This window comes from Copadichromis virginalis, linkage group LG12 (genome assembly GCF_057382275.1).
Source record: "Copadichromis virginalis isolate Kocher_CV1m ecotype Utaka linkage group LG12, C_Virginalis_male_GT1.1, whole genome shotgun sequence".
NCBI lineage: Eukaryota > Metazoa > Chordata > Actinopteri > Cichliformes > Cichlidae > Copadichromis > Copadichromis virginalis.
Window position 1 is genome coordinate 12595985 of NC_140629.1, and position 72089 is coordinate 12668073.

General features: G+C 44.0%; 1 protein-coding gene and 2 long non-coding RNA genes across 3 annotated transcripts; 1 reads left to right on the top strand and 2 right to left on the bottom strand.

Annotated features, from left to right (window-relative positions):
* Positions 1 to 15542: 15542 nt before the first annotated feature.
* Positions 15543 to 17060, bottom strand: LOC146696578 (uncharacterized). The gene is made up of 3 exons (XR_014923106.1): positions 16779 to 17060; positions 15802 to 16325; positions 15543 to 15723 (listed from the first exon to the last, which is right to left on the bottom strand). It is a non-coding gene; the product is annotated as an uncharacterized LOC146696578 (long non-coding RNA).
* A 5181-nt stretch (positions 17061 to 22241) lies between these two features.
* Positions 22242 to 35532, top strand: LOC146696579 (plexin-C1-like). Its single transcript, XM_085474735.1, has 16 exons — positions 22242 to 23323; positions 25060 to 25182; positions 27375 to 27509; positions 27584 to 27684; positions 27761 to 27866; positions 27945 to 28110; positions 28374 to 28476; positions 28649 to 28724; positions 29179 to 29220; positions 29341 to 29474; positions 32900 to 33079; positions 33978 to 34086; positions 34254 to 34424; positions 34501 to 34668; positions 35019 to 35118; positions 35291 to 35532. Exons 1-16 carry the CDS (start codon positions 22319 to 22321, stop codon positions 35347 to 35349), a joined length of 2778 nt encoding a protein of 925 aa, XP_085330861.1. The 5' UTR covers positions 22242 to 22318; the 3' UTR covers positions 35350 to 35532.
* An 18332-nt stretch (positions 35533 to 53864) lies between these two features.
* On the bottom strand, positions 53865 to 54243 carry LOC146696580 (uncharacterized). The gene is made up of 2 exons (XR_014923107.1): positions 54182 to 54243; positions 53865 to 54098 (listed from the first exon to the last, which is right to left on the bottom strand). It is a non-coding gene; the product is annotated as an uncharacterized LOC146696580 (long non-coding RNA).
* Positions 54244 to 72089: the final 17846 nt, after the last annotated feature.

Here is a 72089-nt window from a genome sequence, read left to right on the forward strand (position 1 = left end):
ACAGTGAGAAACGCACTGTCTTGGCGAAAGAAAGCATTTTTGTACAACTTCATATAAATAGCTGTAACTTTTGATAGAAGACTCAGACAAACATGTTTATGGTTTTATCTTATAGAACTCAAGGTTCCCGTGCTGGGAAAACAGGTTTTGCAGCTGTTTGAGCTAAGATTTCCAAGTTATTCACATAATGAAAACCTATACTTTGTTTCGGTCGAGTTCCCCATTCAAATGCATGTAACAGTGAGAAACGCACTGTCTTGGCGAAAGAAAGCGTTTTTGTATAACTTCATATAAATAGCTGTAACTTTTGATAGAAGACTCAGACAAACATGTTTATGGCTTTATCTTATAGAACTCAAGGTCTCCGTGCTGGGAAAACAGGTTTTGCAGCTGTTTGAGCTAAGATTTCCAAGTTATTCACATAATGAAAACCTATACTTTGTTTCGGTCGAGTTCCCCATTCAAATGCATGTAACAGTGAGAAACGCACTGTCTTGGCGAAAGAAAGCTATTCTGTACAACTTCATATAAATAGCTGTAACTTTTGATAGAAGACTCGGATACACATGTTTATGGCTTTATCTTATAGAACTCAAGGTCTCCGTGCTGGGCAAACAGGTTTTGCAGCTGTTTGAGCTAAGATTTCCAAGTTATTCACATAATGAAAACCTATACTTTGTTTCGGTCGAGTTCCCCATTTAAAATGCATGTAACAGTGAGAAACGCACTGTCTTGGCGAAAGATAACGTTTTTGTACAACTTCATAGAAATAGCTGTAACTTTTGATAGAAGACTCAGACAAACATGTTTATGGCCTTATATTATAGAACTCAAGGTCTCCGTGCTGGGAAAACAGGTTTTGCAGCTGTTTGAGCTAAGATTTCCAAGTTATTCACATAATGAAAACTTATACTTTGTTTCGGTGGAGTTCCCCATTCAAATGCATGTAACAGTGAGAAACGCACTGTCTTGGCGAAAGAAAGCATTTTTGTACAACTTCATATAAATAGCTGTAACTTTTGATAGAAGACTCAGACAAACATGTTTATGGCTTTATCTTATAGAACTCAAGGTTCCCGTGCTGGGAAAACAGGTTTTGCAGCTGTTTGAGCTAAGATTTCCAAGTTATTCACATAATGAAAACCTATACTTTGTTTCGGTCGAGTTCCCCATTCAAATGCATGTAACAGTGAGAAACGCACTGTCTTGGCGAAAGAAAGCGTTTTTGTATAACTTCATATAAATAGCTGTAACTTTTGATAGAAGACTCAGACAAACATGTTTATGGCTTTATCTTATAGAACTTAAGGTCTCCGTGCTGGGAAAACAGGTTTTGCAGCTGTTTGAGCTAAGATTTCCAAGTTATTCACATAATGAAAACCTATACTTTGTTTCGGTCGAGTTCCCCATTCAAATGCATGTAACAGTGAGAAACGCACTGTCTTGGCGAAAGAAAGCGTTTTTGTATAACTTCATATAAATAGCTGTAACTTTTGATAGAAGACTCAGACAAACATGTTTATGGCTTTATCTTATAGAACTCAAGGTCTCCGTGCTGGGAAAACAGGTTTTGCAGCTGTTTGAGCTAAGATGTTCAAGTTATTCACATAATGAAAACCTATACTTTGTGTCGGGAAGAGAACTCCATTCAAATGCATGTAATAGCGAGAAAGGCACTAACGTGGTGAAATAAAGCCTTTTTCATGGTCTTCATAAAGACAGCTGTAACTTTTGATAGAAGACTCAGAAATACATATTTATGGCTTTCTCTTTTAGAATTCAATATCCCCGTGCTGGGCAAACAAGTTTTGCAGCTGTTTGAGCTAAGATTTTCAAGTTATTCACAAAATGAAAACTACTTTGTGTCGGGCGAGAACTCCATTCAAATGCATGTAATAGCGAGAAACGCACTAACGTGGTGAAATAAAGCGTTTTTCATGGTTTTCATAAAGACAGCTGAAACTTTTGATAGACGACTCAGACACACATGTTTATGGCTTCATCTTATAGAATTCAATTTCCCCGTGCTGGGCAAACAGGTTTTGCAGCTGTTTGAGCTAAGATGTTAAAGTTATTCACATAATGAAAACCTATACTTTGTTTCAGGCGAGTTCCCCATTCAAATGCATGTAATCGTCAGAAATGCACTGTCTTGGCGAAATAAAGCGTTTTTGTACAACTTCATATATATAGCTGTAACTTTTGATAGAAGATTCAGACTCACATGTTTATGGCTTCATCTTATAGAATTCAATATCCCCGTGCTGGGCAAACAGGTTTTGCAGCTGTTTGAGCTAAGATTTTCAAGTTATTCACAAAATGAAAACTACTTTGTGTCGGGCGAGAACTCCATTCAAATGCATGTAATAGCGAGAAAGGCACTAACGTGGTGAAATAAAGCCTTTTTCATGGTCTTCATAAAGACAGCTGTAACTTTTGATAGACGACTCAGAAATACATATTTATGGCTTTCTCTTTTAGAATTCAATATCCCCGTGCTGGGCAAACAAGTTTTGGAGCTGTTTGAGCTAAGATGTTAAAGTTATTCACATAATGAAAACCTATACTTTGTTTCAGGCGAGTTCCCCATTCAAATGCATGTAATCGTCAGAAACGCACTGTCTTGGCGAAATAAAGCGTTTTTGTACAACTTCATGAAGACAGCTGTAGTTTTTGATAGAAGACTCAGAAATACATGCTGGGCAAACAGGTTTTGCAGCTGTTTGAACTAAGATTTTCAAGTTATTCACAAAATGAAAACTACTTTGTGTCGGGCGAGAACTCCATTCAAATGCATGTAATCGTCAGAAACGCACTGTCTTGGCGAAATAAAGCGTTTTTGTACAACTTCATGAAGACAGCTGTAGTTTTTGATAGAAGACTCAGAAATACATATTTATGGCTTTATCTTATAGAATTTAATATCCCCGTGCTGGGCAAACAGGTTTTGCAGCTGTTTGAGCTAAGATTTTCAAGTTATTCACAAAATGAAAACTACTTTGTGTCGGGCGAGAACTCCATTCAAATGCATGTAATCGTCAGAAATGCACTGTCTTGGCGAAATAAAGCGTTTTTGTACAACTTCATATATATAGCTGTAACTTTTGATAGAAGATTCAGACTCACATGTTTATGGCTTTATCTTATAGAATTCAATATCCCCGTGCTGGGCAAACAGGTTTTGCAGCTGTTTGAACTAAGATGTTAAAGTTATTCACATAATGAAAACCTATACTTTGTGTCGGGAAGAGAACTCCATTCAAATGCATGTAATAGCGAGAAAGGCACTAACGTGGTGAAATAAAGCCTTTTTCATGGTCTTCATAAAGACAGCTGTAACTTTTGATAGAAGACTCAGAAATACATATTTATGGCTTTCTCTTTTAGAATTCAATTTCCCCGTGCTGGGCAAACAAGTTTTGGAGCTGTTTGAGCTAAGATGTTAAAGTTATTCACATAATGAAAACCTATACTTTGTTTCAGGCGAGTTCCCCATTCAAATGCATGTAATCGTCAGAAACGCACTGTCTTGGCGAAATAAAGCGTTTTTGTACAACTTCATGAAGACAGCTGTAGTTTTTGATAGAAGACTCAGAAATACATATTTATGGCTTTATCTTATAGAATTCAATAATCCCGTGCTGGGCAAACAGGTTTTGCAGCTGTTTGAGCTAAGATTTTCAAGTTATTCACAAAATGAAAACTACTTTGTGTCGGGCGAGAACTCCATTCAAATGCATGTAATCGTCAGAAACGCACTGTCTTGGCGAAATAAAGCGTTTTTGTACAACTTCATGAAGACAGCTGTAGTTTTTGATAGAAGACTCAGAAATACATGCTGGGCAAACAGGTTTTGCAGCTGTTTGAACTAAGATTTTCAAGTTATTCACAAAATGAAAACTACTTTGTGTCGGGCGAGAACTCCATTCAAATGCATGTAATCGTCAGAAACGCACTGTCTTGGCGAAATAAAGCGTTTTTGTACAACTTCATGAAGACAGCTGTAGTTTTTGATAGAAGACTCAGAAATACATATTTATGGCTTTATCTTATAGAATTTAATATCCCCGTGCTGGGCAAACAGGTTTTGCAGCTGTTTGAGCTAAGATTTTCAAGTTATTCACAAAATGAAAACTACTTTGTGTCGGGCGAGAACTCCATTCAAATGCATGTAATAGCGAGAAACGCACTAACGTGGTGAAATAAAGCGTTTATCATGGTCTTCATAAAGACAGCTGTAACTTTTGATAGAAGACTCAGAAATACATATTTATGGCTTTATCTTATAGAATTCAATAATCCCGTGCTGGGCAAAGAGGTTTTGCAGCTGTTTGAACTAAGATTTTCAAGTTATTCGCATAATGAAAACCTATACTTTGTTTCAGGCGAGTTCCCCATTCAAATGCATGTAATCGTCAGAAACGCACTGTCTTGGCGAAATAAAGCGTTTTTGTACAACTTCATGAAGACAGCTGTAGTTTTTGATAGAAGACTCAGAAATACATCCTGGGCAAACAGGTTTTGCAGCTGTTTGAACTAAGATTTTCAAGTTATTCACAAAATGAAAACTACTTTGTGTCGGGCGAGAACTCCATTCAAATGCATGTAATCGTCAGAAATGCACTGTCTTGGCGAAATAAAGCGTTTTTGTACAACTTCATATATATAGCTGTAACTTTTGATAGAAGATTCAGACTCACATGTTTATGGCTTCATCTTATAGAATTCAATTTCCCCGTGCTGGGCAAACAGGTTTTGCAGCTGTTTGAGCTAAGATGTTAAAGTTATTCACATAATGAAAACCTATACTTTGTTTTGGCGAGTTCCCCATTCAAATGCATGTAATCGTCAGAAAAGTATTGTCTCGGCGAAAGAAAGCATTTTTGCACAACTTCATATAAATCGGTGTAACTTTTGATAGAAGATTCAGCAATACATATTTATGGCTTTATCTTATAGAATGCAATATCCCCGTGCTGGGCAAACAGGTTTTGCAGCTGTTTGAGCTAAGATGTTAAAGTTATTCACATAATGAAAACCTATACTTTGTTTCGGGCGAGAACTCCATTCAAATGCATGTAATAGCGAGAAACGCACTAACGTGGCGAAATAAAGCGTTTTAGCACAACTTCATATATATAGCTGTAACTTTTGATAGAAGATTCAGACTCACATATTTATGGCTTTATCTTATAGAATTTAATATCCCCGTGCTGGGCAAACAGGTTTTGCAGCTGTTTGAGCTAAGATGTTAAAGTTATTCACATAATGAAAACCTATACTTTGTTTCAGGCGAGTTCCCCATTCAAATGCATGTAATCGTCAGAAACGCACTGTCTTGGCGAAATAAAGCGTTTTTGTACAACTTCATGAAGACAGCTTTAGTTTTTGATAGAAGGCTCAGAAATACATATTTATGGCTTTATCTTATAGAATTCAATATCCCCGAGCTGGGCAAACAGGTTTTGCAGCTGTTTGAGCTAAGATGTTAAAGTTATTCACATAATGAAAACTACTTTGTGTCGGGCGAGAACTCCATTCAAATGCATGTAATAGCGAGAAACGCACTAACGTGGCGAAATAAAGCGTTTTTGCACAACTTCATATAAATCGGTGTAACTTTTGATAGACGACTCAGACACACATGTTTATGGCTTCATCTTATAGAATTCAATATCCCTGTGCTGGGCAAACAGGTTTTGCAGCTGTTTGAGCTAAGATGTTAAAGTTATTCACATAATGAAAACCTATACTTTGTTTCAGGCGAGTTCCCCATTCAAATGCATGTAATCGTCAGAAACGCACTGTCTTGGCGAAATAAAGCGTTTTTGCACAACTTCATATAAATCGGTGTAACTTTTGATAGACGACTCAGACACACATGTTTATGGCTTCATCTTATAGAATTCAATTTCCCCGTGCTGGGCAAACAGGTTTTGCAGCTGTTTGAGCTAAGATGTTAAAGTTATTCACATAATGAAAAATTATACTCTTTTTTTCGTGCGAGAAAAGCACTGGCCCTGGTGTAATGTGGATGGCATCAGCAAGCAGCACAGGCCTTTTTGTATTGTGGATGGGATTAGCCAGCAACAAAGGCCCTGGTGAAATGTTGTTGGCCTCAGCCATGAACACAGGCCCTGGTGAAATGTAGTTGGCCTTAGCCAGTAGCACAGGCCCTGGTGTAATGTGGATTTCCTCATCTAACAACACTGGCCCTGGTGAAATATAGATGGTATTGGTCAGCACCACACACTCTGGTGTAATGTGGATGGAATCAGCCAGTAGCACAGGCCCTCGTGTAGTGAAGATGGCCTCACAAGGACCGCTGGCCCTGGTGAAATGTAGTTGTTCTCAACCATGAACACAGGACCTTTTGAAATCTAGTTGGCCCAATCCAGAATCACAGGCGCTGGTTTAATTTGGATGGCATCAGCCAACACCACTGGCCCTGATGTAATGTGGATGGCATCAGCCAGTAGCACAGGCACTTGTGTATTGTGGATGACCTCAGCCAGCACCACAGGTCCTGGTGAAATGTAGATGCTATCAGCCAGCAACGCAGGCCCTGGTGTGGCGAAGATGGCCCCACAGGTAGAACTGTCCCTGGTTTGGTGAAGATTGCCTCACAGGGAGAACTGGCCCTGGTGTGATGTGGATAGCATCAGCCAAGTAGCACAGGCCTTTGTGTATTGTGGATGGCATCAGCCACCAAGACAGGACCTGGTGAAATGTAGTTGGCCTCAGCCACTAGCACAGGCCCTGTTATAATGTGGATGGCCTCATCTAACAACACTGGCCCTGGTGAAATGTGCATGATATCGGCACATGTAACAGTGAGAAACGTACTGTCTTGACGAAATAAAGCGTTTTTGTACAACTTCATATAAATAGCTGTAACTTTTGATAGAAGACTCAGACACACATATTTATGGCTTTATCTTATAGAATTCAACATCCCTGTGCTGGGCAAACAGGTTTTGCAGCTGTTTGAGCTAAGATTTTCAAGTTATTCACAAGATGAAAACTAATTTTTTTTTTCGTGCAAGAAAAGCACTCGCCACGGTGTAATGTTGATGGAATCAGCCAGCAACGCAGGCCCTGGTGAAATGTTGTTGGCCTCAGCCATGAACACAGGCCCTGGTGAAATGTAGATGACCTCAGCTGGCAACATACCCCCTGGTGAAATCTAGTTGGCCTCAGCCAGTAGCACAGGCCCTGGTGCAATGAGGATTGCATCAGCCAGGAACGCAGGCCCTGGTGAAATGTAGATGGTATCAGCAAGCAGCCCAGGCCCTGGTGTGGTGAAGATGGCCTCACAGGGACTACTGGCCCTGGTGTAATGTGGATGCATCAGCCAGTAGCACAGGCCTTTGTGTATTGTGGATGGCATCAGCCTCCTCAGTTCCCTCATAACCTGGGTGGTTGAGACAGACAGGCTGGAGCCTTGTGTTGAATGTGTATTGGATGCTGTTGTTGGGGGTGGGGAGGAGTGAGCAGGGTGAATAGAGGAGGTGTGAAGTGTCTGAGGTGTCAGAGGTGGAACAGCAGCAGTGGGGGTGGGTGAGTCTGCAGCCGATGTTGGAGACTGCCTCATGGCTGAATCAAATCTGTTGAAGAAATGATTCAGTTCATTTGCCCACCCAGGCAGAGAGTTCTGATGTTTGTGGCCTGAGATGGTTCTGAGGCCTCTCCAGACTTCACCAACGTTGTTTTACTGAAGGTGGTTCTCCATCTTCTGTCTGTAGCTGTCCTTCCCATTCCTTATCAGTCCCCTCAGCTCTCTCTGCACCCTTTTCAACTCCTCTTTGTCTCTGGATTTGAAGGACCTTTGCTGTCAGTTTGCTGCCAGTAGCACAGGCCCTTGTGTATATTGTACCACTGGCCCTGGTGTTGTGAAGATCGCCTGACAGGGAGTACTCGCCCTGCTGCAATGTTGATTGCATCAGCCAGTAACACAGGCCCTTGTGTATTGTGGATGGCATCAGCCAGCAACACAGGCCCTGGTGAAATGTCGATGGTAACAGCCAAAACCACAGGCCCTGTGCATGGGATCAACGAGTAGCACAGGCGCTGATGAAATGTAGTTGGTCTAAACCAGAAACACGTGGCCTGGTGAAATGTGGATGGCCTCAGCCAGAAGCAAAGGCCCTGGTGTGGTGAAGATAGCCTCACAGGAAGCACTGGCCCTGGTGAAATGTGGACGGTATTGGCCATCACCACAGGCCCTGGTATATTATGAATGTCCTCAGTTGTAATGTGGATGGCATCAACGAGTAGCACAGGCCCTGCTGAAATGTAGTTGGCCTCAGCCAGCAGCACAGGCCCTGGTGTAATCTGGATGGCTTCAGAGGGCAGCACAGCCCCTGGTGAAATGTAGTTTGCCTCGGCCAGAAGCACAGGCCCTGGTGTGGTGATGATGGCCACACAGGAAGCACTGGCCCTGGTGAAATGTGGACGGTATTGGCCATCACCACAGGCCCTGGTGTAATATGAATGTCCTCAGCCAACACCACTGGCCGTGGTGTAATGTGGATGGCATCAGCCAGTAGCACAGGCCCTTGTGTATTGTGGATGGCATCAGAAAGCAACACAAGCCCTGGTGAAATGTGGATGGTTTCGGACAGCACCACAGGCCCTGTTGTAATGTGGATGGCATCAACGAGTAGCACAGGCCCTGCTGAAATGTAGTTGGCCTCAGCCAGTAGCACACACCCTGGTGCAATGTGGATGGCCTCATCTAACAACACGGGCCCTGGTGAAATATGGATGGTATTGGTCAGCACCACGTACCCTGGTGTAATGTGGATGGCATCAATAAGCAGCACAAGCCCTGTGTGTGGTAAGATGGCCTCCCAGGAACCAATGGCCCCGGTCTAATGTGGATGGTATAAGCCAGCATCACAGGCCCTGGAGTTATCTGGATGGCCTCAGCCAGCACTACAGGCCCTGGTGTGGTGATGATGGCCTCACAGGAAGCACTGGCCATGGTGTAATGTGGATGGAATCAGCCAGTAGCACAGGCCCTTGTGTATTGTGGATGGCATCAGCAAGCACCACACGCCCTCGTCAAATGTAGTTGGCCTCAGCCAGTAGCACAGGCCCTGGTGCAATGTGGATGGCATCAGCCAGCAACGCAGGCCCTGGTGAAATGTAGATGGTATCAGCTAGGCAGAACAGGCCCTGGGGTAGTCAAGATGGCCTCACAAGGAGCGCTGGCCCTGGTGTATTGTGGATGTCATCAGCCAGCAGCACAGGCCCTGGTGTGATGTAGATGGCCTCTACCAGCATCAGCACCGGACATGGTGCAATGTAGATGGCCTCCGTCGGAAGCACAGGACCTAGTGTGCTGGTGATTGTTTAAGCCAGCAGCACATGCCCTGGTGTGCTGTTGATGGCCTCCACCATCAGAAGATCAGGCCCTGGTGAGATGTAGATTGCCTAAGACAGTAGCACAGGGCAAGGTGTATTGTTGGTGGTATCAATGATCGACACAGGCCCTGGTGCCATTAAAATGGCCTCAAGCAGCAGCACAGGCCCTAGTCTAGTGTAATGTAGATGGCCTAAGCCAGAACCACAGGACCTGGTGTCATTTAGAAGGCTTCAGCCAACAGCACACACCCTGGTGTGCTGTAGATGGCTTCAGCAAGCAGCACCAGCCCTGGTGTTCCTTAGATGGACTCTACCAACTGCAGCTAAGGCCCTGATGTAATGTAGCGGGTGATGTTAATGGCCTAAGACAGCAGCACAGGCCCTGGTGTAATATAGATGGTCTAAGACAGCAGCACAGGCCCTAGTGTAATGTGAATGGCCTTAGTTAGCAGCACCGGCCCTGGTGTGATGTAGATGGCATCAGCCAGCAGCACATGCGCTGGTGTGCTGTAGATGGCCTCTACCAACAGCAGCACCGGCCCTGGTGTCCTGTAGATGGCCTCTACCAACAGCAGCTCAGTCCATTGTGTACTGTAGATGGCCTCAGCCAGCAGCACATGTGCTGGTGTGCTGTAAATGGCCTCTACCAACAGCAGCACCGGCCCTGATGTAATGTAGCGGGTGATGTTAATGGCCTAAGACAGCAGCACAGGCCCTGGTGTAATATAGATGGCCTCACCCTGCAGCACAGGCCCTAGTGTAATGTGAATGGCCTTAGTTAGCAGCACCGGCCCTGGTGTGATGTAGATGGCCTCAGCCAGCAGCACATGCGCTGGTGTGCTGTAGATGGCCTCTACCAACAGCAGCTCAGTCCATTGTGTACTGTAGATGGCCTCAGCCAGCAGCACATGTGCTGGTGTGCTGTAAATGGCCTCTACCAACAGAAGTTCAGGCCCTGGCGTGATGTAGATGGCCTTAGCTATCAGCACCGGCCCTGGTGTGATGTAGATGGCATCAGCCAGCAGCACATGTGCTGGTGTGCTGTAGATGGCCTCTACCAACAGAAGCTCAGTCCCTTGTGTACTGTAGATGGTCTTAGCTAGCAGCACAGGCCGGGCTGTGATGTTGATGGCCTAAGACAGCAGCACATGCCCTTCTGTGCTGTAGATGGCCTCAGCCAGCAGCACAGGCCCTGGTGTACTGTAGATGGCCTCTACCAACAGCAGCTAAGTCCGTTGTGTACTGTAGATGGCCTCAGCCAGCAGAACAGGCCATGGTGTGCTTTAGATGTCATCAGCCAGCAGCACAGGCCCTGGTGTGATGTAAATGGCCTAAGAAAGCATCACTGGCTCTGCTGTAATGTACCTGGCCTCAGCCATCAACACAGGCCCTGGTGCAATTAAGTTGGCCTCAACCAGCAGCACAGGACCTGGTGTAATTTAGAAGGCTTCAGCCAGCATCAGAGGCTATCAACAACAGCTCAGTCCGTTGTGTACTGTAGATGGCCTCAGCCTGCAGCACAGGCCATGGTGTGCTTTGGATGTCATCAGCCAGTAGCACAGGCCCTGGTGTAATGTAGCTTTCCTCAGCCATCAACACATACTGTAGATGGCCTCTACCAACAGCAGCACAGGACCTGGGGTACTGTAGATGGCCTCAGCCTGCAGCACTGGCCCTGGTGAGCTGTTGATGGCCTCAGCCAACAGCACAGGCCATGGTGTACTTTGGATGTCGTCAGCCAGCAGCACAGGCCCTTGTGTAATGTTGATGGCCTAAGACAGCAGCCCAGGCCCTGTTGCAATGTTGACTGCTCATTGCTGCTCTTAGGAAAGTCCATCTTGAACTGCTGTTTCCATAGCTTGTCCAGTGTGACAGCAGAAACTCCGTTGGCAGTAACTGTTGCCAAACATCCTGGCCTTCCACAGCATTCTCGATTAAGTGGCCCATTCACTGTCTAGCCAAGCACAGTCCTAATGGCAAAAGGTCCATCACCTACACTCCGGATGACCTCCAAAGGTTTTAGAGCTCTGGGCATATTCATGCCAATCACAGGCTCCACACTGGCCTTATAGGGTTATAGGCTAAAAATAAAAAAAAAAATAAAAAATGGGCGAGGATAAAATCGACTCACTTTTTCTGTGTTCCAGTCTCAGTAACTTTGACACAATAACATCTGCTTCAATATTAACACCTCAGCTGAAATTTCACAAATGTTAGCTTTATTTTGAAGCCAAGATTGTAAGGACAGAGTTTGTAATTGCAGAGAAATAATCAATTAAATTTGGGCATTACAGTTTCGAGCAGGAAGCTCAGAAACCCCCTTGGGGCTTAAGAGGACATCGGCAGGTATATTTAATTCAGAGAGATCAGTAATCTCTTCCATTGCATTGCAGCATCCACGTAGGAACAAACAATATGCCTGAAGAGCTTTTCCATCTTCCAATCTAATCAGTGGCCATGAGTGAATGTTGTTCAAATAAGCAGATTCAATCACATGTCCATTCCCGAAGTCTTTGCCTTTACATATCCAGCACTCTCAGACATATGTTGGCAGCTTTTAACAAGTTCATTGGGCTGCCCCTTGGTGTACTGTGCAAGATAATGCAGGCAGGCGCCAGCATCGCCAGTCTTTGCTTCTATGACCTGTTCAAACAAGCGCATAAAAGCCTCAAAATGTAAAGGATCGCCATCAAAGGTCTGAATCTCCCTTTTGGGCAGTGAAGAAATGGACCAACATACAAGTTAATTCATTTTGTTTTTCCATAATGGACAACAGATTTTCATTGGGTACTGGATGAGCAGCTTGTGGCTTAGGCAAAGGTGGAATTGGTCTAAAAGCATCAGAAGGCCCCATAAGAGTGGGTGCAGGCCTTTCCCCTTTCATATTCTGTTGCACTGTTTTTACTTGAAGCTCTGCATTCCCAGTGATTGCATTTCCTTTTGTAAGCATCTGTGGAACAAAAGTCTCTACATCCGCATTAAGAATTTCCAGGCTGTTTCCTTTTGTTTTAAAATATGATTCCATTCCATTAGATCCACTGGATCCACTATGCGAAACAACACTTCACATACTGGATCCAGTTCTCAGCACATTCATCTTTGCAACAGTTGCAGCTATATCTGCTTCAAGCTGAAGGTGTTTCTCCTCAATTGCTAACCACCACCGTGCTGCCGCAAATTTAACCTTTTAGTTATAATTTTTCTGGATGTTTTTGAATTTACCATGGGTGTGTTATTCATGGGCATGTGTTGCTCACAAAGATTACTGTGAGAAAGAGTGTATACATCTATCATTTACATTTCTTTTCTACAGCAGGTGGTTAATCATGTGATTTGATCATGTGATTTATAGCAGGATACAACTTAATGTTTTTCTACCACAGGATTGCTGAGATTTTGTGTGAAGAAAACTGTGGTTACAGGCTATATGTTGATGATGAAATGTTGTTGAGAAAATGTTGGAGAAAATGTTGAAAATTACAGGGGGGAAGTGAATAAAGTGTGATACTGTGTTTGAAACCAGTGTTGCTTCTTTTTACAGCAGAGTGTTAACTTTATGACCTTTTACAGCACCTCTGGAATATGGGTGGCCGACGCCTGACCACCAGGATGATCCGCGTGTTTGGCTAATGTTTGTTTTTCTTTAAGAGTGCTTGTAAAGGATTCAGCACAGACAGACAAGTGACAATTGAACAGATGCGCAGTGGTTACTGAATAGTTACATGGGGCTCATTATCTGACCACTATTGGGCTCATGGTGAGTGACAAACTTAAGGAATGATTACAATGTGGAATGATGTTGAGATGTTCAATGATTTGGAGCAAACTATGGAAAAAAGTAGGAGTTAAATGAGTTTAGAATAGACCTGCAATGATACCTGTCTCTGGGATGCTGAATACTTTATTACACTTATGAGCTGCAGTTGGTTGCAAATGTGAAGTTGTTTTAACTTGAAGACTTTGTCTTCTAGGATACAGGCTCTGGGTGGAGCTGAGAGTTAAACAAGCTAAACATTTAATTGCTGACTAATGTTTTACACAGGGTTACAGGTTTGGAGTATGGCTGCTCCAAGTGGGAAACCCTGGAGATTGTTTTAGAGAGAATGTGGCAACATTCTTGTGCATGTCTCATTGGGGAGTTGACACATGGCGAGAGCCGTGCAGCAAGAGGAGTGTCATTTTTTAATTTGCAGATGTTGTGAGGTGCCATGACGAGAAGGAGTGACTGAGGGGATCGTCCACAAGATGGAAGCTGAGGCCAGGAGAGTGGCTTCAGGAGGATCAGAGATCATCTTCAGCACAGCAGACATCGGGCTTCCAGAAGATCATCGTGAGGAGATTTCGCAAAGCAAAATCTTAAATAAAATGAAAGAGTTTCGATGTTGATGTTGAGGAAGACAACTAAGGTGTACATGCTCTGCCTTAAATCTTCAGCAGCATTGGAACGTGTGAACCTGGAGGATGAAGGGAGCGTGCCAAGCTCCAAAAGAGACAGCGCAGAAGACGTTCAGCGGTGGGATTGTGATTCTGTGTGAAGCACAGATTCTAGAAGACTGGGAAATAGCTGACACCACTCTTCCCAAGGATGAAGATCACCTAAAGTGTGTCATTTTGCCATGCAGATTTGATGCACTGCAGAGAAGCCTTCTGCAAGGCTGGTTGAAGTTTTGAGCCAAGGGATTGATATGACTCAAAAAGGGGGGAGAAGATCATAAACAACTTGATCTAATTTCCTATTAGAAATCTTTTTCTGCTGTGACAACAGGACAGGAGAAGAGTTGTAAATGCAGATAATTATTCTCCTGAATTAGAAGAAGGTGATAACTATTACATTTGTTAAACTGATTTGTATTACATTGGACTGCTGATTTATTGTGAATGAATGATATTGTTTATGATACATTATACTGCTGAGTTATAAGAAATACTGTTTTCAGAGTCAGGACCTTGCTTTTTCTGATAATAGAGGAGACAGAGAGCACATTCCACGGGAGCTTCACCCCCACCATTGTTGAAGGTAGACGAAATAGGGAGCCAAGGCCATAAGTCAGGCTCGCTTTTGATTAGAGAGTCCCAAACATGATAGCTTGAACCAAGTTTGAAGAATTAAGAGACCAATTGAGGAGGTAAGTGTGGGAGGCGTAGTAGGGAAAGGTGTTTGTTTTTGTCTCATGTCTCAGAGGTTGTTGTCTCATTCCCTCGGCCAGAGGACGGGCAGTGTTGGGTAAGTTACTTTAAATTAGTAACTTAGTTACATTACTAGTTACTTCTATCAAAAGTAACTCAGTTACTTCAAGTTACTCGTTACTTTCAGAGTAACTAGTTACTAGGGAAAGTAACTTTGGTTTTACTCAGAATTCTCTTGTTAATGTGTTACTTCCGTAACTGGATACCCAGCAAGTTTGCCAGTCTTCTAGCTTGCTTACTTGCCACAAGTGCATTGTGCCACCTACCAATCGAAAGGAAAAAAATAATGTGCACATTTCCACAAGAGAAATTCTAGCCTGCTTTTTACATCCAACTCAAAAACTGCAGTCGAGGTGCTTTCGATTGTACTCAGAACTCGGAAATTCTGCCTTCTGAATAGGAAGATGCAGGTAACACCAGACTGCAGATGAGCTGCTTACAGGGCTGGACTGGGACAAAAAAAAAAATCATCCCAGGGAATATGACTATGGGAATATGATTTTTCCCACCATTATAGGAAAAATCATAAAGCCTTTGAATGAAAACAAACGCTGTTGTGACAGTGATGTACACTGTTCTGATGGTATATATGTATCAATCTATCATTGGCCTCATTCAAGATGGTGATGAGCCTGCATACCGGCAGGAAGTTGAGCGGCTGGTACTCTGGTGCAGTCAGCACAATCTGGAGCTGAACACTTAAGACTGTAGAGATGAAAGTGGACTTCAGGAGACATCCCTCAACTCTGCTCCCCCTCACCATATCAGACAGCCCTGTGTCAACTGTGAAGACCTTCAAGTTCCTGGGTACAACCATCTCCCAGGACCTGAAGTGGGAGACCAACATCAACTCCATCCTCAAAAAGACCCAGCAGAGGATGTACTTCCTGAGACAACTGGGGAAGTACAGTCTTCCACAGGAGCTTCTGTCACGGTCTGGAGGGCAGACCGTGGGGGATGTAGGAGAAAGGACCCAAAACGCAGACTTAATGGAATGAACAGTGGGTTTATTTACAGTGAGGTAATTGTACACCACACATTAAATCTCCAAAAGTGCTCCCTCGACTCCCGTGACGTGTCTTCTCCCAAGTGCTGGTATCCCGTGCTCTCTGCCCCTGTGCCTTCACACACCCCGTGTGTCTTGCAGTCCTGTGTTCCGCTGTCCTCCTGGGGAAAAACACAGACACAGCCGTTATGGCACCAACTCCGGCAGGCATACACTTTAACAACACTAGAAACACTGACATGGAGTCTAACTCAACGATCCTGCGCCGGAGGAAGCTCCATTGCTCTGTTAAGTAGCTCCCCCGACGATCCTGATCAGAAGCAGGTGTGTGGTAAGCTAGGCGTGACCAGCAGCTGGCAGGGCCACACCCATCAGGCCTGCAGGTGGCTGTCCTTCATCCTCCAGCCTCACACACACACACACACACACACACACACACACACCAGCATGGAACACAAGAGCACAGTGCAGCAAACGTACATCCAATACACTAATAACAATAAAGGTCCACACTGTTCACGAACCCCGAGTCCCCGGCACCGGGTCCGTGACAGCTGCTGATCCAGTTCTACACTGCGGTCATTGAGTCTGTCCTGTGCTCCTCCATCACAGTCTGGTATGGAGCCACTAAACAGGACAGGAGCAGACTGCAGTGGACTGTACGGGCAGCAGAAAGGATCATCGGCACCCCCCTGCCCTCCATCCAGGATCTGTACCTCTCAAGAACCAGGGAACGGGCAGGGAACGGGCTGGTTTCCTCTTTCTGGCGCAAAGTGGGCGATAAACAAACAAGAGAGAAAAGCCGATCAGCTGATCATTGATCAGTTTTATGATTGAAGTAGAAACAGGAGAGGAGAGAATGAGAGAAGAAGAGGCAGCTGTGCAGCGTAAACACAGAATAACTCCAGCTTTGTGTCTTTTTCATTGTAGCTGAAGTCCGGGACAAAATGTTCCTTTTCACCTCAACACGAAACCCGTAATATTTTCTCTGAATACGAGACGATTCCGTTTTTTACGGGACGGTTGGCAACTCTAATAATTAACCTTATGAACAAAATAAAGTTCAACATCAGTAACATAGCACCCACCCAGCTGTATAGAAACTCCGTCATGCTAGCTAGCACGCAGTACGAAAAAGTCAGCATAACGAAAATAAACTCCACCTAAACTTGGTTCATAATCTGACCCAGATGGACTGCAGGTTATAACTTCTTACCTGAAGTTCAGTTCACCTGACACTCTCGGACCAGCGGCCACTTCGGGTCTCTCCTCTTGCCTCCCTTTTCCTTCATCCACCTGCTGGCCTCCACCACTTGCTAATGTTATTGAATCTGTGGAAGCTCCGCGATAGCCACCACACGAAGTAACGAATAACGAGCATATTTAAATCCCAGTAACTAGTAACGCGTTCCTGGTTTTGGCATAATAACTAGTTACCGTGCTCGTTACCACAATAATAACGTAGTTACTGTAACGCGTTACTTAATAACGCGTTAGTCCCAACACTGAGGACGGGTAATAATAATAATGGATTGGATTCTATATAGCGCTTTTCAGGGCACCCAAAGTGTAAAGTGTAAAGTAAAGTGTGCGTGTTAGTCCCCATAGGGAAATAGTTCCTCTGCATTTAACCCATTCACCCAGTGAAGCAGTGGGCAGCCACCAGTGCAGCGCCCGGGGAGCAGTGTGTAGGGACGGTACCTTGCTCAGGGGTACCTCAGGGTAGCCGTTCAGTGGAGTCGAACCCCCGACCTTCCGATCATGGGGCCACCACTCTACCTACTGAGCTATCCCTGCCCAAAGCGCTTTACAATACCACTATTCATTCACTCTCACATTCACACACTGGTGGAGGCAGCTACAGTTGTAGCCACAAGTGCCCTGGGGCAGACTGACAGAAGCGAGGCTGCCATATCGCGCCATCTGCCCCTCTGGCCAACACCAGTAGGGTAAAGTGTCTTGCCCAAGGACACAACGACCAGGACAGAGAGCCCAGGGATCGAACCGGCGACCTTCCGGTTACAGATGTGATTCCCAACTCCCTGAGCCACGGGTAGAGAGGGTCAGAGCGATGGCAGTGGACCTGGGATCGGTGACCCGGGCCCATGATGCCATTGATGGACATGGAAGCAGCTGAGTTGGCTGAGGAGTGACACAGCGCAATGTATGGTGACCTCTTGTGGTCAAGAGAAGATGTCCTTTTAAATGTGTCAAAAGTTGTCAACAGAACATTTGTTGTTTTTGAAACTTATGCATGAATTGTATCTGTTTGACGCATGACGCATAAACAATACCCCGATGTTATAAAACAACTGCTTGTGTATTATCGGGCGGAGATCGATGCTGTCTGTGGGCAGTGTTCATCTCCCCACGCTTGTGTTCATTAAAATCATTGTTTGACCGAAGCTCTTCTGGACCATTATTGTTTTGTGCTCAACCTCAGTAATTGAACTCGTAACAGTCACCTACTGTACATCTGGGCCACGTTACATCTCAATTAATATTTATCAAAAATTGAAAGAACAATTATATGTCAAGGCTGGCTGTGTGCCTCCACCAGTGTGTGAATGTGAGAGTGAATGAATAGTGGTATTGTAAAGCGCTTTGGGTGCCCTGAAAAGCACTATATAAATCCATGTCATTAGTTTTTCTTCTTTTATACCCTTTCTTGCCAGCCACGCTGTGGAGTACTTGGACGCGTGTGATGGAGCATTGTCCTGCATGAAAATCATGTTTTTCTTGAAGGATGCAGACTTCTTCCTGTACCACAGCTTGAAGAAGGTGTCTTCCAGAAACTGGCAGTAGGACTGGGAGTTGAGCTTGACTCCATCCTCAACCCGAAATGGCCCCACAAGCTCATCTTTGATGATACCAGCCCAAACCAGTACTCCACCTCCACCTTGCTGGCGTCTGAGTCGGACTGGAGCTCTCTGCCCTTTACCAATCCAGCCACGGGCCCATCCATCTGGCCCATCAAGACTCACTCTCATTTCATCAGTCCATAAAACCTTAGAAAAACCAGTCCTGAGATATTTCTTGGCCCAGTCTTGACGTTTCACCTTGTGTGTCTTGTTCAGTGGTGGTCATCTTTCAGCCTTTCTTACCTTGGCCATGTCTCTGAGTATTGCACACCTTTCGCTTTTGGGCACTCCAGTGATGTTGCAGCTCTGAAATATGGCCAAACTGGTGGCAAGTGGCATCTTGGCAGCTGCACGCTTGACTTTTCTCAGTTCATGGGCAGTTATTTTGCGCCTTGGTTTTTCCACACGCTTCTTGCGACCCTGTTGACTATTTTGAATGAAACGCTTGATTGTTCGATGATCACACTTCAGAAGCTTTGCAATTTTGAGACTGCTGCATCCTTCTGCAAGATATCTCACTATTTTTGACTTTTCTGAGCCTGTCAAGTCCTTCTTTTGACCCATTTTGCCAAAGGAAAGGAAGTTGCCTAATAATTATGCACACCTGATATAGGGGGTTGATGTCATTAGACCACACCCCTTCTCATTACAGAGATGCACATCACCTAATATGCTTAATTGGTAGTAGGCTTTCGAACCTATACAGCTTGGAGTAAGACAACATGCATGAAGAGGATGATGTGGACAACATACTCATTTGCCTAATAATTCTGCACTCCCTGTATTTCTGGCAGAAGAGACTCACCATTGAGATGAATAAGCTCTGACCACCGACCAGCCGGAGTGTTCTTGGGAAGGAGTTCACTGTTTGTCTCAAAATATGCATCACAAAGCTTCCTGTAGAGTTTGCTTTGTTATATTTTTTTTCTTTCTCTGTTTAAGATTTTATTTTTTACTGCAAATGTGTTTTAGCTGAAGTCATATTATCAGGACACAAATAAAAAAAATATTTTATCTGTTGTATCCTTTGTCTTTTGTATATTTAGTGTAACAGGTTGTAATTATGTTCTTCTCACATGTAATACTGAGACATCTGTGTCCAAGTATTTGGACAAAGATGCAATTTTTGCTTCAGTTCATGGAGTTTAAGAAAATTATTACAAAGCTGTTTAGGAACTGAAACTATTTCTCTTTGTAGTTTCCATTTTCAAATGCTTTGGTTCTTCTTCATAAACGGGCCAAATAAATCAGTGACCCATGGTGGCTAAAATGAATTTGGAGGCTTTACGCCTCACAGGATTTGTGTTAATAAAATAATCACCGTAATTTAAAAATCACATTAACTCTTTTCTTCCGAACTGAAATTTGCATTATTATCAGCAGGAGAGCACTGAAGTGTGAAGTGATTTTAGACAAGGTCAGGCCGAAGTCTCCATGGACTATGATGTTCACAGATGACTATGTGATTTGCAGCGAGAGGTAGATAGAGGTATGTAGTGAAAGCAGATGAGTTAACTAAATACATGGGGTCAACCATCCAAAGCAATGGATAGTGTACAAGAGAGGTGAAGAGTGTAGGTAGGATGGAGTGGGAATAGACAGGTGTAAGAGATTTTGGTGGCATAGGCAGAGCAGCAAGCATGAAAGCTAAATTTTACTAAGATGGTAGTGAGACTTGCTATGATGTATAATCTGGAGACAGTAGCACAAATAAAAAGTTAAGTTAAAATCCTTGAAAAGGCCATACCAGTGATATTTCCTACCCATTCATTGAAATATGTCTCACGTGACATGTGTACCAAATGAAAATCCAGAAGTAGATCAGTATTATCATCAAAGAAAAAGATGAGGTTCCTGCGTTCCAGCCGATAAATATTACACCAGTGTAATAATTTGGGAAGATCACACATGAACTCGTAATCAGCCATTTTCCAATGCACATTTGGGCCTCTGGGCAGTGGCCATAAATTTGCAGCAGCCCATTTGTTCATTTCTTGTCCAGCGAGCCATCATCATCTCGTTATCATCCTGGGCCACTTGGATGAAAAATGCCAGGGCCAATTGTTTTGTCCCAGTCCAGCCTGAGATAGACCTTGGTTGGTTGTCACACTTTGTCTTGCCTTACATGAATTAGTAATCACTGAAACATTCTTCAATATCAAATTGTTAAATTGAAGTTTAAATTGCTAAATCTTATAAAGCTCTATAGCTCTGTCTATAACCTCTATCTATAGTAAATTCTAATTCTAAGTCTATTATCAAGTCTATAACAAAAAAGAAATGTAAACCTAATCCAGTTGAATTACAAACACCATCAAGTGTGGTACAATTCCTTAATCTTCAAACCCCAAATTTACTGTTTGGGGTTTGAAGTTTACAAATTTACTTCTCCAAAAAAGGTGAATCAATATGCCTTTCTATTGCAAAGTGGGATGCAGATTTATCAGTGAGCCTAGACCAAAACTTCTAGTCTCAGAAATGCTTAAAAACATTTAAATTCATTTTAGATCATATTAGTCTTGATAAAGCTTCTGCCACAACATTAGATCAATCCCTCTCGGGGGGGGGGGGGGGGGGGGGGGGGGGTCGTGGTTTTGTCCTGACTTTATTATTGTGGTTGATATTGGGGCTAGGTATGGGCTTGGGGTGTCTGGGGATTCCCTAGGGACGGGTTTCTTGGGGGGCTCAACCCAGGGGCTGTGGTCATAACCTGGATGACGATCTGGTGGCTCTTTGGGTGGTGTTTTTCTAGTGAATGCATGGAGCAGGGCTGGGGATGGGTCTGTGCTGGCAGACATAGGTTACTGGCCTGGTAGCCTGGCTGCCCTGGCTTGGGGACTTGGGGTTCTGGGTGTGCTCTGCCTCCTGGCTGGGGCTCTGGTCCTGGTTGGTGTGTCGCAGTTGTGTTGTTACCATCACTTTGTTCAGACTAGCATCAGAAATAGGAATAAATAAAAAGGTTGTTATTACTGACATTTGTCGGTAATAACAGTCTGGTGGTCTCTGTCAGAGTAGAAGAAGTCATATTATCATATTATTGGTCGGTGATCAATAATATGATATAAGATGCCAGAAACTTGAGAAAATAATTTCACAGAGGTGACACTAGATGTCGGCTTAGTGGTTCTGTCATTAGAACTTGTAGGAAGTTCTGCGACTTTTCAAAGCCAGCACAGACTTCGTGATTGCATGGATCAGTGGGCCTGTGTTCAATGCAACTGATGTAAAGATTATGTTAAAAACACATCGAATGAAAATATTCTGTCTTCATTAAAACCATACAGTGTGTATCCTTTGACATCACAGTACAGAGTGAAAAAGCTCATTTGCTCTCACCTGATGTGGCTCTAAGGCGATTTTCAGTGTCTCCAGTAGGTGGCAGTGGCTGCTCAGACAAATGAGTGACTGATAAAGTAATCCCTTACAAAAGTAACGCAGGCCAGTCATGGTAATGGAAGTCAACAGCAACACAGAACTAGTATTCTGGTATGTTTCAGATTAATAAACCTCAGTGTGCACCTGCACGAACATTGTCTTCCTTCAGTGTGTAACAACTTACTGAAGGTTCAACAAACGCTTTCTCAGTAGCTGAGTGCTGTAACTGTTTTGATTTTGTTGAGGTTCTAATGAACACTAAACTGTACAGACTCTCAGAACATGGCAGAAAGTAGAGAAAACAGCTGAGAGAAAATATTAAATGTTAAATCCTAAAATTGGAATCTGATTTTTCTATTAGCTGGGCGTGCTTCCTTCCACTTTCAACACTTCTCTTTTCAGCAGAGGCGCACTGCGCTTTTACGCATGAGTCTAGAGGCACTGTGTCTCAGAGCAGAGTGCCGTGCAGACCTTCAGTGTATGACGGTGTCCCAGACACAAGTATCACTGCTGCTACAAGATGATCCTGCTGCTCGCTCTGCTTTCTGTTCTTTTGGGAAAACCGAGTTTGTGCCTGGTGGAGGATGGAGGCTTTACATTTGATGGAAATATCCGCCAATTCGCCATGACCTCCAACACGGTTTACATCGCCACAGAGGAGAGGCTGTACCAGCTGAGCCACGACCTGACTCTGATCAACAGTCTGACCCAGAGGGGAATAATAAAGACCGGAAACCAGCAGGATGATGTGCAGTTTCACCGGGTTTCTGACACAGCTGAGGGGAACGCAACTTTCAGCATCAACGTGTTGTTGCCTTTTACAAGCAATGACTCTCTGATCAGCTGCGGTGTGACTGACGATGACTGCAGTTACTGCGAGGTTCTGGACCTGAAGAACATCTCCAACCTTCTGTACAGAGAACACATCCAGGTGGGACCTCTGAAAAGCAGCAGCAGGTCAGTCAGCTTTCTGGTGGATGTGAAGAAGAAAACTCAGACTGACACTTACATTCTGACCGCGATCCAACAAAACAGAGAAAAGCCCGAAAACAACAAGTGTGGTGTCAATCAGAAGACTATCAACCTTCAAAATACAGATAACAAACAAGGTGGAGGTATATTTTCTATAACTGATAGAGCTTCAGGCACACCTCAGATCACAAGTAAAGGTGATGTGGAGTTTGTTGACGGGTTTCAGCTTAATTCAACCATCTATCTGTTCTCCAACGCGCTCTCAGCTCAAACAAACAGAGTCCGTCTCATTTGGCTCAAAGGCGAAAAAAGCAAAACTGATACACTCAAGTCTCTGCGGGGCGCAACTCTCAGTGTCTCTGACGGTGACAGCAGCAGACTCGTGGCCTCCTCGGTCATCCCGGGGGAGCAGCCGGTGCTTTGGAGCGGCGTGTTCAGTGTGGATGGAGGAGATACCGACACCAAGCTGATGGTGTTTGACATCAGCCCTGATTACAGCAGGAACACCGACAGAGATCCAGACTTCTATACCTCTGTGCCATCAGAAGTGACGGTGGGTCGCTGTATAACTTCTAAACATGTTCTGAATGGTTCCTGAATGTAGTTTCCACCTGTGCCTCCACATTTTCACGTGGACAATCATGAAAGCAAAATGTTCACAGAGAGGCAGATTACTTTATCACACAGTGTGGTCACAAAACTAGAAACATCAATCGATTCAGACTCAGTCTGCTACTTCACATAAACAGTTAATGTTAGGCTCAAACTTTCCCGTAAAAAAAAAAAAAGAAATATATATATATATATATATATATATATATATATATATATATATATATATATATATATATATATATATATATATATATATAAACCTATTATACATATATATATGTATAATAGGTTTATATAATGTAAAAATACATATAGTAAATGAATTCATATTTGTATTTTTATGAATATAAAAAGGAGAAGCCAATAATTACCATAATAAAAAAAATAAGATAGATAGAAAATATGAGGCAAAAAGCGGTTTAAAAAACAATATCTCTGTTAATTTCTACACAAAATCAAAGAAATTCAAAAGTTTTACTGAAGACACAAGAAAAAGGAGTCTGAATTATTTAAGCTGCTGGTATGTCTGCTGGTGCATGTGACAAACAAACTGAGTTTCACTGAATGATGTTTGACTTCATCACTATTTGATCAACATCAGTTTCAAATCTTTTTATTTTATATTTTTAACAAAAAGAAATTAAAATCAACCATTGCACTGGAGGTTAGTTTTCTGTCCTACAATAAAGTTTTCTGATTTATGACAAACTTTGAAATGTAAAAAAATGTAATATTAGAAATATACAATGAAATAATATTTTAAAAATAGCACTTCACCATCCTGAAGCAAAATGCTGCTTGGTCTCAGTGATGCTAAACCTTCAGCTGAAACTGCTGAGAGTACAAATCATTACTTGGAAAAACTTCTATTTGCTTCTGTAGGAGTTCCCCTTGTGTTACAATATTTTGCCATCGTAACGGCTGCTGATCAGTTTGCTTTGACTTCTACTTTTTTTTTCTTTGATACCCAGATGTTGCTTTGTTTCTGTGATGTGGAGGCACATCCCACTACGAAATGGACTAAACTACTGTTTATCATTTGTAAAGGGTGAAGGCGGTATGAAAGAGCCGTTACCTTTTTGGAATTATAGTTCAGTCACTCCACCACCCCGTTCTAACCATAACAGTGATTACTTGGAAATAATTTTTAAAAATGCAAACAAAAAGACACTTTCCATCCCTACATTACCACGGTTCCTCATATCAATGGGTCTCTAAATTCTCAGTGCCACTGTCCCCACACTATCATGCTCCTAGTGAGAGGTCAGTTAATTAGTCACTAGCAGAGGTGCTGCTGTGGTGACAGATGTCAGTTGTGGTCATTGCTCTCATGTGACTTCATAAAGATTCATTATCTGTATAATAGTTACTCCCATACTTCATGAAATTCTGTGAACCCTTGAAATAGCACATTCTTTAATTATATATAAGAAAATTGCATCATAGTTGATTCAGTTTATTCACCATTAAATCATATTTGAATGATTTTCAAGCTGAGTATGTGATTTCTCAAGGTGTAAACACAATTAATGAATATGCTGTTTGGGTTCATAGATTTAAAGCACTTCATTAGGTTTGGAGGGAATACAACTTATTTCTATTTTAACCATCTTGAGTTCTAATCTTAACATATCTACAATATCAGATTTGATGATCAGTGTGTTTGTTTCTCAGCCAAAGATCCTAAAACCTAAGGCAGTCCTCTTCAGGCACAGCTACATGACCTCTGTGCTGGCAGTGAGGCAGAGAGGCTGGATGGTTTTCTTCATTGGGACAGGAGACGGCCAGCTCATTAAGGTGTGTATGAAATGAAACATCTAAAGTACTTAGTTTACCAGCCTGATTTTAAGATGCCATTTCATCATCCTGAAATGCACTGGCTTCCTCACATGAAACAAACATGAAAGATAGTTCTGTCACCAAAATATATTTGTTGAATTAGCATCTATTCATAAAATCACGAACAACCGTTGACCCAAGATAAATAAAAACCAAAACTTTTTAAGAGGCAAATTATTCATGATTTTTTAGCTTGCTTATTTGAACTAGTCTCATTTTATTTCATTGTTGAAGTCTGCTGCAAACTGCAGTCACTTGTGGTCCCTGTAGCTTCTTTGTGTGCTCTTAGTCTCACTGTGAGTTCATCTGCTCACACACTGCAAGGTTTTGTTTGTGGAGTGGAGAGATGAGAGCTGTGACCCTGAAAGCTCAAAAAGCTTCAACAAGTATTTTATTGAATATGACGAGAGCGAGGTTGCATGTTCTCCCCGTGTTTGCGTGGGTTCCCTCCGGGTACTCCGGCTTCCTCCCACCATGCAGCTTGTGGGGACAGGTTAATTGCATAATCCAAATTGTCACTAGGTGTGAATGTGCGAATGAAAGTGAGTGCGAATGGTTGTCTGTCCCTGTGTGTTGGCCCTGCGACCTGTCCAGGGTGTACCCGGCCTCTCGCCCTATGACAGCTGGGATAGGCTCCAGCGCCCCCCGCGACCCTGAAAAGGATAAGCGGAAGCGAATGGATGGATGGATGACGAGAGCAAGAGATAGAGAAACAAGCTGAGAGGGATGTTGTCATGGTTTGAGTTTTTCGGTCATATCGACTAGGGGTGGGTTTTTATAATCGATTCATCGATTAAAATCGATTCTGGCTTGGATAACGTAAAATCGATTCATTAAAATCCTGAATCGATTTTTTAATATAAATTTATTTTGTCCGAAATGCCAGAATCTCTGGTGACATCTCACAAAATTTCAAGAACCACCAAACAGTAAATGAGAGCAGGTACAGGGATTCTGCACATAGACTTAAACACACAGCGCGACCCGCGGATCAGAATCAGTTAGATGTCGCCTTTCTCACAGTCGGGGCTGAAAGCCGACAGCTCGCTGATCCGGGTCCGCGCTTTGTGTTCACGCCCTTTATGCGCTGATTCTAAAGCTGTTAGTTTGATCTCTCTCCAAACAATATTGACCGAATCAGCAGCAAAAGAAGATCCAAACGCTTCACATAAACATTGTCATGAATTCACTCTTTTACTGTTTTGCTTCCATTGCGATGCGCAGCTCTCTCTCTCTCCCTCTCTCCCTCTCTCTCCCCCCCCCCCTCTCTCGAACAGTTTCGCTTTCTTCATAATGAAGAAAGCGAAACTGTTCGAGAGCAAGCGAATAATTCGCTTGCTTGTTACACAAGTCTACTGTTGCTTACAGCGCTGTCGGCCGCTGTTTTTTCCCCTTTTACATTCTTCCGAAAAGAAAACCTCATTTCTGCTGTTCAATACTGAACAAATTGAAACTTTTTAAAATTATTCAAAATGCAAAATGCTTAGCCATGTCTCTAATAAAACCGCTGTAACATCAGAGGTAATGTTGATTAATTAATGGTTTTCTTTCGTTTTTGATGTACTGCAGAATATTTTTATAAAATCCCAGGCCAGGAAAATCACCTACATGTTTTTCTGTGTTTTATCTTCAGCTACTTTGACACAAAGGCATCTGCTGTGATGCTCACACCTTGGATAAAGTCTTGAGAGTGTCAGCTTCCTTTTTATAGATACAAAAATATGTAAATGTCCTGATCTGAATTATATCTCTGACTGTCAAAATTTCCCAGATTTAAATCGAATCGAATCGAATTAAATCAAATCGTGGATCGAATCGATTCGGGACCTTGTGAATCGGAATTGAATCGATTCTAGAAATCAGTGACGATACCCAGCCCTAATATCGACTCTTTGATCACAGTTTGTGATTAAGTCGGAAAGTTTGTTTTACAGATAAGAAATACCGACTGTTTCACAACATATACAGCAGATATCAGCATGACACTGAATCCAAGCAGCACAAACACATGAGAACTTCTTATGAACGAGGGAAAACTTAAAATAAACAGCCTTTCATTTGGAAGATAGTGGTCAGAGAAAAATAAGCAATTGAAATGTTCATTAAACATAAAAACGTGAATTCTTATTTTCACAAATTCTTGTTGTCAGCTGTCTGTGGACAGGAACTATCACGCTGCCTGTCCCACGGTGCTCTACAGGACAAGTGATGATCGCAAAGTGTTTCCCAAATTACATCTGGATCCAGTGGGTCATAAACATGTGTATGTGCCATTTAGAAACCAGGTACTTAAATTATTTACTGATTATCTTAATGTCACATGTACCTGTGTTGCATTTTAAAGTGTTTGTTGTTCTAGATAAGGCGAGTTCCTGTGTCAAAGTGCAGCACGTACACAAATGTGCAGGAGTGTTGGTCTGCACAGGATCCATACTGTGGTTGGTGTGGCTCTAAAAGCAGGTGAGAGAAACAACATCTGCAGCTGATGTCTCCAAACTATTCTGAACTTGGTGATCATTTCTCCTTCTTCTCCTAGCTGCACATTTGAAGATGACTGCACAGATTCAGACTGGCTGTCCATTCCTGATGAGTCCCAGCACAAAATGATTTCCCACAAAGTTGAAAAGGACACAAACGGACAGGTACAGCTTACAAACACACTCGGGACTGTGATCATTTGTGGCTTTCAGGTATTTCTCACACATGTTCTTCATTTTCAGATTTTACTAAAAATCCACACACACTTGACTGTGGGCCAGGAAGTGTCGTCCAACTTTACCTGTCAGTTCACTGCAAGGTCCAGCTCGATTTGTGCTTTGAATAACCCTCCTCCACAGTTCCCACAATGCACCTGCATCCTGTCTGATCGTACACTTCCTGCTGATGGTCAGTGAGTTTTCATAAATAATCCAACGAATGAAATACTTTGCAGTCAGACCTGCTTACTGATCTGCAACACTTCCCAAAAAGCAAAATAGAAACATTACAGAGCTGACTCTGACAGATGAAATATTCTTTACTAGTTGACAAATCTGAGCTGTTCGTTATTACAAACTGTTGCAACTCATTAAACATATATGTCTAAAAATTAGCAATTGAAGGCTATGACACTGATCGTGTTTTTTTTATTTATTTATTTTATTTAACAGGTCTGCATGTCACAGTGAAATTTAGACTTGGTTCAACACAACTGTCAGAACAGCTGAGGTTGACTAACTGCTCTGACATCAGTGGACCACCAAGTTCAGTCTTGTAAGTCCAATCAATTATAAAGATTATGAAGATGGATCACTAATAACACAACATTATGTGTCATCACCAAGTAAAATGTATTACTACTGAGGAGTCTCTTTGTTTTATGTTGTATTTTTGGACATCTTTTTCTTGATGATTTCAACACTAATATGTGATTGTTTCTCTTCAGGTGTCAGCAGTGCATCAAAGCTGGTTGTGGATGGAACACAAACAGATGTTCCTGGGCCGATCAAACAGAGATCAATGTAATAATTCATGCCTTTAGTTTACCTAGTTCAGGTTTTTCCTCATTAACATATTTGTTTTAATTTTATTTCGCTGATACCATTCTACATGTTTAGGCTATTTTGATGTATCTTTTTTAAATCTACTTTTGGGAATAAGAAAGTCTATCTTATCATATAATTAAGTCTTCCACTTTAAGTTTATATTACTTTTGAGATTTTTCAATCATTATTAAGGGTGGGTTGGTCTAATGTTCAAATATCTATTGCTTCTCAAAAGCAGCAATATTATATGCAATAATATGTTAAGTGATTATGACAACTCACAAATACCAATTCAGTTGCTTGACAAAAATCGTGATTAAATTCTTTCCTTGTAAATAAGACAGAACTTCCATTCTCATCAGTCCTACATAGTTTCTTTAGACAATGACAGTAAACCTGCCATATTGATTCCCTCTGCTTCCTCCTGCAGGACAGCGTTTGCCAAAATGTGCAGTCTGGGAAGAACTTCTCTGTGAGTCTGAACCTCAGTCCTCAAACTCATTGTTCCTCTGACACCTTATTCGTGTTCAAAGCTTCCAACATCAGCTGATGGCCGTGGATTAAAGCTGATCATTTTTTGTCTTACTGTCAGATCCCAGAGATCTCCTCCATCACTCCCAGTGTGGTGTCTTTCTACGGTAGAAACCACGCAGTGCTGTCAGGTCGTAACCTCGATAATGTGACTGCAGTGAGGATGCAGGCCGATACTGACTGTACTCCAAAAGAGTGAGTCACTTTACACTAGTGATGTGTCACTCGCGAACGAAATGGCTCTTAGAGCCGGCTCTTTGACGTGAACGACGCGAGCCGGCTCCTTATTGCAAGCCGTGTTTTTTTGTTTTTCCCTTCTCTCACCCTCTCTCTCTCTCACACCATCTCTCTCTCTCGCACTTTTTTTCCACTTCACTCCGCACGCGAGCCTTGTGCTTTCCCTGGGATGAGGGGGGAGGGGTGGTAGTTACACTCGCAGTAGCGCAGGAACAGAGCAGGAGGGAAAGAGAGAAAGAGAGCCAGGGACAACAACGTCACATTAGAAAGGTATAGTAATCATAGTTGTGGATGTTAAAGGATTCAGAAAGTTTATTCATGCAGGCCCATATGACAGAGAATGTGCATCTTCTTTTTGTTTTCATATTTTAATTTATATTTAATGGTGTTTTGGTTTGCAGTGTTTTGTGTTGTTTCATTTTAAATTTGTTTAAAAGGAAAAAGCTGAAAATTTAAGTAGTTAAAAGTTGAAATGTGAATAGTTGGTTTCTGTATTAAATGATTTATTTATTACATTTTATGTGGAGTGAATAAATAAAAGTATATTTACGGTGGCCCCTAGAGACAAAGCACGTACAAACTCCAAAACAAAAGACAACAGAAGTGCTCCAGGATGCTAGGCGCAGTGTTGAGCTTTTGTTAGCTAGAGGCTACACAAGCCAGCAATTAAGAACGACCGGATTTGGTGTGTGGTAGTAACAGGTAAATGAACATGTTTTTTTTTAAATTATTTGAATATATATGAGTGCTTGTGTAATTTAAGTGATCTATGTAGCTGAAGCCGCTGGACCAGGCGAGGCGCAAGAGGCTGCCGCTGGACCAGGCGACAGCGTGGGTGAAGCTGATGGTAGAGCAGCTGGTGGCTGGACGGGCTCCTCGGGCCCCCCAGCTGACGAGGCAGGTTGCTGGACGGGCTCCTCGGGCCACTCAGCAAAAACAGTCCCAAAACCAGTGGGCACAGGGGCCCCTGGCACACGCAGGGCTGAACCAGCAGGCACGGTGGCCTCTGGCAAACACATAGCAGACTGCAGCTGCGCAGAGCATTGACTCTGCTCAGGCAGCGACAGCCGGGTGCAGTCCTCAGCTGGCTTCTTAACCTCCAGGGGTCCAGAGTCTGCTGGGGCTGAACCCCAGCCTCTGGGGAGGCCCTGGAGTGCATCATAGTCTCAGAACTGGACAGCTTTTGAGGAATGATAAGTTTTAATGGGTTTGTCTCTCTGCTTAGAATGGATGGATGAAAAACAATTCACTTCAGGTTGAATTGACTTGAATTGTTGTACAGGAGGAGCAAGTGACGCAGGGCTAGTGGCTGCTGAACATGAGGCTGAACTGAGGGCGACTGAAATAATGGTTGGGATGACAACGGTGGTGGAGTTGGAGACTGAGCTTCTGGCCGGGCGGCTAACTGAGCTGCAGACATTGAAGAACCAGTCTTTGTGGGAAGAGTTCCACGCTCTGACTGAGCAGTCAGTAGATAGTCCTTCTCATTTTCAGATTTCGGACTAAAAGTCCTGGTTAGCATAACACTGGACTCGGAAGAAGCAAAATGAAAGTAGTCCTTTAAATCCTCAGAGCGGGTGTTAACAGACTTTGAAGTGTTTGACAAAGTATTAACTGTTTCTAAATTAATCTTTTCAAATTTGAATAAACCTGAGTTAACTGGCATTGAATTTCTAGACTCAGGAATAACTGACAGTGTTCGTGAATGCAGGCTCAGATGGAGCAGAAAAAAACAAAAACACTGTTCTTGACTCACTGAATCTGCCGGTAACTGACGGCAGTGTGGACGTCACTTCCGCCTGGGAGAAGGGGCGACTAGTGATGGGATTTCCCACCAGGACACCAGGTTGAACGTCTGGTGTCCTGGTGCAGCCACAACAACCTGGTGCTGAATGCCCAGAAGACAGTGGAGATTATTGTGGACTTCAGGAAGCACACAGCCCCACTCCCCCCCATCATCCTGACTGACACCCCCATCACCTCTGTGGACTCATTCCGCTTCCTGGGTACCACCATCAAGAAAGCCCAGCAGAGGATGTACTTCCTGAGGCAGCTGAGGAAATTCAACCTGCCAACACGGACGATGATGCAGTTCTACACTGCAATCATCGAGTCCATCCTCACCTCCTCCATCACCGTGTGGTACGCTGGAGCCAGTATCAGGGACAAACAGAGACTGCAGCGTGTTGTGCGCTCTGCTGAGAAGGTGATTGGCTGCAGACTCCCATCTCTGCAGGACCTGTACACCTCCAGGACATTGCGGCGTGCAGCTCGGATCTCAGCTGACCCTTCTCACCCTGGACACAGTCTGTTTGACCTGCTTCCCTCAGGCAGGAGGCTCCGGTCCATTCGCACCAGAACCTCACGCCATAAGAACAGTTTCTTCCCCTCTGCTGTTGGACTCATGAACAATAACCGTATGACTGTTCCTGCCACTAACACATGACCCTACGCTGTGTCACTGCATCATTCCATGTTTGTCACTGATCACCACCTGCACTCATGTATATATCTATCTACTTAGCACTCTTAATTCTTATTCTCATGTATATATCTCATGTATATCTCATGCACATATCTTTCTACATAGCACTTTTAATTCTTATTCCTACTTTTATTTTCTCATGTCTATTTAAGTGCTATTTATGACACTATGTTTGCACTGAAGCACCGCAGCAATTTCCTAATGTTGTAAACCTGCTCAACATTTGGCAATAAACCCCATTCTGATTCTGATTCTGATTCTGACCAGGTCTGTCCAGCGTCCTCCCTCACAACCTGATCCAACTCACCACCAGGTGGTGATCAGTTGACAGCTCAGCCCCTCTCTTTACCCGAGTGTCCAAAACATATGGCCTCCGGTCTTGTGATACGATTACAAAATCAATCATTGACCCGTTTTTGCATGAATTATGACAACCACAATTAGGATTTTTTTCTTAAGTATTTTTATTCATCATTAGACATGGAAAAAAAGACTTTTGAACTTCATTTTTCTAAACATGTACTTTTCAAAGAGTTCTTTACATGTCCACTTAGGTGGACAACATACATTTTGATTCATGAATTTGACAAACAAATAAATAATATGCACTGTCTGTTGTGTTTATGTGCAAGTATACCATAAACACTGAAACAAATACAAAAAAAAACAGCCTTTGACTAGCTGTCCACTGTAGTGGCCACTGTGTGTGAAAGGGTTAAATCTGGATTTACTGTTTACTTTGTAATCCAAATGAAATCAAAGACGTGTTAAACTCATAAAAACACACAATTTGATAATTTTAAGGAAGACCTTGCTGCTCAGCTTTAGTCTTTCTTGGGGTTTTCTGCATGTTGTGATGATGTTAGTGACTCTGTTTCTCTCTTTGTGTTCTGGTCAGATCTTCCATTTGGGACAACACTGGTTTCAGTCTGACGTTCCACATTCCCAGTTCAAATATCAAAGGCGTGGTCAACGTATGTCTTCTCCTCCCAGATGGTCGTTGCCATGGCAAAGCTAAAATCACCTACAGCTCATTACCATCATGCACCAATATTACTCCAAGCAGCAGCTGGATCAGGTATGTTCAGTTTTGCTGAAACCTAAAAAACACAGAAGATACAGAACGTTTATCTGCTAATGTCTCAGAAAGTGTTTTGACCAAAGAAACAGTACGTGTGTGTGTGTCTTTTGTGTGCAGTATCACGTGCTGCTACATCCTGCTGTGAGAGAACAGAGATATTTATCATAAGAGGAAGGAAGCTTTTGCATTGGTTTGACCTCTGCCGCTTTTACTGAACCTCATGGTTGAGAAAGCAGTATCTGTCACCCGACTACTTCCTGTTGGAGTCCACACCTCTGAGCTCTGCAGCCTCAGTCACCAGCCTTTTTTCTTTTTTTTTTGCTCTGCTGTCTGCAGAATGAATACGTGGGGTACTTTTTAGCTTCTGAGTCCATCACACACTTTAGTTTACAGGCATATTATCTATGCTAAAATAATGATTCAGTGTTCAGACTGCAGCCTACGTGTGGAGAGCTCTTAATTTTCCAGTGAAATATTTTTACTAGTATAAAACTGGCATCTTCTTTACCTCCTACAACTCCTTCCCCTACCTGTGCACGTATGTGAATGATCGTGCCTTCATTCTCATCCAGACCTTGCTTATGCTTTCATGTTGGATCAGTCCCAGATAGCAATAACTCCTATTAGTGAGCTTTTAATCAAGCTGAAAACAACAGTAACATCTAAACATAAAAAGATCTTTATTAAATGAAAACTGTTAAATCTGGAGGAAATGTTTTTGGACATCTCTCACTACTCTATCAAATCATGTTTAAAACACAGTTTGAATAATTCACACTGTTGAGAATTGACAAAAATGTGGGTTATGCTAACTGTTTGAAAGGAGTGTGGGATCAGATGATTTTTTTCCTTGCAGTCCCTCTGCTCTGACTAAAGCCCGCTTCCTGTCCTGCAGTGGGAAGAGGAAGATCACACTCATGGGGTCTCACCTTAACTTTGTTGAAGGGGTCTTCCACAGCCACGCAATGCAGGATGTCAGACTTCCCAGAAACATCAGCTCTGAGGTTGGTCTGTAGACACAAACAATGTGCCTTTGAAATGACATCAAGATGTTTTTATACATGAGCTCTGAACATTTCGGATGTGGACATCTGACACACGCATGTCATAATCTTATGTCCTGCTTTAGTCATGTCATGCTGTCTTTTCTGTTTATTTAATTTCATTGCAGTATCTCACCTACAATTCACCTGCAGCTGGGAGCATTTCTAGCAGCACTATGTTTGTCAAAGTAGCCAATGAAACCTTGGCCTGCTCCATTAAACTCCCCTACTATCCAGACCCTGAGTTTACCAGCTTCACAGTTATAAGGACAGGGGAAGATGTGCGCATCACCATTCAGGTTAGTTTTTTGTTTTTTTTTAATTTTCATACATATACAAACATGTGACAGCTAGCCTTTGTTTTTCTTCATTTAGAAAAAGACAGACAAGCTGGAGATGATGATAGATGAGTTATCAGTGTGGGGCGTTCAAGACAATACGGAATACCAGTGCATCATGAAAGCCAAAGAAACCAGTAACAACTCTGACTCTTTCATCTGTGAGATTAAAAGACTAACCAACCCTGAATTTGAGGAGTTGCTGGTAAATCTTTCTTTCATGCTACCCCCAGCTAGATAAGTATCACCGGAAAAAAACAAACCGAACTTGTTGACGCTATATAAATAAAATTGAATTGAAATGTATGGTGAGGTGAGGTGAGGTGTTCTTTAGAAAACATCCTTTCTTTGTGGAGATGACAACATCAAAGTTCTCAGTTTGATGTTTTCTAGAGGAGAAACCTGAAACTGAGGGCAAACAGACTTTTTCATCTGTATTGGTAACAAACAGTTGCCTTTCAAACTTCAAAATGATATTTATGCATACAATAACAATTTTTGGCCTGTTGCTCTGGTGAGAACTCTCTCTGTAAAATGTTTCTCTTTATTTTGTAGATAAATTATGGTGACAGGACAGTAAGTCTTGGGCTTGATTCCCAGTTACACGAAGCCCTGCAGATATTACGTTTCATGCTGATACCCTGTGTTATTGCAGGTAAGTGAGAGAATTGTTTCTTTTCTACATTTACGGATTATTAGACAATCTTAGGCAAAATGATGGTTTTACACCACTTTCCACTTTGATTTCAGCAGAAATAATAGAAAATCTTTCTTCTCCACTTTATGGATGGTGTTTCAGTTTAAGTGAGTTACTGTTTGTCTTTCAGTGTTGGTGATCATCTATTTCTGGCAGAAGAGACTCACCATTGAGATGAATAAGCTCTGACCACTGACTGGCCTGAGTATTCTTAGGAAGAAGTTTGTCTCAAGATAGGCATTATAAAGCTTCCTGCAGAGTTTGCTTTGTTTTATTTTTTCTTTCTGTCTTTACGATGTTAATCATATTGCAAATGTGTTTTAGCTGAAGTCATATTATCAGGACACAAATAAAAAAATATTTTATCTGTTGTATCCTTTGTCTTTTCCATGTTTAGTGTAACAGGTTTTAAATCGGATAGGGGGGGGTTCAGATGTAAAAATGAGACATCTGGGTCCATAAGTATTGGGATAAAGAAACAATTTTTGCTTCAGTTCATGAAGTTTAACAAAATTATTACGAAGTTATTTAGGAATTGAAACTATTTTTCTTCGTAGTTTACATTTTCAGATGCTTTGGTTCTTCTTCATAAAGAGAGCAAAACAAAACTTTTATTTCATGCTAAATGTTGTATTGAAGCCAACAGTGACCCCTGGTGGCAAAAATAAATTAGGAAGTTTTACACCTCACAGGATTTGTGTTAATAAAATAATCATCATAAATTAAAAATCACAAAACTGGCAGAACCAGGCTCAGGGAGGGATGGGGCCATCTGCTGTGACCAGTTGGGGTAAGAGAAGGAAAACAGGATATAGACATGCTGTGGAAGAGAGACAGAGATTAATAACAGGTACGATTCAATCCAGAGAGGTCTATTATAATATAGTGAGTGAGAAAGGTGACTGGAAAAGAAAAACTCAATGCATCATGGGAATCCCCCAGCAGCCTACGTCTATTGCAGCATAACTAAGGGAGGATTCAGGGTCACCTGGTCCAGCCCTTTAGCAAAATGCTTTAGCAAAAGGGAAAGTTTTAAGCCTAATCTTAAGAGTAGAATCAAATCTAAATCCAAACTGGAAGCTGGTTCCACAGAAGAGGGGCCTGAAAACTGAAGGCCCTGCCTCCCATTCTACTTTTAGACACTCTAGGTACAACAAGTAGTTCTGCAGTGCGAGAGCGAAGTGCTCGAATAGGGTGATATGGTACTACAAGGTCATTAAGATAAGATGGGGCCTGATTATTTAAGACCTTGTATGTGATTTTGTATTCAATTCTGGATTTAAAGGGGGGGGGGGGGGGGGGGGGGGGGCAATGAAGGGAAGCCAATACAGGAGAAATCTGCTCTCTCTTTCTAGTCCCTGTCAGGACTCTTGCTGCAGCATTTTGGAATAACTGAAGGCTTTTTCAGGGAGTTTTTAGGACATCCTGATAATAATGAATTACAGTAATCCAGCCTGGAAGTAATAAATGCATGAACTAGTTTTTCAGCTTCACTCTGAGACAGGATATTTCTAATTTTAGAGATGTTGCACAAATGGAAGAAAGCAGTCTTACATATTTGTTTAATATGTGCATTGAAGGACATGTTCATCATGTTGATTAAAAATGACTCCAAGGTTCCTCACAGTGTTACTGGAGGCCAAGGTAATGCCATCCAGAGTAAGAATCTGGTTAGATACCATATTTCTAAGGTTTTCAGGGCTGAGTACAATAACCTCAGTTTTATCTGAATTAAGAAGCAGAAAGTTAGCGGCCATCAAGGTCTTTATGTCTTTAAGACATTCCTGCAGTTTAACTAATTGGAAAAGTTAAACTTGTGTGTTATCTGGCTTCATGGACAGATAAAGTTGGGTGTCACTGGCATAGCAGTGAAAATGCTATGCCGGTTGTGGAGCAGGGAAATTATTTTACTGCTATTGTTAAATAATTGTCATCATTACCATTGCATTAATAATAAAATCTGGAGTTTATATTGCATTCAGGGGTTAAACAGTGTCTCTTTCAGAAAGACTGAGTTGCAGGCTGACAGGAAGTTGTATGCAGAAGTGAAAGCAGATAGTTATTTTGAGCCGCAGGCTAAGACGAGGCTTTAACAATGTAACAGATAGCTTTAAGAAGGCCTTAAGCAGCTATGACTATTTTATACACAATGCATATCTGTGCTTATTAAAGAGTTGGAGCTCGGTCAATTAATTGGGGGTCGGAAGCTTTGTTCGGCGCGATGTTCGGACAATCTATTGTGCAAGTGACTTGGAGCCATAGAAGGAATTGCAATACATGCTTACAAAACACTTATATATCAGATCATTTTATATTAAGGTTTTAGTAGAGGTTCTTGGTTAAAACATTTATTTAGTAGAAGACATACACATAGTCTCAGTGAGCCTCCGTTCTGGTGAAAGGTCAGAAGTGCAACAGGTGACACAGAGAGCATGTGAGGTCAACACACACACACACACATTAGTCTGGCTGTAACTGCAAAAGTGTCTCGGTAAAAGAGGAACCGTTCCTTGTTGTCTCGGCAAGAAAGAGGAACAAGACAAGAACTGAAAGGTAGACAGGAAGGGCTAGCCATGAAAATAGAAGATGATTTTCTGGGTGAAAAGTCATGATGATGTTGATCTGATCTATGTATAAAATGTACCGGTGACGCATGAAGGGGCGTCAGTAAACAAACCCTGATGCTATAAAATATCTGTTCATGCTTTGATTAAGTCGAGGACTACTGGCTGTCTGCGTACAGAGTGTCTTCCCACACGTGTGTTCATTAAAATCATTGTTTGACCAAAGACCTTCTGGACCATGGGTGGTGTGTACTCTCCTTCCTCAATTTTGAACCTTAACATTTGGGGGCTCGTCCGGTGGTTGAGGAGGGAGGATTGGAGGTGTAGACGGTGATGTATGGTCCGTTGTGGTCAGACAGGCAGGCGCGACCCGGCAACCAAACTGAGGGGACAGGCGCCTTTAAAAAGAGGTAGGCACAGGCCTGTTGATTTTATCCGAAGTGTGCTGAATTGGATGATAAAATTAAATGTCTATTCAGTAAAAGTTGCCGGTAAATGTCTGCTTTGATTTTGATGAGAATCTCATGACAGTACTGAGGATTTAAAAGCAGTTGGACTGCTGGTAATGATTGAATGCGGTTGGACCGCTAAAAGGAAAAGCAGTTGGACTGCTCAATGTTTTTAGTATCTTAGGGAATTTGGTTATTTTTTGGTTATAAGGTTGGACCTGCTTCAGTCTTACACTTTGTTGGGTGTTTTACTGTTGTTTCAAAGTATTATAAATTACTCAAGAACGCCAGTTGGACTGGTAGGAAGCGCAGAGCCCGGAGGTTACGCTCCCTCCTTGTCGTGGACGCGCGACATTGACCTCTCGGCGAAGAGGGATAGTTCAGTGTGGCTTAACTGTGGGGTACAGGGCAGCCTGGAATTAAGCTAGGAGTTAGAGTCTCCTTACCGTTTGGAACGGTATCTGCGCTTTTTTGGGCAGCAAAGGTTGGACCTTGGGTGTTGGACACTTTTAAATTGAGTTAGGGATTTTAGAGATGAGGCCAGAAACTGTTGGACAGATACTGGTTAATTGATTACAAAAAAGTTGGACTTTATCGGTTAGACCGTTAACTGAAATTTGTCAAAATTGGTTAGGCGCTAAAGCTGACAGATCTGACAGTAGTTGTAAATATAAGACGTCTTTGTAATATAAAAAGATCTGTGTGAAAGGAGTCTGAGGCAATGCTGCTGCTATTTTTAGACGGTGTGTGTGTGAGTGAAAATGCAAATGAGTAAGCAGTGAACTGTTTAAACCACAGTTGGTTTTACAAATACTGCTGCAAACATTGTTGAGTGTGTGTTTCAAATGCCATTTATGTTTATTAGAGGACTATAAATAAAGTTTTGAGTTGCCGTAGGGGATGCATAGTAACTGACTGAGTTTGGATGTAGATATATAAATATATTGAGTGCACTGTATATACTTAAGACTAACACATGACTTTCAGTAGTAACTTTTCTCCAGTATTAGTTGCTGGTGTGTTTTATTTTTTCAATCTCTTGTGTGTGCGGTGAGAATTAATAGAGGTTTCAATTTTTGTTTGTTTGTTTTTTACTTGCTTTTTTGATTATGACAAGCATGTCTAAAATACTCTTAGGAAAGTGGGTTTTGAGTTATATTCCTCAACTCTAGTCACACTTTAAGTGTGAATGCGGTGACTAGAAGGTTTTGAATGATGAATAAAGGTGTGAGAGGTATTTCTTTGGTGATGTAAAGTAGGATGTTTTAAAGTTTGGAAGTGTTTTTAATTTGAGAGAGGCATGAGTGATGTTATAAGAGTTTGAGTTTCTTTGTCTTTCAGTTTAAAACACATAAGTACATACACTTGGTACACCTGTTTACTCTTTGACTTTATTAAAACAGACGGTGTATTTGAGTTTGAATTTCAGTAATTGTATGTTGATATGGTAATTTAGTTTTATGTTAGGTGAAGGAGATGTCCATCTCTGCGTCTTGCAGGATTGAAAGTGAAAGTTGAAGGTTGTGATGTGAATGCTGTGAGTACTCGATTTGAATGATTCTGTGTGAGGTGTACAAAATACTAAATAATAATAACACTATGAAAGTTGATAGTAGAGTGAGTGCAAGGTGATGTGTGAACAGAGGAAGTTTGAGAGAGAAGTGTGTGCGTAGGCAAAATGCAGAGTGTGTGCGTGAAATAAGGGAGTATTGTTTTTACATCAAGGTTTAGTAGAACTAAAGTAGAACGTCACAAACAAACAGATAAAAAGTAAAATGAAGAGAGAAAATAACTGACAATTACATTAATGAATAGAAAACACACATACACAAAGTGCCATATGTGAAATTATTCTAGGAAGGAGTCAGAAGTGAGATAGTCTAATATAAGATGCAATGAAGGAAGCAGCTTACACTCCTTTAATTTCCAGAGCCAGTGTGTTCCCTCCCCTGCCCACTTGGGCCCCGTATCAGGCGAGTATGGAAGGCTGGATAGCCCATGACGGGTAAGATCCCACCTCGAAACCCTGGGACAACCTAAGGCAGGCACAGTCACGATTACTCGGCTTCAGTAAGAAGACGGGACCTGACGGGTAAGGCCGCTGGGCTGAGGCAGAGGGGGTAAGTGGCAAGTGGAGCCCTACCTTCTGGCTGAGGACAAGGAATGCTGCTATTTAAGGTAGGAAATCAGAATTTGGGTTAGTAAATTTGGGAGGAGAAAATTGACTGTTTAAAGGCAAAATTATGAAGGAGTCTGACACACTGCAAAAGCAACATATGCAAATTCACACACACAAACAGAAAATGCATTAACCTTATAAAGACAAGACAAGCTCATGGAGTTTAATGCATAGACACTGATTAAACCTGGCTAAGAACACAAACATATGCAATGAAGAACAGCTTGCTATTTTGTATGAATGATACAATGGTGTGAATGTTTAATAAAATGCATTTGAGTTTGTAATTGAGGAACAGAATAAGTTATATGACAAAGGGAGTTATGAAAACAAAAAGGGATTAAAGTAGTTTTAAAAAAGAGTGTCTTAGGAGTGCTCTCGTACTGAGTGATCAAAACCAGTGATAACTGTAGAAAGAAATAACATAATTTAATAAGTTGGGAATGTTTAAACATATGTTTCTGTTGTTACAGCTTTTTGGGAGATGGCTCAGTATGCACATTAGCTGTAGTGGTGAGTGGTGACGTAAGAGTTTCCTGTGCGTGTGTGACTAAGGAAGTGACTTTCAGACGAGGAAGCATGGCAGACAAGAGGAGTATAGATTTGGGTAGGAAATAGTTTATAGTTTAGTGATTATACGTTGTCGCAAGGGTTTTTTTTTGCTGAATTTAAGTATGTTAAAGGGGGTGATTTTTGTTTGCAAATTGTGTGGTTTTAATGAGACTTTCGGTGTATTGAGGAGGTGAAATTATGTGGTGGCAAGACTTGTGTGTTTAAGCTTGTTGAGGTTGTTGTGGTGAGGGGTTGATTTTGTCAGTTAGGTTTGGGGTGTTGTTTTTGTTTTAATAGAGGGAGTTTTAGGAAACATGGACATGTCTAAAAAATTGGGCCCATTATTTTGTAACAGTGCACTTAAAGAAAACCTGTCAGGTGATTTTGTTTTGTTTTTATGAGCTAACAATCAGCTCTATTTTTTCATTTCTGTTTTAAGGAGGCCTGAAACAGTGAATAACGGCGCTGAAAATTCTCGGGAAGAGCAAATATAAGGTGGGCTTTCCAGATTATAATTGGCTGAGGAGAAAGCTACCTGGGGACTGATCAAGGTCGTAAGTCCCTGTAAAAAGGATTTTATGCGAGTCAATCCAGTCCAAAAGCATAAAGAAATATTTTCCTATGGAAAATAAAAAATGACTGAGCTCATTTTGCTGAGGGTGGAGTATCTGATCGTGCGGGAAGCTCCACTATCAGCAAATACATGGTGTGACTGCATGTGAGTGAATGTGTGACTGCATGGGAGTGAATGTGTGAGTGAATGTGAGGGTGAATAAATGTGGACAAACAATTTGCTTTTACCAGAAAAATTTTTGTTTTGTTGACTGGGGTTAGATTATGGGATTATAGTATATTGTTGGGAGAATGCCAAATGCTAAAGGGGAAATATTTTTTGATGTAACTCAGTTATCATTAATTGAAGAAACACATGACTGATAACTGTTCTGTTTTAAGTTTATTTTTATGACATAGATTGGATCATGAGTGGGGAAACTGAGCATTTTTAAGTTTTGTATAGTATCTTGACACATGAAATGTATCAAGATAAAGGGGGGTTTAGGGTTTAATAATTTAATTGTTTAATAATTTAGGATCATTTCAGGACCTTTTGGGTTTTTGATCATTTGGATATGGTAAAACTGAAACTGTTATTTTTAAGTTAAGGTTAAAGGATTAAAAGTGAACTTGTCACGGTTTGCGAGGCAAGCCGTGTGGAGTTGTAGAAAAGGACCCAAAAGGCGGCAGCTCTGGTGCAGGTGAATATTTATTTACAACGGTGATGATGGAATTTGGCACCTCCGGCCCCAACTCATCTCTCTCCTTAACCAGGCTCACCAGAGAAGCGGTTTCAACCTCCCTCCACGCTTTAAGGAGATTGAGGTGATAAATCTGCGTGGCCCCTCCCCTGTCCAACCGAGCGACCTCATAGTCAACATCCCCGACTCGCCGTGTGACCACAAAGGGTCCTTGCCACTTGGCGAGCAACTTTGAGCTAGAAGAAGGGAGTAATACAAGCACTTTGTCTCCCGGTGAAAATTGCCTGAGTCTAGCCCCTCTGTCATACAGGCGTTGCTCACGCTGCTGAGCCTGGAGCAAATTCTCCCGTGACAACCTCCCCAAAGTGTGGAGTTTTGCTCTCAGGTCCAACACGTACTGAATCTCATTCTTGGCGGGGCTCGGACCGTCCTCCCAGCTTTCTTTAATCAGGTCGAGCACCCCACGTGGCCTCCTGCCGAACAGCAGTTCAAAGGGAGAAAATCCCGTGGAGGCCTGGGGCACCTCCCGCACTGCAAATAACAGAGGGTCTAGCCAGTGATCCCAATTGCGTTCATCCTCGTTAATGAACTTACGAATCATGGACTTTAAGGTCTTATTCAGCCGCTCCACCAGCCCGTCCGTCTGAGGGTGGTAGACCCTGGTCCGAATAGATTTAATGCCCAGTAATTCGTACAGTTCCCGCAGTGTACGAGACATAAACGACGTGCCCTGGTCAGTCAGTATCTCTTTCGGGATTCCGACTCGGGAGATGACCTGAAACAGTGCCTGCACCACACTCTTTGCAGAGATGGTGCGCAGCGGGACTGCTTCCGGGTACCGCGTTGCATAATCCACCAGGACTAATACAAAGCGGTAGCTGCGTGCACTCCGGTGAAACGGCCCGATGAGGTTCATGCCAATGCGCTCGAACGGGACCTCTATGAGTGGAAGCGGACGCAAAGGCGCTTTTGGTATGGCCGGCTGATTAACAAGTTGGCAGTCCGGGCAGGACGCGCACCAGCGGCGCACATCTGCTCGGATGCCCGGCCAATAAAATCGGGCCGTTATTCGCTCCAGAGTTTTTTCGTATCCCATATGCCCTGCCATGGGGTTATAATGAGCCGCCTGGAAAATCGTTTCCCGGCGGCCCTGCGGCACCAACAGCTGGGTGTGTGTCCCCTCCGTGCGAGCGTCACGACTCACTCGATATAACCTGTCTTTCGATAAAATGAAGCGTGGGTAGGTCCGCACGGCTTCGGGGCGCACCACGTGACCATCAATCTCAATCACTTGGTCAAAGGCTGAGCGTAGGGTGTCGTCACGAGACTGTTCCAGTGGAAAATCACCCGTGGGGGGAACTTCCGGAGCCGGCAGGGCTACCTGTGAAGGACCCGCCGTCTCCCCCTCCCCAGAGTCAGTGTCGGACGACCCCGCGTCACCACTGAGCACCGCGCAGACACTACATGCTACTAGCGGTCGTGACCGCACCCCCGCATACTGTCCCAACAGATGATGAAACCCCGGCCAATTCGTACCCAGAATTAGGGGATGCGACAGGCGCGGGCTAACCGCAGCCGTTACTCTATGCGTTTTGCCCTTATACTTTAATAACAGCGGCACTATGGAATACCTGTGAACATCACCATGCACACACCTCACCACCACCCATTCTGCCTCCAGCAATGCCCCGGGGCGAACCAAGCTTTGGTGCACGAGGGTCTGCGTGCAGCCCGTGTCCACCAAAGCATGGCGTATACCCCCTCGAGTCCTTACCGGAATGCTGTATGTCCCTCCCGGACCGGGAGAGGGTGCTGGAGCACCGGCAACGCGGAACACCTGCCCCACCTCCATCAAAGGACAGTCCCTCCTCAGGTGTCCCAGCTGTCCGCACTTCCAGCACTCCTGCCCCGGTGTCTGTGCTGCTCTCCGTGGCTCAGGGGCGGCACTGCTCAGGTCCGATCCCTGGGAAGGCACAAACGCAGCAAAAGGATTAGTGGGGCCCAACGCCAGCGTCCGCTGGCGCAGGCACCCGGCGCCTCAGTGCCGGTACCGGGGCTTGTCTGTTCGGCCTCCGGCCGCTGTCCCCGGGCTCCCCCGCTCTAGCGGCAAGGTGGTCCTCCGCCAACGTAACCGCCACCTCCAGACTCGCGGGACGGTGGCACCTGACCCATCTCGCCGTCTCCGCAGGCAGCCCCTCCACGAACTGCTCCAGCACCACTTTGTCCACCAGCAGCGTCTCGCCCTCTGACGATCCCGGCTGCAGCCAGCGTACGGCCGCGTCATGCAGCTTCCGGGCCCAAGCAAACGGCCGATCCGCCACGGCCAGCCGACAGGCCCGGAACCGCCGGCGATGATCTTCAGCGGTGAGCCCCAACCTGTCCACCACCGCCCGGCTCACGTCCTGGAAGCTGCCCCTCGAAGCCGGCGGCAGACTCAGGGCCGCCGTCCGAGCCTCCCCCGACAGCAGAGGAAGCAAACGCGGAGCCCACTCCACCTGCGGCCACTGGCAGGCCTCCGCCGTGGCACGAAAAGTCTCCAGAAAAACCTGGGGGTCGTCCCCGTCCCCCATCCGGGGCACCGCCACCGACAGCGGTGGGGGCTTCGGCGGGGCAGCGGCGCCAACCAGCCGCTCCAGAACCAGAGTCTGCCGGTCCGTCTGCTCCTGCAGCGCAGCCAGGTGAGCCCGCTGGGCCGCCGCATGGTCGTGGCTCATCTTCGCCATCCCCGCCAGCACCTGCGCCAAAAACTGCAAAGGCTGGGCGGGCGGCGCAGCCTGCGGGTCGGACATCCCCACACCGGCAGGCTCCTGGGTTTCGGCACCACTTGTGACACACGCTAGGCACAGATACACCCACACACAGGTCGTTGTCATCAGATCCCACATTTATTAAGAGTGTGCACTGAATCACAACAGAACACCGTCTGACAGCGGTCGGTTTCCCCAGCGTCTCTCCCCTCCGCTCCTCTCCACCTCACTATATAAAGGAAAGGAAAACCACCATCAGTCCAAAATCGCCATCAGCTGTTCTTACCAGCACATTGAGCTCACTGCACCACTCCTCCCCTGCAGCCGCGCCCCGGACCACACCTCCGCCACAACTGGTTTTAAAGGTCACACCCTGGATTTTCCCATTATGAAGGAACTGTGAGTCTGTGAGTGACTGTTGTGCAGCAACAAGTAGGTAACAGCACCATAGCCCTTCTCACTTGCATCTGCAAAGTGGTGCAACTGAGCAGTGGTCGTCTCTCCAAAATCAGGAGGTTTAGAGCATCGCCTGATGCTGATGTTGTTCAACAGATGCCATTCTTCTACCCAGCTTTCCCACTCTTGAGCAACTGCTGATGGTACAGCATCATCCCATCCTATCCCCCTCTGGCACAGATCTTGAACGATCCTCTTGTCTGTGAAGATAACAGGAGCAAGGAAACCCAGAGGGTCATAGAAGGAGCTTACTGTGGATAGGATCCCTCTCCGAGTCAATGGCCTGTTTGGGATGGGTATGAAGAACTTAAATGCATCTGACTGTAGGCACCACCTCACTCCCAATGCCAGCTCAACAGGTAAAAGGTCACAATCCAGGTCTAGGTCCTTAACTTCATTTGCTCTTTCCTCATCGGGCCACCAAAGAAACCTCAAAAGGTCAGCATCTTCTTCTGGCACACGCACCTGGTGAAACATAGCCTGGATGTCAAACATCAAAACAATAGGCTCTTTTCTGAACCTCGTCAGTACGCCAACCAAACCGTTTGTTAAGTCAGGACCACTCAGGAGCTGCGCATTAAGAGAGACACCCTGGAATGATGCTGCACAGTCAAAGACGACCCGCATCTTCCCCTTGGTAGGATGGTGAACCCCATGGTGAGGGATATACCAAAGCTTCCCATCACTGCGCTCTAATTCTGCGACTGGCACTCTCTTCGCATATCCTCTAGATATGAGATCTGTCATGAAGGCAGTGTAGTCTATGTGAAAGTCTTTATCTCTGATGAACCTTTTCTTCAAACCTAAGGCCCGTTGCTCAGCAATTGCACGGTTGTCAGGCATTCTTATGTCTCGGTCTTTCAGTGGCAGGGCAATGCTGTAGTGCCCATCCCCCAAGGTAACCATCTTGCTGGCCAACACCAGGAACTTTAAGTCTTCCTTTGACAGCCCCATCTGTTCATCATTGCTGCTCTCAGGAAAGTCCATCTTGAACTGCTGTTTCCATAGCTTGTCCAGTGTGACAGCAGAAACTCCGTTGGCAGTAACTGTTGCCAAACATCCTGGCCTTCCACAGCATTCTCGATTAAGTGGCCCATTCACTGTCTAGCCAAGCACAGTCCTAATGGCAAAAGGTCCATCACCTACACTCCGGATGACCTCCAAAGGTTCTAGAGCTCTGGGCATATTCATGCCAATCAAAGGCTCCACACTGGCCTTAATTTCTGGCAAATGAACATGCCTCAATTATGGCCAGTCATCCAGGTCCTGTTGATTTGGGATGTTACCAATATCTACAGGCATTTTATGTTGAGTGAAGAGGTTAGGCATATCACAGTAGATGTCACTGTCCAATCCAGCAACTTCAAGTTCAGGTACAATGAAACTCCACCTCTTTCTCCTGTCCCATGGTGCGTAGGAGAATCTTTGTCTTCCTCCCAGCATGATTCAACTTGTCTGTATAAAACCCCTGTGATTTGTGTATATCAGGGGTAGGCAACCTTTTTCCGTCAACAACCTCCATTTTATACCCACCTACATACACGTTACTGGACAGATGCTACATGCAGTAAATTTTGGCCCACTTGGGGTTTTTTCTTTGCAACGTCTGATTGGTTGAAGTGACGTGAACGTGACATCATTACTGTGATTCTATTGGCTCAAACGATTAAAAAGAGGTGTCAATCATGCAAATTGACCAAAAGAAACCAAAGTTACAACCCCTCAGAGTTTAAAGGCCCACAGGCCAATTAAATGCTCCATGCCCACGGCAGAAAAGGGCCGTGTGTATGGAAAAGGGTCATATGCTAAAAAAAAAAAAAAAAAATAGGCGAGGATAAAATCGACTCACTTTTTCTGTGTTCCAGTTTCAGTAACTTTGACACAGTAACATCTGCTTCAATATTTACACCTCAGCTGCAATTTCACAAATGTTAGCTTTATTTTGATACCAAGATTGTAAGGACAGAGTTTGTAATTGCAGAGAAATAATCAATTAGATTTGGGCATTACAGTTTCGAGCAGCTCAGAAACCCCCTTGGGTCTTAACCCTCCACTGCATAGCGTTGCCCTGAGGCAACAAACCACATTTTCATGCCTTACGGTGGCCCTTCAAAAAAAACAACTTTTTTTTTCAAACAATGCTACCAGGCACATCTCTTTCCAATAAAATGATGAGTTGAAGGTGGTGTGACTTTGATTTAGGGGGGGGGCAGGGCCCCTTTCTGCAAGCTGCACTACATGAGAGACATCTCCATTAGGAGGCAAGATAAAGATCACTATTTTGCATGTTTATAGTGAAATAAATGTATATTAAAAAATACTTGTATGTGCATGAATATGTTAAGAAGCATATTTGATTGTTTGTTCTACTTTTTAAAATTTATTTATACTGTAAAACTGTTCATTTTCATTCGTTGCCTCAAGGCAACACTGCGCAGTTAGCCCAATTTTTTTCAGGCAATATAATGCATTTGGATATGTGTGTAGAGATGTGTTTGTGTGCATTTATATGATCATACTCAATGTTTTTTACTTTACAATCTACTCATAATTACAGGACATGGATGTAAAAACCTTTTTATGCAAGGAAACCAAGGGAATGTGCACTTTCTGTCCTCAGAAAGTGAGGACAGTGAGCTTTCAGGGAGTGACAGTGAAGTAGAGGAATGGATCCCTGAATGAGATTTGAGGGACACTTAGGAGCTCAGGGGTCGGTTGGTAAAGTAACCGTGTCTGTGTGTGTGTTAGTGCCCACATAGCAAGCAGGTCTGGCCAGGATCTGGTATCAAGCCGGCACTTTGAGTAATCTGGGAGAGTAGAAAAGCGCTACATAAAAATCAGTCCATTCACTGTCTGAACAGAGTTTCGGCATGTTACTTTTGCACTGTTTTGCATGTTCCGGCACATGTTGTTATTGCATGGCTTGATTAAGGTACACATTATGCTGACATCTGGGGCCAGAGCTGAAACCGTTCTGGGCCAGCACAGGGCCAGCAGTGTGTCTACAACTGGCCCGTGGCTGCACACCACCTACAGATGGCCCACATACCGCAAGGAATAATGGCCCTTTGGTGGCCCAGATCAGGTTTGCCAGAGGTAATCCACACATGGGCCAGCACAGGACGACCAGGGTGTCTGGTCATGTATTACTTAATGTTGTGGGGACACAAATTTGTTTACACACTCATATTGTGAGGTCTCGCCTACTTTATGGGGACAAATTGCAAGGTAAATCATTCAATATTAGGGTGAAGGCTTGAGTCAGGGTTAGGGTAAGGTTCAGGCAGGGACTTGTGATGGGTAGAGTCAGGATAAGTCTCCAGGAAATTAATGTAAGTTAAAGTAATGTCCCCAAAAGTAATGGAAAAACAACGTGTGTGTGTGTGTGTGTGTGTGTGTGTGTGTGTGTGTGTGTGTGTGTGTGTGTGTGCGCGCGCGCGCACGTGCATGGGGTTAGGGTGAAATGTTGGATGTATTTTGGTGTTTTATTGTTTTGTAAAATGTTTACATTGTTTATTTGTGTCAGGTTTTGTAGATCGGACTCACGCGCAGACCACTAGTGTCTTCAAAAGGTGCATTTATTTACAGTGTTCCTCTACAGTGGAATTCATATATACATATAGTGATGTCAAGGGGAAAAGGGGCCGGGGTTCCAGGGTCCAGGAGTGAAAGAGGCAGGAGTCCAGGAAGGGAAGGTTTTCATTCAGCCCTCGCACATCTCCTCTCCTTTCCTTTATCTCTCTTGCTTCCGTTCAGTCGCCATGCACAGGGAAAGAACAGGTCCAGAGGCGAGCTATACACAGGCAGAAAAAAACCATTAGTTTCCTGGTTCAGACAGGCTCACAAACTGACTTTACAAAATACAGGACGACTGACGCTGATGGCTCAATGATCCAGCGACGAGTAGAGCAGACTCCCCCTCTTAAGAAGGGTTCCAATCTCTTATGATCAGCAACAGATGTGCTGATCACCTCCAGGTGTGTAGGCCAGGGGCAGGAGCCCATACTGAGCTCCGCCCCGGCAGCAGAAAGAGAGAATGGAAGAGGGCGAGAGAGAAAGGGAAACAAAAACAAAGCACCTGACAGCTGTCAGCTGTCGAGGAGTGGAGACCATGACAGTACCCCCCCCCCCTCAACGGGAGCCTTCCGGCGACCCACCAGGCTTGTCCGGATGCAGGCGGTGAAACTCCCGGAGCATGGGCACGTCCAGAACGGCCGCCCGAGGGACCCAGGAGCGCTCCTCCACGCCATAGCCCTCCCAGTCAACCAGGTACTGACAGCCACGTCCCCGGCGCCGAGAGTCCATAATGCGAGAGATGGAGTAAGCCGGCAACCCATCCACGAGCCGGGCGGGAGGAGGGGGCCTGGAAGGAGGGCACAGAGGACTGGACCGGACAGGTTTGAGTTGTGAAACATGGAAAACGTCATGGATCCTCATATTGCGAGGGAGTTTTAACTTCACAGAAACTGGGTTGACCAAGGCAGAGATTTCAAAAGGGCCAATGAAGGTGGGTGTAAGTTTCTTAGATTCAGTCCTGACCGGAACAAAGCGGGTAGAGAGCCATACCTTCTGGCCGACAGAGTATTCGGGTGCTGGAGTCCGGTGCCGGTCTGCGATGCGTTTGTTGTTCTCCTTCGTGCGTAGTAGGGCCGCTTGAGTTGCCCGCCAAACTCTGCGGCACCTGCGCAGATGAGCCTGGACGGAAGGTACAGAGTGCTCACCTTCCACAGCAGGAAAAAGAGGAGGCTGATATCCCAAGGACGCTTCGAATGGAGACCGGCCGGTGGTAGAGGCAGTCAAGCTGTTATGGGCGTACTCGATCCACGGCAACTCCTCACTCCAGATGGTTTGATTGGTGGAGGCGACACAGCGCAGGGCGGTCTCCAGTTCTTGGTTGGCCCACTCGGACTGGCCGTTGCTCTGAGGATGATAACCCGAGGATAGACTAACCTTTGCGCCCAGGGAGTTGCAGAACTCTTTCCAGACCCGAGAAGTGAATTGAGGCCCTCTGTCGGACACTATGTCTTCCGGGATCCCATGCAGGCGGAAGACGTGAGTGGCGAGTAGGCGTGCGGTCTCTAGAGCTGTGGGAAGCTTAGGCAGAGCAATGAAATGAGCCGCTTTAGAGAAACGATCGATTATGGTGAGAATGACAGTGTTACCTGCTGATGGAGGTAGTCTGGTGATGAAGTCCAGTGCTATGTGAGACCATGGCCTGGAAGGAGTGGATAACGGATGTAGCTGACCCGCCGGGGGTTGGTTCGATGGTTTGTTTCGGGCACAGACCGTACAAGCAGTGACGTATTCCCGAGTGTCTTGGGTGAGTGAGGGCCACCAGAAGCACCGCTGGAGAAACTTAATGGTACGATGTATCCCTGGGTGGCATGAGAACCGGGCCGTGTGAGCCCATTGTAGAACCTGGGATCTGACAGAGCGCGGAACATAGAGTCGGTGGGCGGGCCCCCCTCCCGGATCCGGTTCGCCTACCTGAGCCGCCCGGACAGCCGCCTCGATCTCCCAGGTGATGGCCCCGATAGTACAGGTTGCCGGCAGGATGAAATCCGGATCCGCCTTTTCGTCAGCAGCGGAGAACTGAGGGGAGAGAGCGTCCGGCTTGACGTTTCGGGAACCGGGTCTGTAGGTGATTGAGAAGTGGAAACGGGTGAAAAACAGGGCCCATCTGGCCTGTCGAGCGTTAAGACGTTTCGCCGTTTGAAGGTAGGCCAGGTTTTTGTGATCGGTCCAGACCACGAAGGGTTGAGTGGTGCCCTCCAGCCAATGCCGCCATTCTTCCAGGGCGAGCTTAATCGCCAAGAGCTCCCGATCGCCCACGTCGTAGTTACGTTCTGCAGGGGTGAGACGACGGGAAAAATAGGCACAAGCATGCATCTTACCCTCCCTCTGTTGGGAAAGGACGGCCCCCACCCCTGAGTCGGATGCGTCGACCTCCACCACGAACTGAAGAGTGGTGTCAGGTTGGACCAGGATGGGCGCTGAAGCAAACCGTTTCTTGAGCTCCTGAAAGGCTGATTGGGCAGCGTCACTCCACTGAAAAGCAAGCTTGGGAGAGGTTAACTGGGTTAATGGTAAGGCAATCCTGCTGAAGTCCCGTATAAATCTCCTGTAGAAGTTAGCGAAGCCAAGGAAGCGTTGCAACTGGCGACGGTTGTCTGGTTCGGGCCAGTTCACAACAGCCTTGACTTTCACAGGGTCGGGTCGGAGATCTCCACACTCAATTATGTACCCTAGGAAGGCAACTGAGGGCACATGAAACTCACATTTCTCGCTTTTGACGAACAGCCGGTTCTCCAGAAGGCGTTGCAGTACCAGCCGGACCTGGGTCTCGTGTTCAGCCTGGGAGGAAGAGAAGATCAGAATGTCGTCTAGATAGACAAACACAAATCGGTTAATAAAGTCCCTTAGAACATCGTTGACCAGAGCCTGGAATACTGCAGGTGCGTTAGTGAGGCCGAATGGCATTACCAGATACTCGAAATGTCCAAGGTGAGTATTGAACGCCGTCTTCCATTCATCGCCATCCCGAATCCGAACCAGGTGGTAAGCGTTTCTCAAGTCCAGCTTGCTGAATATGACGGCTCCCTGGAGAAGTTCGAAAGTGGAGGTGAGCAGGGGCAGTGGATATTTATTCTTGACCGTAATGTTATTGAGTCCCCGAAAGTCAATACAGGGTCGGAGGGTCTTATCCTTCTTTTCCACAAAGAAGAAACCTGCTGCGACGGGTGAGGAAGAGGCACGGATGATGCCGGCAGCGAGGGATTCAGTTATATATTTCTCCATAGCCTCCCGTTCCGGCAGCGAGAGGCTATAGAGGCGGCTGGTCGGTAAGGGAGCTCCCGGCAGCAGGTCTATGGCGCAGTCATAGGGCCGATGGGGTGGCAGCGACTGGGCTCGGTCCTTCCGAAACACCTCAGCGAGATAGTGGTAAACAGACGGCACATCTGCTAAGTCGGAAGACCGCGGTGGCTCTGGGCCGGTGACCGATTTGTTAGGAGGAACAGCAGCCTTAAGGCAAGTCATATGACACTCCTCTCCCCAGCCCGTGATGCCTCCTTTCTGCCAATTAATCGTGGGGTTGTGTTGCTGGAGCCAGGGATGACCGAGAACTAACGGCGTCTGAGTGGAGTGAAAAACAAAAAAGCTAATCTCCTCCGAATGATTACCAGACAGTGTGAGGGTGAGCGGCTCAGTGATGTGTGTGATGTCGGGGAGGCGCTGCCCTGATAAAGCCGTGACGCGTAAGGCGTGGGGTAGTGACTCCACAGTCACACAGAGTTGTTTTGCTAGTTCAGAGTCAATGAAATTTTGTTCTGCTCCAGAATCAATAAGCACAGAAAGTGAATGACACTCGGAGTGGACCAAAAGCTTAGCCGGCAGGGCTAAACGTGGAGGAGATTTATCCTGATTCAAACCACCCACCAGTACTCCTACCATCACTGGCGGGCACGGCCTTTTGCTCGCGACGGAAAGGAGGCAATCATGTGTCCCTTATTACCACAATACAGACACTCACCGGCCGTGATGCGTCGCTGACGTTCTGCAGCAGTTAGGTGAGAGCTGCCGATTTGCATGGGCTGTACCTCTCCGTCGGTGCCCCCTGATGTCCGGGAGGATCGGTAATCGGCCGAAGCCTCCGCCCCTCGTGGCCCTGCGGCCTCCTGGGAACTGGAGTTCCGTGCTTGCCGACGAGCTCATAGCCGCTCATCCACCTTAATACATAACGACATCAATTCGTCAAAAGCAGTGGGTAGGTCCCGCATAATCAATTCATCTTTCAGATCTTCCCGGATGTTATTTAACAATGTGCTCCTCAGCGCATCCGGTCCCCAGCCGGTTTCTTCTGCCAAAATCCAAAAATCGATTGAATAGTCTGCCATACTCCGCTTACCTTGCTTAAAGTTAAGGAGGTGGAGCGCCGCAGCCTCGACTCCAGAGCCCTGATTAAACACGGTCTTAAAGTTAATCACAAACCTCTCAAAAGAGATCTCCGGGTTGGAGTTTAACATGACCTGGGCCCATTTCAAAGCCCGGTCACGAAGCATCTGTACCAAAAAAGCAATCTTTGCCCCGTCATTGTTATGAAAACGCCGCTGTTCGCGGAAAATCAATGAACACTGGGCCAGAAAGCCAGGGCACTTCTCTGTCTCCCCCGAAAAGGGCTCAGGCGAAGGCAGGGGACCGTCAGAGGATGGGGTGGCTGCCGAGGAGTGACCTGCCGTAGCCGCCGCGAGTGTCTCCTGCGGGGCAGGGTGAGCCGGCTGGGGGGTCCCTGGCTGTACTCCCCCTGGCGTAGTCAAACCGGAAACAGCTTGAGTTAGTGCGGCGATCTCACCTCGCAGCTGATGTAGCATTTGTTCGTGGCGAGTCAGCGCCGCTTCTTGGGCAGCCAGTGCCTGACTGATGGTATTCTGATCTGCTGAGTCCATGTTGTGGCTGGATCGTTCTGTCAGGTTTTGTAGATCGGACTCACGCGCAGACCACTAGTGTCTTCAAAAGGTGCATTTATTTACAGTGTTCCTCTACAGTGGAATTCATATATACATATAGTGATGTCAAGGGGAAAAGGGGCCGGGGTTCCAGGGTCCAGGAGTGAAAGAGGCAGGAGTCCAGGAAGGGAAGGTTTTCATTCAGCCCTCGCACATCTCCTCTCCTTTCCTTTATCTCTCTTGCTTCCGTTCAGTCGCCATGCACAGGGAAAGAACAGGTCCAGAGGCGATCTATACACAGGCAGAAAAAAACCATTAGTTTCCTGGTTCAGATAGGCTCACAAACTAACTTTACAAAATACAGGACGACTGACGCTGATGGCTCAACGATCCAGCGACGAGTAGAGCAGACTCGCCCTCTTAAGAAGGGTTCCAATCTCTTATGATCAGCAACAGATGTGCTGATCAACTCCAGGTGTGTAGGCCAGGGGCAGGAGCCCATACTGTGCTCCGCCCCGGCAGGAGAAAGAGAGAATGGAAGAGGGCGAGAGAGAAAGGGAAACAAAAACAAAGCACCTGACAGCTGTCAGCTGTCGAGGAGCGGAGACCATGACAATTTGTTGTTTATTTATTTGTTCATCCTTGTTGTACTAATACATCTTATTATAGAATAACTTGGCATTTTACTACCCTTGTTGCACAGTGTTGCCTTGAAGCAACAAACCAATATCTGTTGGTGTCAGGGTGTCAAATTTTATGATTGATATATTATTAGGGACCCTAAAGCTCCCCCAAAATTAAAAAGTCATGCAGTAGAGGGAGGACATGGCAGGTATTCAAAGAGATCAGTCATCTCTTCCATTGCATTGCAGCATCCACATAGGAACAAACAATATGCCTGAAGACAAGGGCGTAGATTTGGCATGTCCCCACCAATATCCAGCGATTATTGAATTGTCCCCACCAATAATTTGATCTCTTCGAGTAAAGAAAAACTAACCCGATAGAAAGAAAAAAAACATCTGTAGACGTCTCATTCACCTAGTGGTGCAGAAAGAGTTAAATTACGTTCTCTACTGGAGTCCTACGTCATGTGACAAATATGGCCAATGTGATTGGCTGTGCCTTTCAGGGAGCTCTGTTTAGTTTTAGCAGCGGCAAGCCCGCGCTGCGAGGAGGAGAGGAGGATGGCAGCAAAAAGGAAGAACCTGGATATAAGAAAGTATTTTTCAAAGAAACCTGTAAGTCACTTAAACCCAAGTTCACTCATAAAATGTGTCCGTCATAATAACGTTACAGGCTATGCTAGGATACTAGTTAATCTATAGCACCAAATCATCAGTCAGTCACTTGTGACCTCGCCTCTTCACCTCTGTCTGAGTGTTACGGATTCAAATATTGGGGATGGATACAAGAGGAAAACCAAACGAACAACACTGGTCTGGCCGGGTTAAGTCAAACAATGATTTTAATGATCACATGCGTGGGAGATGTACACCGTACGCAGACAGCATCGGATCTCAAAATGGTGGAGCATTGATCAAACTCTTATAGCCTCTAGTGGCCCCCACCTTATCATAAAAGCCTTAACATTCACATTCTTTCTCTCACACAGCGCCTAAGCTACGACCTTGGCTCCCTGTTTATCTGCTCCTGCTGAGATGGGGCAGAAAACTCCAGTATATTCTGTTCTCTTCTAATCAGACAAATAAGGCGATGACTTTCTGCGAACAGTATTTCTTATAACTCAGCAGTATAATGCATCATAAAACAATATCATCCATTCACAATAAATCAGCAGTCTAATGTAATGCAAATCAGTTTAACAAATGTGTCACGGTCTGGCTAGGGCAGACCGTATGTTGCAGGGAAGGACTCAAGCGCAGACCGAAATGAGATGTGAATAACAAAACAAGCCGTTTATTAAGGAAAGAAACGAGGGTACAAAATAATAGGGAATCGATGAAAACTAAACAATGACCTAAACTGGGTGAACTAAAACAAAACATAGAAAACTCTAAACATAACAAACTGACAGGGATAGCTGGAGCGGAGACATAGGAAACAACGGACGAGTACAACGGGTGAATACAACGGACGACCTGACAAAGAATGACTGAGAACACACAGACTAAATGGACACAGGAAGATAATGAGGGAAGTGGCAACACCTGGGGAAACAGCTGGCACACATGAACATAACGGTCGTGTCCAAATTCATGGGCTGCATTCTCCTGAGGACCCGGCCTTCGCGGTCTACGTGGGCCGGGTCCTCAGAAGATCGGGTAGGCCGGAAGTAAACGGCCGTGAAATTGGACGGGCTAGCCTTCTGATTAGCGTCACCGCTGTCTCGGTGGAGTTTAATAAACTCAGCCGTCTGCTCCTTGCTGTCTAAAATATAACAGGACACTGGAGTAAACTCTCGGCCATCTCACACTTCTGTTTAATCAGTTTTCTGTTTGACGTTTAGTCAGCTGTGTAAAAACCAAGGAGGAACCCACCCTGGGGATTAATAAAGTTTTATTTTATCTAATCTAATAACTTTAATCTCAGCCAAACCGATTTACTCACGAACAAACAAAACACTGAAAAAAGCCCAACAATAACATTTTTAGGTTGTCTAAGTGACTTATATATTACGTTTGTCACGGCCGGGCGGGTTACACACAGTAATTCGGCGTGCCCGTGTGGCGTGTTGGCTAGACCCAAGCGCGGCGAAGGCTAGCGGTGGGTTTGGAGCAGGCACGCAGTTATTCTAGTAACGATCAGTGCACGAAGCGTGGCTTCGGAACGGTCGTTACCGACAGAGAGCGAGCGGAGCCGGGAAGAGAAAAAGGATTGAAGGGATAATCACTCACGGTTGCTGAATCAGGCGGAGACTGACGTCGGCAGAGTTTCGGAGCTCCTGACACGAAGAGAATGATGTCTGGCGTCTCTCTTTTAACCCCGGCCCCGTGATCAGCTGATCACAGCTGATCACCGGCTGACAACGTTTAACCCGAGCAGCGAAAGTCCGCGGTGATCTGAAAATGATGTGCCGGGAGTTGTGCCATTCTCGGCCGCATCAGTAACCCTCGAGCTCCCGGCTAGCTATCGACCTGGTGGGTAGCAGACGTCTCCGAAAACGTCGAAGCACTTTAGCAAAGATGCGATATCTTGATAAACCGAGCAGATATTTGATGTTTACACAGCTACTTTCTCGCCTGAAAATATGTTAAAAGTTTATTTTGTGACCCAGAAGGATTAATAAGAGTAATTTTAAAACTTAGTAGCGGCCGCCATTAGCCGGAAACTGGAGCTTGGCTGGGCCGCGCTATGAATTCTGGGATATGGTGGGCCATGAAGGACACACCCGACCCATCCTTCAAATTCGGAAAAAGGAGCACGCATTTGTCGGCTGCATTCGGAGGGGTCTACGAATTTGGACAGCCTTCGGCGCGTCGCTGTGACGTAATCGGTCTACAAATGCGGCCTCAGGAGAATGCAGCCCATGAATTTGGACACGACAAATGACGTCACAGTGGGAGAGTAAAACTGAACACGATGAACACAGAAACGCCAGACCTCTTCACAATAAAACAGGAAACAGAGTGAGACATAGACATGACAACCTGAACTTGACAACATAAGCCACAGACATGAAATACATGAAAAGCAGGAGGTCTTGATTCAATAGTGGACACTGGTTGCACACAAATGTTTTGCTTTGGCAGAAACTTAAACAACTGAGTTAAATCAACACAACCTTTTCATATTCAGTAAACCTGTGCATTTTGTGTTCATAAAACACGATTGAAACATGTTCAGATGGAGTAAGTTGAGCTCCTGGAATATTTTAAGCCTTCACAATTATGTCAGTTTATTTCAACACTATTCAATAACTTTTATCCAAATACTACTTGGTCACTTAAATACTACATGTTGTCTTCATATTGCATGCGGTTCAACAAAATCTAGATCCTGGTTACCATAAAAAATGAATGGGTCTACAACAACTACCATCCTCCTATCTTTATCCTGGTTGCAGCAGGGCTGGGAAATAACCCTGAAGTGATAGGTTATCAGGCAGGGTACACCCCGGACAGCCGACCAGTCTATCAGATAGAAACAAACAGCCGTTTACAGTTACATTCATGGATAATTTAGAATCATCCATTAACCTAGCTCTAATAACTGCATGACTTTTTCTCTCACACTGGAAACCAGAATTTCGTACAGATCTTTAAAGCCTGAGGCAATTGTGTTAAATACACGTGAGATGCTTACGTAAATCCAAGGGCTGGCCCCTTTTTACTTCAGTGTTTTCCTCCTTCAATTAAATCTCACTCACAACAATGTGGCGCTCCGAAATAAAACTCACACCGTTAATTCATCATTTTTACTCTGTACCACTGCTCCTTATCAGGCCGTGTGAAGCACAGTAAACAATTCAGTGGAGGCCTTAAGCCATAAACAGACATCACGCACAGACATTGTTTTCATAACCAAACTGCCTTGGACCCTGTCCCCTAAATCTACACAAGTGCCCTCTGGGTGACATGAACTGCATTTAACCAATAAACAATCAATGGCTTCTTGTTGTTGTAACAGATTCTGTTTATCTGCTCCTGCTGAGATGGGGCAGAAAACTCCAGTATATTCTGTTCTCTTCTAATCAGACAAATAAGGCGATGACTTTCTGCGAACAGTATTTCTTATAACTCAACAGTAAAATGCATCATAAAACAATATCATTCATTCACAATAAATCAGCAGTCTAATGTAATGCAAATCAGTTTAACAAATGCAAGAGTTATCACCTTCTTCTAATTCAGGAGAATAATGCAAACTAAAACTACATAATAATTCACAATCTTTAATTAGGGGTCTAACATGGCATAAAATAATATTATAATCTCACATGAGCTACAACATGGCAGAGCTGCCTCTGTCACCTGATAAATAACAATGAGACATTCCAGATACATGCAGTCACATATGTGCTTCAAATACAGTCATGAACCATCAAGTCATCATCCAATTTCACCTGTGATCTTGTATCACCATTACTGTCTGAGCTTTGTGTTGATTGGAATATTTGCAACATCATGACTACCTCATGATATTTTGTCTCAAAAATTAACCCTATGAATATGTCAGTACCATTAGGATGAAATTATTGTGTCACCAACATTTAACGTTAGACATATAATTTTAACAGCCTCTGTAAACTAATATCCTGGTTTGCTCGAGGCTGCCGTTTTCTCTGACAGTTTCAATCAAAATTAGAAATGCTACTGTGGGAGACTTAGAGAACTAATAGTGCTGCATGTTGTGCAGTTAGTTTCCAAAACACGTTATTCGTGGTTACATACAGTTTTAGACTGATGTGGGCCAAAGCCAGTAATTTAACATTATATAATTCAAGTATAAAACTATGAATTGTAATTTTAAATGGTTTAAAAGCATGTAGAATAGCATATGTAGGCAAGTATATTTCTCCTTTTTTATCAAGAAGCAAAGACAAAAAGGGGGAAAAAAGAAACAGGGCAGGGTTCGGTGGTTGAATCATTCGTCCCCACCAATGCCAAAACCAAATCTATGCCCTTGCCTGAAGAGCTTTTCCATCTTCCAATCTAATCAGTGGCCATGAGTGAATGTTGTTCAAATAAGCAGATGCAATCACATGTCCATTCCCGAAGTCTTTGGCTGTATCCCAATTCAGGGTCTGCAGCCTTAAAGTACGCAGCCTCAATGGTCCTCAAGGGCCGCGTACTCAAAGACCGCTAAGGCTGGAAGTGTGAGGCTTGTGAAATGGGACAGTCTAGCCTCCGTTGCGCTGCCCAGGTTGCCTAGTGTAGAATGTTTAGCTTATTTTAGAGTTTAGAAATGTTTTATCATAGAATGTAGAACTAATTGTAGAGACATTGATACTGCCCTTAAAGTAATAAAGGCCTCTCCCCCACTGAGTGGAAATTCCCCAGAGGATGTTTTAAGGTGGGGGTCTCAACATTTATAACAGGATAACTGTGGTCTGGAAGGGAGAGGGGTTTTATGACCTCTAGGGAGTTACCTACACCCACAGTGTTTTAACTGTCACGCACACAACATCCACACGCACACTCACTCATGTGCACTCACACATACACACAGGTATGCGTACACAGTTACACACGCGCACATGTAGGCATTCACAGGCACAAGTGAAAGTATGTAAACATAGTACTTAGTTTTATGGCACGTTGTAGAGGGTTTAGAAGGGGGGTCACTGATACAAAACTGCATGTAACAGACAAAGGAGTTGAGATCTGCAGAGGAGTTCCGGGGTCCTGTACATCTCCCTTCTAGAAGGTGTAATCAATAGGTGTAATCAATAAGTGTGATCAATGAGTGTGAATTAATAAAAGTGTTGTGAATTGACTACTGAGTCCCCGGTGTTCTTTCTGGAGGCCTGAGGAATCTACGAACCGGGTGAAACTGTGAAAAGGTAACACTAGCAACCATGATAGCTGGAAACGTGTGGTTGACAGAAATGAAGGAGAACATATTTTGTTCGTTTGTTTGTTTCTACATGAGCTTTGTGTGATTTAATAAGTATCTGAGGCTGAAACCACAGGACTGTAAAACATGATTGTTGGGCTTCATATCGATACTGAACAGTCATATAAGATTAGCTTGTAAATAACAAATAGTTAATGTTGTTCATGAGACTGTTACATGAGTGTAAATATGATATGGCCAATATTATAGTTATTATATTAATCATTATTAGTTATTACAGCAGTGAGTTTGAACTCTCAAATCAAATCACTTCTATTGTCACATCACATGTGCAGGTACACTGGTACAGCACATGTGAGTGAAATTCATGTGAGTGAACTCTGTGTCAAATACTGAGCTTCAGTAAAGATTCAAGTTGCATTTATTTATATGTCCTATCACCTTAAATCTTCACTCAAAGACACTCAAGTATCTTTGACAGTGTATATATAGATGTATTATATATAAGAGACAAATGTTATTCCTTCAGTATACTGGCATTACTAAATTTGGCTCAATGCTTACATATATGTGTAAAAAGCAAATGTACGAGCTGTGATAACTGTGTCTGATAGAATGAAGAGTAGACTGATATATGAAATATTCCTTTATTGGGTGAGAAAATCAAACCATGTCATAACTGCTTTAAGTCACACAGAATAGATATCAGAGCCTTAAACAGGCTGACTTCTGCTAAATGGGTCAAACTGGGCAGAAAGTATCCAAACACATAACATCCTTATTGAATATGATGTAACACTATAGATCAACTTACCTCAGAATATATAAAGCATATAAACAATTACAGCAATATGATGCAACAAACACAGCAGTGCTACTAATCCAAAATACTCAAAGCTTCACAGAACTGAAACAAACATTTATTTTTAGGTCCATTCTGCTGCTGATACATACTTTAGGTTTCTGAATATTAAACTTGTTGCTGCCTTTCATAGTGTGTAACCTGAAGGCCGTGAGTACTTTCTCCCACACTGAAAACACTGGAATGATACAATTATTTGAACATTACCTAATAAGACTGATTCAGGACAGACAATTAGTTATTTTAAACTTTTCTAGCAGTCCTTCACAAACAGGGAACAGTCTGTCTATTCTCTCCATCTGTCAGCTGCTGCTGGCTCTTCCTCCTCCTCTTCCTCACACACTGCTGAGTTTGTCCTGGTGGATCATCAGGGGTGCAAAGCCTCACAGATGATGTGCAGCAGTGGGTCCCTCTGTCTGTCCTCGTTCTGGACACTTGCAGTTGTCACACATGGAAATCAAATGTGTGAGAAGCTGCAGGATTCAAACACAAGTGTAACTTATAAATACATGTTCATACTTTTATTCCACAATCAGAGAGAAAGAAACAGAGAGCGAGTGCAGGACAGACAGACAGGTGACAGCCTCAGGTGTACACACTGCTACAAACAGGAGGATTTAGTGTTTGTGTTAAATTCAAATTCAAATTTTATTTGTCATGTACACAGTCATACACAGTACGATATGTAGTGAAATGCTTGGACAACTGCTCGTGACCTAAAGAAAACAAAAAAGGAAAAGGCTATGAATAAGATAGGAAATAAATATGAAAAATTAAAAAGGGTAAATTTAACTAGGAAGGAATAAAATATAAATTAAGGTTAAAAATGAAATAACTGTACAACACAAATTAGAATGAAGGGTAAATTTAACTGGGAAGAATAAGATAAAATATATAAATTAAAGTTGAAAATAAAATAACTGTACAACAAAATACACAATACACAATATAGAACTATATAAGAATGTATGAAGAAATCTAAATATAAATAAATATATACACAATAACAGCAGCTGTACAAGTATTAACCGGAAATGAAGAATATAGTGACCAGTGTTGTGCAAAAACAAAGTCCAGAAAGTCCAGTGTGTGTGTAAGAACCATATGTGTGGGTCAGTACTGTGTGGTGGTGTGATTGAGAGACCGTATCGCCTGCGGGAAGAAGCTCCTCCTCAGTCTCTCTGTGTTGGTCTTCAGGGAGCGGAATCGCTTTCCTGACTTCAACAGAGAGAACAGTCTGTTGTTGGGATGGCTGAGGTCCTTCACGATCTTCCTGGCCTTGGTCCAGCACCGCCTGCTGTAGATTGAGCGCAGGTCAGGGAGCTCGGAGCGGATGGTGCGCTCAGCTGACCGCACAACCCTCTGTAGAGCTCGTCTGTCCTGCATGGTGCTGTTCCCGAACCAGGTTAAGATGTTTCCCGCCAGGATGCTCTCTATGGTGCACGAGTAGAAGTTCCTGAGCACCTTGGAGGGCAGTTGGAAGTCTCTCAAGCGTCTGAGGTGGTAGAGACGCTGTCGGGCCTTTTTCACCACGGTGTTGATGTGACAGGACCATGACAGCTCCTGCGTGATGTGAACTCCGAGGTATTTGAAGCTGTCCACTCTCTCCACTGGGCACTCGTTGATGACGGGGGTCTGGTAGTTCCTCTCCTGCTTAGTGCTGAAGTCCACTATCAGCTCCTTTGTCTTACTGACGTTTAGAAGGAGGTTGTTCCTCTGGCACCAGTTCTCCAGATTCCTAATCTCCTTCAGGTAGGCCGTCTCGTTGTTATCAGAGATCAGGCCCACCACGACGGTGTCATCAGCAAACTTGATGATGGTGGTGGAGCTGGTAGTGGCCACACAGTCATATGTGTACAAAGAGTACAGCAGGGGGCTCAGAACACACCCCTGGGGGGCTCCAGTGCTGAGAGTGGTGGAGGCTGAGACATGTCCGCCCATCCTTACTGCCTGTGGTCTGCCAGTTAGGAAGTTGGAGATCCACTGACACATAGATGAGCTGAGTCCCAGATGCTCCAGCTTGGTGGTGAGTGTGGAGGGAATTATGGTGTTAAATGCAGAGCTGTAGTCTATGAAGAGCATTTTAACATAATTCCCCCTTCTAGTGTCCAAGTGAGTGAGTGATGTGTGGAGGAGATGAGAGATGGCATCGTCTGTGGAACGATTTGGACGGTAAGCAAACTGTAGTGGGTCCAGTGTGTCTGGTAGTGAAGAAATGATGAAGTCTCTGACCAGGCGTTCAAAGCACTTCATCACTACTGAGGTGAGGGCTACAGGGCGATAGTCATTGAGAGAAGCAGGGTGGGGTTTCTTCGGGACAGGAACAATGATGGACTCTTTGAAGCATGTGGGGATCACCGACTGAGATAAAGAGATGTTGAATATCTCAGTGAACACAGGAGCTAGCTGGTATGCGCAGTCTCTGAGGATACGACCTGGGATGCCGTCTGGTCCTGCTGCTTTCCTGGTGTTCACTCTCTTGAAGGCTCTCCTTACTTCATGCTCGGAGATGACGAGCACGTTTCCGGTGCTGGCAGTATCTTCCTGTCTGCAGCCGTTAGCGCCGCTAACACTAGCATTGTTGGAGACCTTAGCTGCAGCCTCGAAGCAAGCATAGAAAGTGTTCAGCTAGTCTGCCAGAGTCACGGCCGCGTTCGTCATACCGGTTGTTGGTGCTTTATAGTCCGTTATTGTCCTTAGTCCCCGCCACAGGCTCCTAGAGTCACTCTGTTGGAGTTGTGACTCTAGTTTCCTCCCGTAGCGCTGCTTCGCCTCTTTCACCGCCCTCCGCACGTTATATGACGCGGCTTTGTACGGGTCCATGTCCCCCGTTGTGAGTCCCGTGTTGTAGGCAGCGGTGCGGGATCTCAGAGCGTTGCGGATGGTTTTATCCACCCACGGCTTCTGGTTGGGAAACGTTGTGATAGTCTTTGTCTCCACGGTATCATCCGCTAGTTTCCCGATGAATCCCACAACCGCTTCCGTAAACACGTTGACGTCATCGTCGGAGCTGTTTCTGAACATGCCCCAGTCTGCGTCATCGAGTGCGTCCTGTAACGCGGCCACCGATTGATCCGTCCAGCGCGCGACCTTCCTCTGAACCGGAACTTCCTGTTTCAGCCTTTGTTTGTATTTTGGCATGAGGAAGATGGCGGCGTGATCAGATTTGCCAAACGGAGGGCGGGATTGTGCCTTGTAGCCGTCCTTGACCGTAGTGTAGCAGTGGTCCAGTGTCCTTTCACCCCTGGTGGGGCAGGTGATGTGTTGATAAAAGTTCGGCGCTGCGCGTTTGAGGTTGGCGCTATTAAAGTCCCCCGTCACAATAAGCGCAGCGTCCCGGTGTTGTGTCTGGTGCTGTGTGAGTGCCTCATGCAGCTCGCATAAGGCGGTGACCGTGTCCGCTTGTGGTGGAATATAAACGGCACTTACAATGACCGATGTAAATTCCCGAGGTAGATAAAAAGGACGACACATGATGGACAGTAGTTCCAGATTTGGTGTGCAGGAGCATGTGAGAGGAACAACGTTCGCACTGTTGCACCAGTTGTTGTTCACCATTAAACACACGCCGCCTCCCCTTGACTTCCCCGAGTCCCGTGTTCTGTCCATGCGGTGAACCGAGAAGAACTCGGCCGGCTGGATGGCGTGGTCCGGCACCGCTGGGTTCAGCCATGTCTCGGTGAAGCAGAGGAGATTGCAGTCCCGAATGTCTCTCTGGAACTTTATCCTGGCCCTGAGGTCGTCAAGCTTGTTCTCCAGTGACTGGACGTTGGCGAGCAGGATGCTAGGCAGAGGTGTGCGGTGTGCACGAGCTCTCAGCCTGTTCCTGACGCCGGCTCGCTTCCCTCTAGGCCGCCGCCGCTTCCCTTTGTTCTCCCTCGAGATCTCGAGTGCTAAACAAGAAGAGTTCCCAGATGGTGCAGTGGACACATGTGTGACTCCTGTGATTAAAGCATCTTTCTTTCAGCTTAAGGAGTGAACCGTCAGCTCGTTCAAACACACGTTAAAGTCCGTTTGGCTCGACACCACCGAACAGAGGCAGCAATATAACATAGCTAACATTAACAGTGCAGTGAATCCTGCTTGTGTCGTGATATTCAGGACTGCAAACCGAGCAGCATCACTGACTTTCAGCTTGTTGTGTTTTTGGATATTTTACTGACTTTAATTCTCCACAAAATCATCACATTCTCTGTAAGATTAAGGTCGACTATTGTATTATTATATTTTAAAGGCTTTAAAAGCAAGTAAAAGCTGAATGTACAAACATCGCTAATGTCACATAACTTTGCCGGCATGTGGCCAACAGTATTAAACATTTGCACATAAATAAGTGACATAATATTCAGTACTTACTTTTGAAGGTGTACTCTTCGGCCGCTCCGCTTCTGCCGTCTGCGGCAAAATTATCCACACCGACTGCCGTGCTATGAATTGTGGGATATGTTAGGCCACGAAGTCTACACTGCCACAGCCTTAAAATTCAGGGAAATGAAGGACGCATTTGAGGGCCACATTTCGAGCAACCTTTGAATTGGGACAGCCTTCGGCGTGCCACTGTGACGTAATCGGCCTTAAAATGCAGCCTTTAAGGCTGCAGACCCTGAATTGGGATACAGCTTTTGCCTTTACATATCCAGCACTCTCAGATATATGTTGACAGCTTTTAACAAGTTCATTGGGCTGCCCCTTGGTGTACTGTGCAAAATAATGCAGGCAGTCGCCAGCCTCGCCAGTCTTTGCTTCTATGACCTGTTCAAACAAGCGCATAAAAGCCTCAAAATGTAAAGGATCGCCATCAAAGGTTTGAATCTCCCTTTTGGGCAGGAAAGAAAGACTTTGCTGATGGACCAACATACAAGTTAATTTATTTTGTTTTTCCATAATGGACAACAGATTTTCATTGGCTACTGGATGGCAAAGGTGGAATTGGTCTAAAAGCATCAGAAGGCCCCATAAGAGTGGGTGCAGGCCTTTCCCCTTTCATATTCTGTTGCACTGTTTTTACTTGAAGCTCTGCATTCGCAGTGATTGCATTTCCTTTTGTAAGCATCTGTGGAACAAAAGTCTCTGCATCCGCATTAAGAATTTCAAGGCTGTTTCCTTTTGTTTTAAAATATGATTCCATTCCATTAGATCCACTGGATCCACTATGCGAAACAACACTTCCCATAGTGGATCCAGTTCTCAGCACGTTCATCTTTGCAACAGTTGCAGCTATATCTGCTTCAAGCTGAAGGTGTTCTTTCTTTCTCCTCAATTGCTCCTCCTGTTCTTCAACAGAGTGTTTTTCTTTCAGCATATGTTGACGTGCGAGCAAGGCGGCCATTTCAGCTTCTGCCCTGAGACGTACAGATGAAGTAGATGATACTCTTGAGTTTGACCTACTGCCTTGATTTGACACACTGTCAGATGCCAACACATCATCATTAACATCATTCTGGGGATTAAGAGATGATTGAGGTTCTTTTCCAGTGTGCTCTTGCACCTCCACTTCTCCTCCCAGGGAAGTTTCCTGTGACTGTGCTTTGTCAGATGATGGCCTCCCTGAATGTTTGTTTGTGTCACGGGTCTGGGTCCGTTGGACCCAGTATGTGGAGTTTCATGTTTTTGTTATTCCATGTTTGAGGTTATTATGTTTTGGTTTTAGTTTGCATCAGGGATTGTTTTCTTGTTCTCTTGTTGTGTTGATGATGATTATGATGTTTATTATTTGAGTTTCATGTTTAAGGATTTGTTCTCGGTTGTATCTCACGTTTAGTTTAGTTCAGGTTCCATGTGTCATTCTGTCTGTCTCTCAGTGTCAGGTCTGCGCCTTGGTGTGGTGTTCTCATTTCCTGTTTTATTGTGAAGGTCTGGGTCTCATGTGAGTGTGTTCACATGAGACCTGTGTCCTGTCTCGTCTTGTTGATCATTCCCAGCTGTGTCCACCACCTGGGTGTATTTAAGTCATGTCCTCCGTCATTGTAGTTGCTGGTCCGTCTGTGTTTCCACCCTGCTTCATCTGTGTGTTTCCCTGCAGTCAACCATCATCTGTTTCCGCCCGCTCTCATTCATGTCCAGGTTCGTGTTCTGTAGTTAGTTTGTTCCCAGTTTAGTTTAGTCATTGCTCCGTTCGCCGTTTGTCCATTTCCTTTTTGTGTTTAATAAACCACCCTCACACCCATACAAGTGCCTGCGTTTGGATCCTCCTTTATTTTCCACACAGCTCATCTCACTCGCCGTGACAGTTTGTTTCAGAAAGCCATATCTTAACATCCTCCATAAACCCTTTATTGTATTTAGCAATGCTTGAGAACCTCTCACAACACTTTTCCTTACCTTACACTGGATACGAATAAAATTCCCTCAGTATGGAAATCAGCTTTTATTATTCCACTATTAAAAGGGGGCGACCCAGCAGTGTTAACTAATTACAGACCAATATCTAATCTATCTGTGCTGGCCAGAGTTCTTGAAGCTCTTGTGTGTGAGCAGTTAAAGGAGTTTTTACACATCAGTGCCATTTTATCTGAATATCAATCAGGCTTTAGGAAGAATCACAGTACTATCACAGCTGCAATTAGAGTGGTAAATGATATTACTATTGCACTTGATAAAAAACAACACTGTGCATCCCTTTTTGTCGATTTGTCAAAAGCATTTGACACTGTTGATCATTGTATTTTAAAACTTAGACTCTTCCAGTCAGGACTCTCTGAGAGAGCAGTGGCATGGTTCTCAAACTACCTCAGTAACAGGACTCGGTGCAATAAATCTGACGGTCTATGTTCTGACTTTGTTACAGTGCACAACGGAGTGCCACAGGGTTCTGTATTAGGTCCCCTTCTATTTATGATTTATGTAAACAATCTTAGTCTACATGTGCCAGATGCAAACTTGCACTTCTATGCTGATGATACAGTTATTTACAGCTATGGTTCAACTCTTGTCCAAGCCATTGACTCCTTGCAGAAAGCCTTTTTTGCTGTCCAGCACTCATTACTTCAGGTTAAACTTGTTCTCAACGCAGACAAAACAAAGCTCATGTTGTTTTCTAAATCAAGGAGACGAGCCCAAACAATCCCATCAGTAACCACTCTTGAAGGTAATAAAATAGAGTTGGTTCACACCTATAAATATCTGGGAATCTTAATTGATGACTCGCTTACCTTCAAACCACATGTAGAGAATCTTGTGAAAAACCTGAAGTTAAAACTGAGATTTTATTTTCAAAATAAGTTGTGTTTTTCTTTTAATACAAAGAAGCGGCTTGTTGCTGCAACATTCTTGCCTGTGCTGGATTATGGTGATATTCTATATATGAATGCTTCTGCTCAATGTCTTCGAATGGTTGATTCTGTGTATCATGCTTCTCTGAGGTTCATCACTAACCGTAAATTTCAGACTCACCACTGTGAGTTATACTCTCAGGTAGGATGGCCTGCTTTGGTAACGGAGGAACTCTCATTTATACAGTTTTATGTATAAGGCGATACTTGGGTTGCTGCCTTCTTATATATGTTCCCTGCTTGTAATGAAACATGCTGGTCGGTATTCTCTTCGTCCGCATGGCTACTTGTTGCTTTCTGTTCCATTTGCCCTAACTGAACTTGGTAAAAGAGCTTTTGTCCATTTAGCACCCTTGGATTGGAACAAACTGCAGAAGGAATGGAAAATGACTGAATTCATTTCATTAAGTGCTTTTAAATCTAAACTACGGATCCTTGAGGCCAAGTTCATAACATGCAACTGTTTCAATTAGATTGATTGTCATTTTAACTGACTTTATTATTTTTATTCGAATTTTATTGAATTTTATTTTATTTTATTTTATTTGTATTCTTTCACTTATTGTTGCATGTGTGTTGTTGCTGCCTGTGTTTGAGTAATTTCTGTAACTGTGAGACACCTGCTGCTGCCTATCTTGGCCAGGTCTCCCTTGAAAAAGAGGTTTTTAATCTCAATGGGATCTTCCTGGTTAAGGTTAATAATAATTAATAATAATAATAATAATAATAATAATAATAATATTAATATTAATATTAATATTAATAATAATAATAATAATAATAATATACTGTTATTCACTTTGCATAACTCTGTATGTTTCTGTTTTATTCAGAGGGGGGATCACTTGCTGTGTGATTCCTACATGTGTACTTGTCCTAGCACAGTGGCTGTGTAGAGAAACCAAAGTGAGTTCATGATGTTCTCCCATAGAAATGTATATGTTTAAAAGACAGTTTACAGTGTACTTTATTGCCAGGTGAACTGCGAAATTGTGGGATATAAACAATGTGTTTCTTTGTTTTGTTTTCTCTTTTTATGTATTTGTTTCTTGACAGGTCACTACTGTTGTCTATACTGTTTGAATTTAATGTGTACATATGATAGTTACTGTTGTCTCAGACCCTGAAAGACAGTTTTAGGCTGAGCCAGTGGATAAGTTAAATTTTGCCGTTTTCACTCAAAACTATAGAATTAAAACTGTACTCCTCCGAGTACAGTCGGAGAATAAAAAAGCCCATAAAAGAGTATTTCCTGTGTCCTGTCTCATTCCCCATGACCGGGCCACATTTATTTTGTAGATAAAGTATGGTGACAGGACAGTAAGTCTTGGGCTTGAGTCCCAGTTACACAAAGCCCTTCAGATATTGCATTTCGTGCTGATACTAGAGATGGCACGATACCACTTTTTTATGTCCGATACGATACCATAAATTTGGATATCTGCCGATACCGATATGAAACCGATATAGCAGGGCTCTAGACTAACTTTTTGACATGGGCGCACCGGTACGCCTAACTTTAAAAATTTAGGCGTACCGGCACAAAAGTTAGGCGCACTCAAATTTTTCAACCGCATCGCTTAACACCGCAGTTTTACATGTGCACTTTCTTTGGGGGGGAAGTCCATACAGACAATATTAATTTCTAAATTATTAACTAACAAACTTGTGCTTAAAGTGCTTTGTCAATATTGTAGAAAATGTTAAAAACTTAATCATCATCTTGGCCTCCTCTGACGACCTGTTTGCTGCTGTCTGCTGCTGAAAGGCCGTGGGGAGAGGGGACACTTGGGCAGTGCATTTACTGCAGCATATAATGTGCTTTTTCAGCATTCAAATATTGATGGCACCGTGTCAGAGCACTGGCTATGAATTTCAGACAGATCAGGCCTTAACTTAACAAAAAAGTTATCAATAGTTCTTTTCATCTTTTCTTATTACCCACAGCTACAGTACATCCACTTCTCTCAGGCCTAGGCTGCTCACTAGGGCTGAGTATCATCACTGATTTCTATAATCCATTCAATTCCGGTTCTCAAAGTCCTGATTTGATTCAATTTAGCCTCAGACAGTCAGAAATATTATAATTCTGATCATTTATCAGTACTGATACACATGAGACTTCATCAGAATTGTGAAAATCACAGCAGATGCCTTTGTGTGAAAGTAACTGAGAATAAAACACAGGAAAACATGAAGGAGATTTTCCTGGTCTGGCTTTTTATAGCAGATAACCTTAAAAATATTCTGCAATTTTGCATAATTTTAAGAAATTTAAATTTCTTCAGTATTGAACAGCAGAAATTAGGCTTTCTTGTCCGAGGTCATTTAAGTGAAAAAAGAAAAAGCGCTGTAAACAACGCTAGACTGGTGGGTAATAAGCGAATGAATAATGCAGAAAACAGATTTGAGACGGGAAACTGTTCCTGAAGTACAGAGAGAGAGAGAGCTGTGCAGGGAGTGTGATTTTTATCGTGGTGGAAGCAAAACAGCAAAAGTCAGAGGGAATTCATGACGACATTGATCAAATGTGAAGCGCAGTTTGCTGCTTCTTTTGCTGCAGGCTCGGTGAATTTTGGTTGGAGAGAGGCAAAACCTGCAGCTCAGAATCAGCGCAAAAAGACGTAAACACAGCGCGGACCCGAAGAATCGCTAAGCTCCGACAGCGTGTAGTGTTCAGGCCGTCGGGTGAGAAAGCCGAGAAAGACGAAGCTGATTCTGATGTGTTGGGTCCGCTCCGTGTTTAGGTCTTTGTGTGGAATCCGTTAATGAATTGATATCGCTTTATTCAAGCTACTCACCTCTCTCTTCCACCTGCACTTTCAACTGGACCACGGCCAATCAGAGAGGTCCCGCCCCTGACTATCTCTGATTGGTTTAGTCCACGATAGGGGCATAATGTGTGTCTGTTGTTGACCACACGGAGAGTTACAGAGATTTTTTTGTTTTGTTACCGGAACAGTTGGTCGCACCTGTACGACCAAATATTTATTTTTAGTCGCACCACTGAAAAATTTGGTCGCATTCGCGACCAAATTGGTCGCACTCTAGAGCCCTGTATAGTGTGTTTTTTTTAATCAATAAAACTTTTTTTTAATATCTTGCTGCTTTTTGTATAAGTTCATACACAAGTTAAAAAAACAAAACACTAAAGCTATTCTGTTATACCTGTATGCAAAAAATACACTGCACCCAAAATATTTCATAGTTCAGCAATACTGATCAATCTAATAAACTTAAACCTACTCCATCCTCCCTATTCTGGTATTTTAAAGAGTAAGCAACCTAACTAATAGGGTCCTAAAACTCCCAGCAAAAAAAAAAAAAAAAAAAAAAAGGGAACCACCCACCCTCCACCTCATGATGCTTAATCAACGTAATCAACTTGATGCGGTGTGGGGGAGAAAATGCACCGAAATCAATTAATTTTGAAGAATAATTAAATTTCTTCAACAGAATTGCAGACTGCACAGATCGCACCTTCCCAACGGAAAAAGTACTATAGCTTACTAGGGTATATTAGACTTAACAGTTACTATATACAATAATGGACTTCTATACATTTTACATCAGATTAAAACTTTGGGTGTAAGATTCAGATAAATATTTATTAAAAGCTAGACATTTTAAATGAGAATAAGAAAGAAAAGTATGTCTTTGTGCCCCCCT

Coding starts and splice junctions, on each gene's coding strand:
- LOC146696579 (XM_085474735.1), top strand. CDS start 22,319: ATGATCCTGCTGCTCGCTCTGCTTTCTGTTCTTTTGGGAAAACCGAGT. Junction 27,510..27,583: donor ATGTGCCATTTAGAAACCAG/GTACTTAAATTA, acceptor TTGTTGTTCTAG/ATAAGGCGAGTTCCTGTGTC. Junction 33,080..33,977: donor CCAAGCAGCAGCTGGATCAG/GTATGTTCAGTT, acceptor CCTGTCCTGCAG/TGGGAAGAGGAAGATCACAC.